At 43.8% G+C, this 72,089-nt stretch overlaps 1 long non-coding RNA gene across 1 annotated transcript; it reads right to left on the reverse strand.

Moving 5' to 3' along the window:
- Nucleotides 1–8,498: 8,498 nt before the first annotated feature.
- LOC141087630 (uncharacterized) lies at nt 8,499–29,369 on the reverse strand. Its single transcript, XR_012231704.1, has 3 exons — nt 29,319–29,369; nt 27,084–27,153; nt 8,499–9,050 (listed from the first exon to the last, which is right to left on the reverse strand). It is a non-coding gene; the product is annotated as an uncharacterized lncRNA (long non-coding RNA).
- Between the last annotated feature and the right edge of the window lie 42,720 nt (nt 29,370–72,089).

A 72,089-nucleotide genomic window follows, 5' to 3' on the forward strand; every position in this document is an offset into this window, starting at 1 on the left:
CTTTTAGCAAGACTGGAACACATTTTAAAGAACAGTTAAACTTGGGGTTTCAGAATACAATATCTATCTATCTATCCCATATCTAGCTATCGATAAGCACCTTATATACAGTGGGAAAAATAAGTATTTGATACAATGACGATTTTGCCACTAACAAAAGAATGGAGAAGTCTGTAATTTTTATTGTAGGTACACGTCAACTGTGAGAGAGAATCTAAAAATAAAATCCAGAAAATCACATTGTATGATTTTTAATTAATTAATTTGTATTTTATTGCATGAAATAAGTATTTTCTATAATGTAAAGCAAAACTTAATATTTGGTACAGAAACCTTTGTTTGCAATTACAGAGGTCAGACATTGACTGTAGTTCTTGACCAAGTTTGGGCGGCACGGTGGCTCAGTGGTTAGCACTGTAGCTTTGCAGCGCTGGGGTCCTGGGTTCAAATCCCACAAAGAACAACATCTCCAAGGTGTTTGTATGTTCTCCCTGTCTTTGCGTGGGTTTCCTACCACAATGATAATGTATGTAAAGCATTACATGAGAAAAAGTATAATAATAAGTTTGCACACACTGCAGCAGATCTTTCAAATTTTGGGACTGTCACTGGGCAACATTGGGCTCCCTATATAAAGATTTTCTATTGGGTTCGGGTCTGTAGACTTGTAGGCCACTTCAGGACCTTGACATGCTTCTTACAGAGCCACTCCTCAGTTGCACTGGCTGTGTGTTTTGGGTCATTGTCATGCTGGAATACCCACCCACGATCCATCTTTAAAACACTTACTGAAGGAAGGCGGTTGTTGGCCAAAATCTTGTGGTACATGACCCCATCCATCCTCCCTTAAATTTGGTGCAGTCTTCCAGTTCCCTTTGCAGAAAAGCACCCCCAAAAGTATGATGTTTCCCCCACCATGGTTCACAGTTGGGATGGTGTTCTTGAGGTTATATTCATCCTTCTTCTTCCTCCAAACACGGCAAGAGGAGTTGATACCAAAAAATTCTATTTGGTCTCATCTGACCATATGACCTCTCCCATGCCTCCTTTTGAACATTCAGATGGTCATTAGCGAGCTTAAAACAGGCCTTTACATGTGCTGGTTTGAGCATGGGGACCTTGCGTGCCCAGCAGGATTTTAATCCATGACAGCGTAGTGTGTTACTAAAGGTAATCTTTGAGACTGTAGTCTCAGCTCTCTTCAGGTCATTAACCAAGTCCTCCCGCATATTTCTGGGCTGATTCCTGACCTTTTTCAGTATCATCCTTACCCTACGAGGATAGCTCTTTCATGGTGCCCAAGACCGAGGAAGACTGACAGTCATCCTGTGTTTCTTCCATTTTCTAATAATTGTGCCAACAGTTGTTGCCTTCTTACCAAGCTCTTTGGTCTTGGCCATGTTGGGGGGTTTGAGTGTGATTGAGTAAGTGTGTCGACAGGTGTCTTTTATACAAGCAATGAGTTCAAACAGGTGCAATTAATACATGTAATGAGTACAGAGTAGGAGGGTGTTTTAAAGAAAACAGGTCTATGAGCGCCGGAATTCTTGCTGTTTGGTAGGTGATCAAATTCTATTTTATGCAATAAAATGCAATTTATTCATTTAAAAATCATATAATGTGATTTTCTGGTCTATATTTTTAGATTCTGTCTCACACAGTTGAAGTGTACCTACAATAAAAATTACAGACCTCATTCTTTGTAGGTCGGAAAACTTGCAAAATCGGCGGAGTATCAAATACTTATTTTTCCCCACTGTGCATAAGGTATCAGTTATGCTTCCGTATTCTCTATGATGTTTGAAAAGTAAATGCAGTGGCTTGTGAAAGTATTCACCCCCTTAGCTTCTTACCTATTTTGTTAGATTACTGTCACGACTCCTCCGCTCAGTGAATGATTGCTATGCTGTTCTATGGAAACTGTCTTGTTGAGCTGTCTGTGTCTTGATTGACGGTTTGGTTGTCTAATACTGAGAGGGGCTTGCTGGGCTTTTGGTGCTTTGATTGACAGCTCTGCTGTCCAATCTGTGATTGGGGTGTGCCAGACTTTCTGCAGGTTTTCAGTGTTTTGGTAATCACATACCTATTTAACTGAGCTGTCTGCCCCTGATCCCTGTCAGACATAGTTTGTGCTTACTGGTGAGTGTTAGCCTGATTATGTTGCTCTGAGTTCTGATCTTCTGCTGCCTGATCCTTTGTTCTGACTACCCCTTTGTCTTGTCTTTCGGTTTTTGCTCTACTATCTCTTGTTATTGACCCTGGACTGCTACTTGACATATGCCTTTGTCTTTTCCCTTGGTTATCTACGTACTCTCTCACTATTGATCCCGGAACGTCTGACTCTTCTGCCTCACAATTACAATCTGTGCTTAAATATTTTTTGTAATCCGATTTGTGTGTGATGCATCAGCACTAATCAGTCTAAGTTGGTGAAGTGAGGAAAAATATAGGCATAAATTAAATGTATGGGATCAAATAACTAAAAATTGTAATGTGCATATGCATTCACTGCTTTTGCTATGAAGCACCTAAACATTTCTGGGGCAAGCCATTACCTTTAAAAGTCACATGCTTAATGAAAGGAAGTCTACCTTTGTCACAAGCTCTGTCAGTATATACACACCTTTTCTGAAAGGACACAAAGGTTGCAACACCTTTAATCAAGAGGCACCACTAACCTATCAACATTATTAAGACCAAACAGATCTCCAAACAAGTTGTTGAGAAGTACAAGTCAGGATTGGGTTATAAAAAAAAAAAAAAAAATCCCAATCTCTGATGATCCCCCCAAGCAAATCTGTTATCATCAAATGGAAAGAACATGGTACCACAACAAACTTGCTAAGAGGGCCGCCCAGCAAAACTTTTAGCCTGGGCGAGGAGGGCGTTAATCAGAGGAGCAGCACAGAGCCCAAAGTTAACCCTGAAGGAGCTGCAGAGTTCCCAAGCAGAGACTGGAATGTTTTTCCATACGACCACAATAAGATGCATATTCCATAGAGGTTGGCTTTATGGATGAGTGGGCAGAATAAAGTCTTTACTTACACACAAAAATTGTGAGGCTCATTTTAAGTTTGCAAAAAGACATGTGGAAGTCCCTGTAAATGTATGGAGGAAGATGCTGTGGTCAGATGAGACCAGAATTAAACTTTTTGACCACCAAGGTAAACGCTTTGTCTGGCACCAAACCAACACAGTTTATCAACCCAGGGACACCATCCTCACAGTGAAACATGGTGGTGGCAGCATCATGCTGTGGGAATGTTTTTCGTCAGTAGGGACAGGGAAAATGGTACAAGTCAAGGGGAGGATGGATGGTGCAAAACACAGGGATATTCTTGCGCAAAACCTAATTCAGTCTGTCAGTGATTTGAGACTGGGACGAAGGTTCACCTTTCAACAGGACAATGACCTTAAGCATCCTGCTAAAGCAACACTCGAATGGTTTAAGGGGAAACTAGTAAATGCTTTGACATGGCCTAGTCAAAGCCCAGACCTTAACCCAATTGAGAATCAGTGGTCAGACTTGAAAATGCTGGATCAACATGTTAGGCTATGGGTTGAACTAGATGGACTTAAAGTCTCCCTTCAACCTTAAAATACTATGTTCACCAGAGGAACCTATTTAACTTGAAGGAATTAGACCAGTTTTGCCTTGAGAAATAGTAAAAAATCACAGTGGTAAGATGTGGAAAGCTCGTAGAGGCTTATACAAAGCAACATGCAGCTGTAATTGCCTCAAAAGGAGGATCTATAAAGTACCATCTTTAGGGGATGAATACTTTTGCACATCAAAGTTTTCATTTATTCTGTCCTCTGGTGTTTGCTTCATAAAAACAAGATAAAACCAAATGGTCACTATCGTATGCAAGTTCTTTACATGAACTGATGAAAACCCTCCAAAAAAACACAGTAAAATTTCATGTTATGAGGCAGTAAAGCATGAAAAATGCCAATGGGTTGAATACTTTCGCAAGCCACTGTAAGTGATACTACTGTGAAAACTAAAACTTATGTTTTGTACTTTTTATACAATTTGGGAGTGTTTATTTCTACAGAACAGAGGCATTAGTATTATTACTAGAGATGAGCGAACCCGAACATTAGACTAAAGTTTGGTCGAACCCGACAAACCCAAACCTTCATGGGTCTGCTCATTCCTAATTATTACATATCATGCTGTAGTGAATGTTACCCTACTAACTGCAGCCATTGTCTACATGACCTTATAATCTTGCTTTGGATGACTAGGTCCACGGGTGGCATTGAAACAGCAAGCTTTTCGGGGTTTTGAGACAGAAGACATTCACAACCATAGACCATTGTTAATTATTTGTTTGTAAATTATTCCAATTTTTTATGTTGATGTATCAGCAGCATTTGTGTTATTGCCTCATTGTGTTTGCGATAGTGAATTTGCTGTGTTCTCTTTTTGATCTGTTCAAATGTGAATATTAACCTCTTATCACAGGTAGAGTCACACAACACACCCTACGGCTTTTTGGTACATTGGGTCAAGCATTTTCTTTGAGGAACTCATGTGAAGAGCACATGCATAGCAGAAGAATGGTGGTCATTCTGTGAAGGCATGTCCTTGTGAACAGGCCCTTTGTCTCATGGCTGACACAGAAAATTATGCTTTTTTAGTGACCTCAGTGCAACAACCTTGAGCACAAACTGTCTTTGTGATTTGTTTTGTCTAGTGGTTTGTATTTGTTGCATGCAGTTTCTGTGTCTTTCCTTGAAGCTAGATTAATAACATGGCAACACCCATGAACTCATTGCTTTTCATCACTTAAAGTTGATCAATGCTTTTTTACAATAATTTCTCAGGAATTTCCATCTATAATGTATTATTTGGCTATTTCAGTTCCCGGGGTTACATACAGAGCAGCATAATAAATTACTAAACACTACATTTATCTGCATGCTTGACTAAGACTGGCCAGATGTATGCATCCATTAAAACACTCAGCTAATTACCCCAGATGACAGTACTTAGTGATTCTGCAGAATGTTAGATGGCTTACTCTGTAAAAGTAGGGAATGTTCTAAAATAATGAAATAAGAATAACTTATCAGCCTCAGTCTCATCACAGCTGCTGCAGTGCTCCCCATTGGTACCGGTAGTAATGTCCCCAGTTATTGGTGTTGGCATTGCTTGTATGCACGGTATGTGGCCACAGGGGCCAGTGACTGGCTGCAGTGGTCACGTCACTAACAGAGGGGATGTCATTACCTCTGGCTCTGGAAGCAATGACAGGAGTGCTAAAGTGCTTGGTGTTCAAGCGTTTCATTTCTTCTGAAGGGTTAATCGGCTAAACTCTTCCAATTCCATGGGTGAGCGAGGCTCATTTAGCGGTTTCACACAAATTTGAACACTTTGAGATTCCATTCATGGTTGACAAAAAAAAAAAAACTTGCCCGACACCATTTTCCAAACTGCTGAAGTATCACAGATGAGGCTGATGTGTTTTTGCGTGGCTGCAAGGACTTCCCAATATTGCCCTGCAGCTATGACATGTAGCAGATTATCATGCTTTGTACAGCTGTGGTCAGTATTTGGGCCATCATACATCAGCGGTTCCCAGAGAAGCGCAGTTTGTGAAGCCACTGCAGATGACCATAGTTTTGATCCAAGTGAAATGCGTCAAAACATTGGATTGCACTTGGACTGATGTTATTCAGTGAGTCCATGTACATGTCTGATTTCTTCCTCAGTCCGAGGAAAAAAAAAAAATTGCACCATGACTCAATGAGTCAGTGAAAAAACAAACAAAAAAAAAAAACGCACTTCATTCAGGTGACATTCGAGTGCAGTCTGATTTTCATGGACTAACAGAATGGAGAAGATGGAGATTTTTTTTTTCTCCACATCCAAGAAAAACAGATGATACTCTGATCAAACTCTGATCAGAGTCTGATTTAGCATAATCAGATGGAGAACATACAGTTAATTGATCCTAGCCTTAAGGTCCCGTTACATTTAGCGATGCACCAGCGGTCCCGACAACGATACGACCCGGTCAGGATCGCTGGTGCATCGCTAAATGGTCGCTAGTGAGCTGCTGCAGCAGCGGTCGGCGGTTGTCACTTACCTGTCACACGCAGCCAGGGTGACGTCTTCCGCCCGCGTCCATGGAGTCGCTCGTGGGTGCCAACAGGAAGCTGACGACGAGAAATGGACCATGATGATCGCGCACGATCAGCGATATCCAGCAGGGAGCCGGGTCGGAGGCAAGTGTCAAATGTAGAGAGATCGCTAGCGATATCGCGTCATAAAATTGGTGACGCTTCAGTGAGATCGCTAGCGATCTCGCTATGTGTGAAGGGGCTTTAGTCTCCATCCAGGGGCAGACACTGACAGCTTGGGGCCCCTGTGCAAGAAATGTGTCTGGGCCCCTTTCCTTTTATGGCGACAAAGCTGTGTATATATATATATATATATATATATATATATATATATATATATATATATATATACACACACACATGTATATATATATTACATAATAAAGGAGACTATGCATATTGCTGTCCCTTGTACAGTACCGTCCCTTACATATTGGATTATATAGAGCCCTGTTTTTTATTACATACTGTCCTGTCTTGTTAGCTGTATAATGCAATGATGGCTTATGGAGCATGGGAAAGCTTCCTTTCTAATGGAGGAGCTGATGGACTGGTAGTCTGGTCACCGGCTCCTCGATCAGCAGTCATTTTATATATAAAAAGAGAGGGGACTATGTAATAAAAAAGGGCGCTGTGAATAACAAAATTAACAAGAATACATTATGCAAGAGACAGCACTATACATAACAGCAGATAATGCTATATAATAAGGGACGGCACCATATATAACTAGAGAGGATGGTACGTAATAAGGGACGGTGCTATACATAATAAAAGAGGAAACTATGTAACTAAGGATGGTGTTATACAGAATTAGTGAGTACAATATATGCAAAGGGACTGTTATACATAATAAGTACATATACTATATCCTAAGGGACTATGTTATACATAATACGTTCGTACACTATATACTAAGGGACTGTGTTATACATAATAAGTACATACACTATAACCTAAGGGACTGTGTTAGACATAGTAAGTGAGTACACTATATACTAAGGGACTGTGTTAGACATAGTAAGTGAGTACACTATATATTAAGGGACTGTGTTAGACATAATAAATGAATACACTATATTCTAAGGGATGGTGTTAGACATAATAAGAGATAATGTCTTCCTCCACCTCATTCCTAAGGCCATTATAAGTCCCCCTTCCTCCCATCCCAATCCCCACACACCCCTCAATGTCCTCCTCCCCTCACATCCCATTATTGTTCTCTCCCCACCCCATCATTGCCCTCTTCACCACCTCCATCATTTTCTTCTCCCCACAACTATCTTTGCTTTCTCCCCCACCACTCCCATCATTGCCCATCCACCACCTCCATCATTTCCTCCTCCCCCACCACCCCCATTATTGCCCTTTACAACCACCCTCATTATCAATTTCATCATTCTGTCAGTCCATGAAAATCGGATTGCAGTCAGACATCATCCAAGTGCAAGCCAATTTTTTCCGCCGACTCCTTGATTTGCATGGCTGAGTGCAATCCGAATATCAAACTCAGGCATGCTGCAATTTTTTTTTTTCCTCTGACCGGACTCCGACATGTGCATGGCCCCATAGCATAACATTGACCTGAGTAAATGCGATGTTTTGTCAGATCGCACTAGATCCAATGCAGTCATGTGCGCCTGCCCTGATCCATTTCAAGAGCCTTATATTATTATTCTTTTCTTTCCAGACAGCCCCTGCAATATCCAAAAAGAATGCAGGCCAATCCATGTATTCAGGTACATCATTGCAGAATTATTATTTCAGTCTAAAAAAAATATTCAGGATTGAGAGTCCTCAGTAGTTGATACCTTTTAATGGCTAACTGAAAAGATGGTAACACATTGCAAGCTTTCGAGACTACTCAGGTCTCTTCATCAGGCTAGACTAATACAAAATCTGAAGTCACATATTTATGCACAATACAACACAGAAAAAAATGCAATAGATAAGACAAGTGACGTAAAGCAGAACTATCAATATGGGAGAGGGAGAAATTGATAGTTCTGCTTCACATCACTTGTCTTATCTAGTGCATTTTTTCTGTGTTGTATTGTGCATAAATATGTGACTCTTCAGATTTTGTATTAGTCTAGCCTGATGAAGAGACCTGAGTAGTCTCGAAAGCTTGCAATGTGTTACCATCTTTTCAGTTAGCCATTAAAAGGTATCAACTACTGAGGACTCTCAATTCTGAATATTTTTCTATCTACTGGCTAACACGGTACAAAGATATACATCTTTCCTGTATTTCAGTCTTATGGATTTTCTTACAGTAAATGTAATAAGAACTATTTGCATATCTGTTGTAAATCATACTTGGATGATAATAAGAGAATAAAATGCTAGGATAATTTTTCTCGCTATAAAGATCATTTTTATTATGCCAGAAATTAATGTTTTCAATTAGGTAAATCCTTTCATAGGGTGTTACGGTGAACAACAGACGGCAAATCTAATGTAAGATATAGAACCAGGATCATTAATCATTGTGCCTTTTGTAGTAACGAGCAGTGTCTTCTCCACACTATACAGCATTACACTGTACAATAAAATACAAAGAAAAGTCAACAGTAAAGTCTGAAAGGTGCCCAAATAAATTAGAATTCAGAATCACCAAATGGTGTTCAGTTTTCAGGATAATAATAAGCCATAAATATAATCCACAGAAGACCCAGGTCATTGCTGAGAAGCATCTGATCAGAATCTGGACTTATCTTTAAATATAATCAAGGGCTTGTTCACACATTACACTTTTTCCTGAATCTTTTTCTGGAAAAAAAGGAGCATTTTACGGTACTAGCAAGGTGACTAAAGATTTATGAAATCGCATGCACATGCTGCTGCTTATTTTTTTCCTCCAAGATTTTAACCAGTTTCAAATCTGCAGCATGTCAATTCTTTCAGCATTTTTCATCCTGTCAAACGAATGGAAAAAAGCATTAAAAAAAATCAGCATATTTTACATAGTGCTTTTCCTGCCAAGAAACACGTTTTTGGTGCAGAAATACTTTAAATGTGCCCAAACCCTTATTGGGGCTGTGGAACACATGATGATAAAATTGGGGACTTTATAAACCTAAAAACCCAATTTTTCTGAACATATTATTTTAAAGGGTCTGTCCACTGTGAGTACTCTAAAGCCCCTGTTACACACTGCGATATCGCTAGCAATATCGCTGTAAAGTCACCGATTTTGTGACGTAGCAGCGATATTGCTAGCTATATCGCTGCATGTGATACTTACCTCCGACTGGCTCCCCCGCTGGTTATCGCTGGTCGCGCGAGAAGGTCCTGGACCATTTCTCGTCGTCAGCTTCCTGCGGCGCATCCTGCTGTGACGACGAGCGACGCGTGGACGCGGGCGGGAGGACGTCAGGATCGCCGCGTCTGACAGGTAAGTAGCGACCCCCGACCCCTGCGATGTCGCTGGTGAGATCTGCCTGTGTGGCAGCTCACTAGCGACCACTTAGCGATGCACCAGCGATCCATATCGTTGTCGGGATCGCTGGTGCATTGTTATGTGTAGCGGTACCCTTAGATGAGTTTCTTGTATAATTATATTAACGTTACTAATTTACTTTTATTTCTGAAGGTGTTCCTGACTCTAGATCCTGACACATAAGAGCAGTTCCTGCGTCATGGGATCTCTGTGTGAATGGGGTTGGTGGACTGTCTCATTTCAACAGCTGATCCAGCCTGCTTCATTGTCAATTCAATGCAAAGATAGAGAATGGGGTTGGATTACCTATTAAAATGAACCAGCCAGCCGGCCCCCCGGCAAAACCAGCTATATCAACAGTGGTCAGCACATATGCTAGCTTACTACCCTGAAATAAACCTATATAAACAGTGGCCGATAAAAAATACAAAATAGAATAAGTTTACATGCTCAAATCAATCAGAAAACATCTCCAATATTGCGTGAGCATCCAGATAGTTCAGTCCATCTGGAGGACATAATATATATACTTTTAACCAACTAGCATATCACAGTGGTGACATATAACACTGGGATGATCTCACCTCCTTAGTTGACACCCTCACAGAAAAGTAGGACAGCAGTATCTGCATCTGGCATCAGTCAAGGAATTGTTTGCGACCTGCCTGACCCCAAGTCCCAAAACTCCCGCCCTTACAAGGGCAGTCCACAGCTGGCCCTGTTATATTACTTTGGTTCTGTATATCCCCTATGCACCTCCCAATGTGTTTCCTCCATCAAGGATTCCTCAGGGGAATTGCTTTAAGACTTAACAAGTCCATAGGGTGAATACAATCCTTGCGGTACTCAGTATCAGTGTCAGTAGCTCTCGTGATGTTAGGCCTTAGACGGCACTAATTACTGTCTGTTTATTCATTCTTTTGGGATAGTATTTGACTAAGAAGCTTCGCTATCTGATCATTTGTCTGTCTAGGTCATATATTTCAATAGATAATGAATAAAAAATTGCTTTTAATTGAATTCTCACATACTTTCTGTACAAATTGATTAACTGGTGAGATTCAAGCCCCCCGTCACACATAGCAATCTCGCTAGCAAGATCGCTGCTGAGTCACAAGTTTTGTGACGCAAGAGCGATCTCACCAGCGAGATCGCTGTATGTGACACTTACCAGCGACCGGCCGCACTGACGGTTATCGCTGATCGTGCTGGAATGGCCAGGACATTTTTTGATCGCTGCGTGTGACAGGCGGGAGACCAGCGATCAGCGAGCAGGAGCTGGTAACTAAGGTAAACAGAGGGTCTCTAAGCGGCGCGCTGCGCTTAGAAACCCGATGTGCACCTTAGTTACCAGCGCGCTGGTGCAGGGAGCTGGTAACCAAACCAAGGTACACATCGGGTTTCTAAGTGCCGCTTAGAAACCCGGTGTACCTTGGTTACCAGCTCCCTGCACCAGCGCGCTGGTAACTAAGGTACACAGTGGGTAACTAAGCGACGTGTGTCACTTGTTACCCTCGTGTCGCTGGTGCAGCTTCCTGTTTGGCAGCTCACCAGCGATCATGTAGTGACACTCACACCCTCTGTTAATTGCTGAATAAAATTTATACGGATTACCTTTGCTTTCCTCAGACGCTGCAATATACTCCGTGAAGAGGTTGCAAAAAAATACTGTAAATTGATAGTACGACAGTTTTAGCTCCCAGGCACACTAGGGTGTCAAGAGAGTAACTAGACCCAGGTGTGCAGCGCTTTACGGCACAAAGCCGCACTCGAACACCTTAGCTTTTACTATGCTGATGGAGAGCCCTCAGTCACCAGGGCAATGGGGTACTCGGTACCGGGCCCGTTGATCTCAATAGGGGGGAATGTCACGGCAGCTGTGACCCGGCCCGTGGCCCTGGGCTCCGTTGAAAAAGGGGAATAAAGTCTATTGATGATTCGTGACGCCACCTGTGGTGTTTGGCAAGGGAGGAGTTAAGCCGACGCTGCATGCAGATCCTCTGGGACTGATGGTGTGGTGCAGCAAAGATGTTGTAGCCCTCTACAGGCAGGGCTGAAGTCCCAGGGCAGTGTAGTTAATGAAGAGGCAGGGAATAGGCGCAGACAGTGTAGTCGATGGCACCGAGATGTAGTCGTGCTGAATGTGTTGGTGCAGGAATAAGTGGAGGACACCAGGGCATATAGTTCCAAAGCTTTACCCAGTCTGTTGTGCAAGCAGGTGCCCGCTTCCGTGCCGTGTCCTCCGGGTCAGGGACTCAGTCAACCTCCAGGCCCGATGAAGCACTCCTTTCCAACACTCCGCCAACATGTGCCTTCTCTGAACGTCTCCTCTTATAGTGCCTAAGAATGAAGTACTCTCAGTACTGAGTTACAGTGGAGTGCCTCCTGTCAGATGTTCCTATGAACTCTACTTGTACGGCAGACAGCTGCAGCCTGCTTCGGGGACTCCTTGCTACTAAGTCCTGGCTCACTTTTCTGATGCTGTTGTGCCTCCAAGTCTTGGGTGGGAATAAGCTAGTCACTACTTCTATTCCTCCGGTGTCTGCTGCAGGACCATTAGTATCCATACAACCTCAGGGACCGGGCCCCGGCCTTGCTCTTAGAACTTCTAGGAAGGGTTCTCCTCTAACCCAAGTCCTCGGTTCTCTTTTCTCCTCACGTTCCGAACTAATCTTTCCTTCTTATGGAGAATTAGGCTTTCAGTATTTGTCGCTCTCTCACTCTTCCTTTCCTGTGCCAGCAGACCCAGGTCACTGGGATCTGCTGCAGCACTTCCATCCATCCATCCCTCTCTCTGGGGATCCACTCAGCCGCACTCGCTGGCTGACTCTTCACTCTCCGACTCAGTCTACTCAAAGACCCCTAAAACTTCCCGCTCTTTCAAAATATACTAACTCCACCCGCCTCCCAGCATGTTTCATGTTCCAAGCAGGGAGCCACCAATGGGTGCTTTGCTATACTCCAAGCAGGGAGCCGCTGAAGGTGCTTTGCTACACTACTTTGTGGTGTGGGGGTGTAGGTGTTGGAGTGTGGTTAGGATTCTCCACCTTACCTGGATGGTGGGGTACCACACCTCAGGAGGAGGTGCAGTACCTCTGTGGCGACTGAAGCCTCAGGGGCGCCACATTGAGAAATCAGAGTAATCACCCAGAAAAAATATATATTCTCTAAGGATATGTGCACGCCACGTCTTATAGAAAACATAGTCACTCAGTTTTTACTATAGCAAATCGCTTCAGGAAAACCCCCATCCTTTTTTTTTTTTCCTGAAATACCTCCTTTGGTGTCTTTCTTGCCATTTTTGTTGCGACTTTGCTGCCATTTTCTATCTATGGTAAACTATATATAAAGTAGTAAGCAGCTTCCAAATGGAAGTCAGCAGAAGAATTGATCAGTTAATTCTTTTAGCTGCTTCATAACTTTAAAAACCTGAAGAACCTAATAAGTTAACACACACTACTTGCACTTAAAAAAAGTTATCAGACAAAACCTTAAGTACACCCCTAATAACACCTACTTGTACTTAAAGGTGTTATATGCCCCCAATCCGGCCTGCAAGACAAGAAAAAGACCTTTTATAATACTCATCTACAAAGCTGTCAGGTCTGATGAGCAGGGCGGAGTAAAGTACTGTAGTGTGCATGCACCGGGGCTCTTTGGCCTTTTATTGAGCATGCGCACTGCAGTGCTTTGCTCTGTCTCCAACAGGGCACAGGAGCGCGATGCAGAGGATTGGGGGCTAATATACAGCATATTAGAATGCTGTATATCAGGGCTGAAAGGTACTGGTCTTATCTCTTATGGGACAAATCTGGTGACAGGTTCCCTTTTAACAAAAGTTAACTCATTATATGCCAATACGTTTATTGCTAAGATCTTCACATTAGAGATGTGAAATTAAAGATAAAACAAAATGTTTTATTCTGCTCTGCAGTCACTATGACATCCTGTGTCCAGTTTATTGTGAAAAATTTGTTGAAAGGTCCTCTATAACCACTCCAAGTTTCCAAAGCCACAAAGCCGTTAAGAGAAGAGAAGTGACTGGTCCCTTTTACAGCAACGCTGCTCCAAAAGAATTCAGGAAAGATGTAGAAAAAAAATAAGACTGACAGTATATTCTTGAAAAATCTTTTGCAGGAAAAACTCAGCAGGTATGCCGGCATCTAAACGACACTGCATGCATATACCCTAAAGATATCTGCAATTCTGCACATAACATTTTTTTCGGATGGATTCTGTTTGGAAGACACCACAAACTATATAAAGAAGTCTAATGGGAAACCAAAGAGTCATGTGCACAACTAGAGGTAAAAGCACCACATTTCTGTGCTGTGTATCTTCAACGCTTATTTAGGCTGCACAGAAAAAAAAAAAAAAAAAAAAGGCCACTTGCTTAGCATCTTCATCTCTTGGCCATATTGGAGACCATTTATGAAAAGCATCTCTAAATGACCTGTTCTGTAAAGTAATGAATGGAAATAACATGACATGAAGCTCAAAGTTCAAAAGTAACATATTAGACAAAAATAAAACCTAGTTATAGTTATCCATCTACACATATGTTCTTAGATTTAAAAAAAAAAAAAAAAATTGTTCCTATTCCTCTTTGCTCCCCCACCACATGTGGCTACAGTTTTCATTCTGACTTGCATTAGTCAGCTTTCTCATACTGTCCTTAATGAGCTACATATGCCTTGTTCTCTTTTATAAGAGACTAGATGGTGACCCGACTCTATCACATCGGATATTGTAGAGTCTCTGTTAAAATAAAAAATAGTTATATACTCACCTCCCGACGGCCCCCGGACTCTTTCTCTCCTCTCACCACGCTCCCGGCATCTTCCGGTCCCAGTAATGCTTAGCGCGAAACATCTCTGATGACGTCGCGCTCTCGCGAGAGTGACGTCATCTCTGGCCCTTCTCGCTAAGCATTACTGGGATTGGAAGATGCCGGGAGCGTGGTGAGAGGAGGGACAGAGTCCGGGGGTCGTCGGAAGGTGAGTATATAACTATTTTTTATTTTAACAGACTCTAGAATACCCGATGCGATAGAATCGGGCCACCATCTAGTGTATTATACTCCTGTTACATCCAGAGCTACTCTCACTGTTCTGCTGTTACCTAATGTATTGTACTCTAGTTACACCCAGAGCTGCAGTCACTGTTCAGATCTTAGCTAATGTATTGTACTCCAGTTACACCCAGAGCTGCAGTCACTGTTCAGATCTTAGCTAATGTATTGTACTCCAGTTACACCCAGAGCTGCAGTCACTGTTCTACTGTTACCTAATTACCTAATGTATTGTACTCCAGAATATGTACAGGACTGTGCCTGTGTAATGAGCAACGCAGCTGTGATGCCTTTAACAGCTGTAATGTGCCTGTACAATAAGCAATGCGGCCGTGTTGCCATGACGACTAAGCAACTGCCACGACCAGTCAGCGAGGTGGGATTTCCAAGACAGACAGACAGAATTAAACAATTATATAGTAGATAACACCTGGGCAAGACAGAAGGAAAGCCACGAAAGTCATGTGACCTCTCAGAATCGCAGCATTCAGCTGCAATTTCAATACTGCAAATATTCCAAAATATGATACCATGGCATGCTGGATAATATAGATGATAAATGTTTAAAAATGGATAACCCTTTGAATTACCCTGTAGTAACACTGCATGGAAATTAAACACTTTCCATCAGGTCTCTCCATAAATTACATCGGATTGTGAGGGTTCTTAGTTCAGGGACACTTTGTGAGAATCCTTCTAGTAATTAGGGATCATGCAAAGCAAAGAACCCCCTTAACCCCAAAGCCTGTTTTAACCTTCATGACCAGGACAATTTTTACAATTCTGACCACTGTCACTTTATGAGGTAATAACTCTGGAACGCTTCAACGGATCCCTGTGATTCTGACACTGTTTTCTCGTGACATATTATGCTTTATGATAGTGGTAAAATTTCTTTGATATGATTTGCGTTTATTTGTGAAAAAAAAAAAATCATAAATTTGGCGAAGATTTTGAAAATGTTGCAATTTTCAAACTTTTAATTTTTATGCCCCCCAATCAGAGTCATATCGCACAAAATAGTTAATAAATAACATTTCCCACATGTCTACTTTATAGCACAATTTTGGAAACATAATTTATTTTGTTAGGAAGTTATAAGGGTTAAAATTTGACCAACGATTTCTCATTTTTACAACAAAATTTGCAAAACCATTTTTTTAGGGACCACCTCACACTTGAAGTGACTTTGAGGGGCCTATATGACAGAAAATACCTAAAAGTGACACCATTCTAAAAGCTGCACCCCTTAAGCTACTCAAAACCACATTAAAGAAGTTTATTAACCCTTCAGGTGCTTCAGAGGAATTTTGGAATGTGGAAGGAAAAAAATAAACATTTAGTTTTCTTTCACAAAAATTTTTCTTTAGGCCTAATTTTTTTTATTTTCGCAAGGGTAAAAGCAGAAAATGGACCATACATTTTGTTGTGCTATTTCTCCTGAGCATGTCGATACCCCATATGTGGAGGAAATCTACTGTCTGAGCACACGGCAGGGCTCTGAAGGGAAGGAGTGTCATTTGACTTTTTGAATGTAAAATATGCTGGAATAATTAGTGGATGCCATGTCATGTTTTGAGAGCTCCTGGAGGTGCCAGAACAGCAGAACCCCCCCCCCCATAAGTGACCCCATTTTACCTCTCAATTAATTAATATAGGGGTGCAGTGATTATATTGAAATCACAGGTGTGTCACAAATTTTTTACATTTTTACCACCAAGATTGTGTGCTAGCCCCAAGTTTTACATTTTCACACTGGGAAATGGGTAAAAATGGCACCAAAATTTGTCCCACTGCTGAATGTAGAAATACCTCCATATGTGACTGTACAGTGCTACTTTACCATACGAAGTGACTCAGGGGAGACAGAGCGCTACTTGCCAACTGGAGCGCAGATTTTCCTAGACTAGTTTGTGGATTCCATAAAAAGATCCCCTAAGTGCTATAACAGAATCCCCCCTGAAGTGACCCCATTTTGGTAATTATAACCCTTTGGGAACTTATCTACAGATGTAGTGACGATTTTGAGTCCATGGGTGTTTTCCAGAAACAGGCAGCAGTGGATGTTGCTCAGTGAAAATTTCAAACTGCCATTTTAGTGACCAGGACATTATGGCCAGCCCGTGCTTCTGGAGACATGTACCTGTAAATTAGGTGGGTTCTCATCACTACAGAAATGCTAAACGTGTGCGTGCTGTTTTAGGCACATTGGGGTTCAGAAGGGTAGGGCATTTGTATTTGGGAGTTGAGAATTTCATGAATTTCGTTTGCCGGGTGAGGCGTCATTTTGCTTTTCCAGAACTTTTGTGCTACCAGTAACGTGGAAACCCCTATATTTCCATTAACAGATGACAGATCTGAGTTGGGACTTGTTTTTTGTGGATTGAGAGGAAGCTTTTATTGGGAACATTTTACATAACGGTTGGGATCACAGTTATCCGGCGCTCTATGCTGACCACTTACTTTGGGGTTTCCATCTAAATCTGAGTGACGTGATTCAGATGAAACACCCGATGGATCCATTCACTATAGTGAGGCAGCAGAGTTACTCTGGACTCCATCTGGCCTCTGTTTTGCGATGTCCTTTTCAGAAGTGCACAAAACTGTGGCCAACGGCACTTTTATGCAGTCCTAAAAAGACAGACACTGCGGGATCACAGGTCAGACGGCATCCACAGTGCTTCCATCTGCCTCATTATAGGGAATCTTCAGCCAGAGGTTCTGTCTGAATCAAGTATTTCAGAGATTTACACGGAAACCCTTGTGTAAGCACTCAGTGCAGAGTGCAGGATAAATGTGCACCGAGCCTTACTGCGATCTTTGAGAGGCAGAATGAAAATAATCAACAGCATGTGAAGAATTGGATTTATTTTTTTATCCCGTTCCTCGTGTGGTATAAGTGATTAGGCGACATTATTCTTCGAGTCAGTGCGATTACAGCGATACCAGATTTATATCAGGTTTTAATTTTGGCTGCTGTCACACACTAAAAGACGCTTTTTATTGCTAAAACTAGTTTTTGCGTCACCATATTTTGAGAGCTATAATTTTTTCAGAGTAATGTGAGGGCTTGTTTTTTGCGGGACGAGCTAACGTTTCTATTGCTGCCCTTTTTGGGCATATGACAACTTTTCATCACTTTCCATTTCGATTTTTAGGAGACAGAACGAACAAAAACCAGCAGTTCAGGAATTGCATATATATATATATATATATATATATATATATATATATATATACACACACACACACACACATATACATACACTGTATATATATCGTTCCGTGTGTGGTAAAATTGGTAAGGCAGCTTTATTCTTCGGGTCAGTATGATTACAGTGATACCCTGTTTATTTTTTTATGCTTTATTTTATAGAAAAAATAATAATTTTGGCATCGCTTTAGTCTGAGAGCTATAACTTTTTTATTTTTCTGCTGATGGAGCTATATGGCAGCTTGTTTTTTGCAGGACAAGATGAGGTTTTCAGCTGTACCATTTTTATTTACATCAGTCTTTTTTATCGCGTTTTATTCAACTTTTTTCTTCGGCAGTATGATAAAGCTTTGTTTTTGCCTCGCTTTTTATTTACGGAGTTCACTGAAAGGGTTAGCTAGTGGGACAGTTTTATAGAGCAGGTCGTTACGGATGTGGCGATACCAAATATGTGTACTTTTATTGTTTTTCTATTTACATAAATAAATGTATTCATTGGAAAAATATTTTTTTTTCTTTATTTAGGATTTAAAAAAATATTTTTTTACACTTTATAATATATTTTTTTTTTTTTACTTTTTTTCATTGTCCCAGTATTTTACATCAGATCGCTGATCTGACACTCTGCAGATCAGGATCTGACAGGCAGGGAAGGAGGCATGCAGGACCCCGCAGCTATCTTGGTGCCAGGAGTCTCCATAGAGACCATCAGGACATCGAGATTTCAATGCGATGTCCTAATGGAAGCGCGCAGGTAGACTCCTCCCTGTGCAATGCTTCTCTATGCCGCTGTCACTACTGACAGCGGCATCAGAGAGGTTAAATGCTCACATACAGCTGACACGCACACGCGATCACCACGCGATTGTAACAAGGTAGCCCGTGGTAGTATGGTAGTCCCAGCCAAGTCAACTAAGCCAGAGTCAGGAGACACCCTGGGCACCTTGCACAGAGATGGACTGGACAGACACAATCCTCAGGCACAACTTGCAGTCCAACAGGGAACAAAGTTTAATAGAACAGAGATGAGAAAAAGGTACAACACTGGCTTCCTGCTCTCTCCCTAACTGACTGGGAGCAGCAGTTTCCTGCTGCCTTTTCAGCTGCTGGCCCAGCCCACAATCTTAACCATCGGTTGTCCCTAACCTCTATACAGGCAGTAGTTAACATAATGCACAATAATACATGGCAAACACAGCACAGCATAATGTACTTAAGAACATGTTATAGGGGTTATCATACACAATAGAGGCGCATAAGTTCCATGTGAGGGAGAAGCAAATGAAGGTCTCCGCCACCTCCTTACACCCCTCCCTCCTAAAACTCGGTCGTCCTCGACTGTCAGGACCTTTAAATATGCGAGATAGCCCTTAATAAAACAGTAAAACATACAGTCCATAAGAGCAAAAAAAAGTATCACAGTCCATAATACAAGTGCAGTCTCTGGAAATGATGCAGGGTCTCGATGTTCGGATCACAGGTCCTAAAATAGTGGTGGGCTGCATTTCCACATGGGTCTTGTCCAAAGGTAAAATGGGGCACAGTCCAGGGACACAGTTCTATAGCAGCCGCACCCAAAGTCCACCATAGTTAACCCTCGTGGGGTATTGGTCCCGTGATCCAGCAAGGGAAGCACCAATGGGTGCAAACAAAACTGAAAGGAGGGAAAAACAATTAAGCGTGGCATTCAACTGGTGGCCACATCAGACGCCATAGTCCTTCGGCGCCGTCCTGGGCTCCTTGCCCCTTCAGAGACGCAGAACAGTCCCTGGCATACATTTTTTTTTTTTTTTTTTTAGGGTGCAACCGGCACCAATACAATTTCTTAAAGGGGCCGCTCAGTCTACACATGGCCGCTGACTTTCATAGTGGCCATGTACGGACCCTGCACCACTATGTAAACATGAGATGAGGACAAACTGGAGGAGGAGTCTCCGCTGTTCCTCCGGCTCTACACTCTCTTCAGTGGTGGTCCTGTAGCTCCTGGAGTCTCCGGCTCTGCTGTCACATTTGCGGCCGCTTCACTGCACGGAGGACCCAATTCCTCCTGCACCTCTGTAGCAACTGCGACCGTGGCAACCGGCCGTTCCACATGCTGAGCCTCCCGCGATGAGCTGGCCTCCCAATCAGAGGCCAGTTTTTCGGTGTTCTTTAATGAAGGACACGTAGTCCCCCTCCTGGAGAGGAGGAAGGAACAAAAGGGATCTGGCATTGAGGTAGACCTTGGCTCTGATCTCCAGTTCATGCAAGAACCCATAGCCCCTGCTCCGGTTAAGATACTGGACCACACCACGGGTCATCCGGCCTGCCGCAGTTCCTCCGCCGGGGCGCTGCAGCTTTTGGACAATATGGCGCTCCCTACTCCTCTTCTCCTGTATTACTCTATGGATTCAGTGAGCTTCTGCAGTCACGGACATCCGAGGCTCCCTTACACTCCGGCCGCAACAGGGGCAACGGCAGAGCAGAAAGCCGGGACACCTACAGTGACAATGGTGGAACGGAAAACCGGATTACTTACCGGTAATACTCTTTTGTAGAGTCCACGACAGCACCCACTGAGAGAGGGGATCCGCCCCAGGAACAGGAAACCTACAGAGATAAATGGGGCGGTCCCCCTCGCTCCCTCAGTTTGTATTACCGAGAACAACGGAGGAACCGCCATACAAGTTTTAGTCATTTTGTTTGGGCGATTCATATATCTTACCCCTATAGCCTTTACATTCACTAAGTTTAATCATATATTAAATTCTAATTACAATCTCCACCACCAAGGAGACCCATGTGTGAAAAGTTTTTACGGGAGGGAAGTGAGCGGGTGCTGTCGTGGACTCTACAAAAGAGTATTACCGGTAAGTAATCCGGTTTTTCCTCTTCGCCACGACAGCACCCACTGAGAGATTTCCAGAGATAATCACTTGGGAGGGCACACCGTGTTAAGGACCGATCTACCAAAGGTCAAATCCTCTGTAGAGGACAAATCTAGTCTATAGTGACTATAGAAGGTAGATGGAGAAGACCAGGTTGCAGCCTTACATATTTGTTCAATTGGGACGTTTGCTCTCTCGGCCCAGGAGGATGATATGGCTCTAGTAGAGTGCGCCTTAATCCCCAGCGGAGGGTCTTCTCCTTTTGCCAAATATGCCATTGTGATCGCATCTCTAATCCACCTGGATAATGTGCCTGTTGTAACTCCAGACCCCTTTCTGTTGCCCTGGAAGGAGACAAAAAGAGACCTACTCTGCCTCCAGGGACTGGTCCTATCAAGGTAGGCTAGTACAGCTCTCCTCACATCTAAGGTGTGATATTTCACCTCGTCCTGGTTTGACGGGTTCTCATAGAAGGAAGGTAGGCATATCTCCTGAGACCTATGAAATTTAGTTGCCCGTTTGGGAAGGTAGGACGGGTCTGTCTTCAAAATCAGTCTGTCTCGTGTTATTGACAGGAACGGAGGGTCTACTGATAAAGCATGAAGATCACTTACTCTTCTAGCTGATACTAAAGCTACTAGTGTAGCAGTTTTCAATGAGAGGCACTTCACTGATGCCGATTTTATGGGCTCAAACGGGGCCTGAGTAAAGGCATCCAAAACCAGAGTAAGGTTCCATGCCGGAAGCCGAGGAATATGCACCGGTTCTGATCGTTGACAAGCTGAAACAAAACGGTTTACCCATCTATTTGCTGCCACGTTATAGTTAAATAGGGCTCCTAGGGCCGATATATGGACCTTTAGAGTATTAACTGAAAGGCCCAATTCTCGGCCTCTTTGAAGAAACTCTAAGATGGGCGTAATGGGTACTTCACCGGCTAGCACTGCTGGGTGAAAGGCCAGGAATTTTCTCCACACCTTAGCGTATATTCTTGTAGTAGACTCTTTCCTACTTTGTAGCAGGGTATTAATCAGGTTTTCCGAAAAGCCCTTCTGCTTCAATAGTTCCCTTTCAAATTCCAGGCCTCTAGGTGTAGGGCTTTGGCCTGTGGATGGTAGCAGGGTCCCTGCGAGAGAAGATCCTGGTGCAGCGGCAGGATCCACGGGTCGGTTATTGACATGGCTCTCGCCATGAAAACAACGGCCTTTTGGGCCAAAACGGGGCAATCAAGATGACCCTCGCCCTCTCGTCTTATTTTCCTGACTACTGTTGGAAGTAGAACCATTGGAAGGAAGGCATAGGCTAGCCGGAATGCCCAGGGTGCTTGGAGGGCATCTAGAATGTCTGGGTTGTCTGACCTGTAGAGCGAAGCGAACTTCTTTACGCGTCTGTTGGCTCTGGTGGCAAACAGGTCTATCTCTGGTCTGCCCCATTCTGTCGCTACTGTCTCGAAGACGTGCCTGCTGAGGACCCACTCGCCCTGATATAGGACCTGGCGACTGAGAGAGTCTGCTTGAGAGTTGTCTACTCCTCTTATGTGGAGTGCCGACAAGGAGTGAAGATGTACCGCGGCTATCTCTAGGATCTCTTCCGCGATAGACATCAATGGTCCCGACCGCGTACCTACCTGTCGGTTTATATAGGCCACTGCGGTGATATTGTCTGTCTGGATTCTCACGTGGGTTCCTCTTAACTGCGGGAGAAATTGAGATATCGCATAGTAAATTGCTTTTAGCTCCTTTACATTAGAGGAGGTTTCTATCTCATGTTTACGCCACCGGCCTTGTATCATGTGCTCCTCCAGGTGGGCCCCCCAACCCAAGGGGCTAGCATCCGTGGTGAGCACCTTGGAGGGAGTTACCCACCATTGCACTCCCTTAGACAAATTGGTAGGATTTAACCACCACTTTAGGGATTTAACAACTTCTGGCGATAGGGACATCCTCCTTTCCAACCGCCCCTGCAGTCTCTCTGTTTCCTGCAGAATAGCCCACTGTAGTGTTCTAGAGTGGAACTGGGCCCATTGCACCGCTGGGATGCACGATATCAGGGACCCCAGCAAGGACATACCCTGTCTCAATGATATTACGGGTCTTCCTGTAGTATTCTGTATCTTATTGATTATGGCCACTGCTTTAGCGTCTGGTAGAAAGCACTTCTGACTTACAGAATCTACTTGCAGGCCTAGGAACCTCTGACAGGTAACTGGTTCTAGTCTGGACTTCTCCCAGTTGATTAGCCATCCTAGCGTTTGTAGGGATGAGATAATCTTAGCCATTCTTGTTTTGCACTGAGAAACAGAATTCCCTACTACGAGCAGGTCGTCCAAGTAAGGGACCACTAGTGTGTCATTCAGCCTTACATACGACATCACTTCCAGCATCAATTTGGTAAATACCCGAGGAGCCATGGATAGCCCGAATGGCATTGCCACAAACTGGAAATGCTGAATCCGACCCTTGAACCAAACCGCTACCCGCAGGAACCTCTGGTGCTCTCGGTATATGGGTAGATGGTAATAGGCATCCTTTAGGTCCAAGACTGCCATGTAACACCTGGGAAACAAAAGTTTTATTGCAGAATTTATTGACTCCATCTTAAATGGCCTCAGCCTTAAGAAGGTATTAAGCTTCTTTAAATTTATTATGGTCCTAAAAGAGCCATCTGGTTTTGGGACTAAAAATAGAGGAGAATAAAAGCCCATTCCTCCTTCGTCCCCTGGGACCTCTATTAGGACCTGTTTAGTTAGTAATACTGCAATCTCCATCTCCAGTGCTTCCTGCTGTATCTGGGACTTCATGGAAGTCAATAGGAAGAAGTTCGGTGGATGCCGAACAAATTCTAGTTTTAGGCCCGATGAGACGATATCTATGGCCCATGGGTTTGATGTTACCTTCCCCCATTGGTGGCTGAATTCCAGTAGTCTGCCACCTACCGGTGTACTGGTATTAGCGGAACCTGTCTCCTCTGAAGGGACGCTTCCCGAATAGATTGCCCCTCTGTTTGGGGTCCTTATTACCCCAGCGATCCTGGGGTTTAAAGTCTTTCTTTTTGCCAAACGGCGGCTTTCTGTAGGACCTCCTATTAAAGGGAATATACGGGTTAGGAAAACCTTTTTTTCTCTCTCCCGCTTTTGTTAAAATCTCGTCCAGTTCCGTGCCAAATAGGTACTTACCCTGGCAGGGTATAGCACACAGTTTAGTTTTTGTCTGCGTGTCCCCTTTCCACCCCTTCAACCATAAGGCCCGCCGGCCTGCATTGGTTAGCCCCGCTGCTCTAGCCGATAAACGGAGAGAGTCCGCTGAGGAATCGGAGAGGAAGGCCGCTGCTCCTTTAATGAGGGGCATAGAGGACAGGAGTTTATTCCTGGCCACTCCGTTTTTAATATTGTCCTCTAGGTCATTCAGCCATACCAACATTGATCTTGCTGTGCACGTGGCTGCTATTGCGGGCTTAAAAGCTGCCGTACATGTTTCCCAGGATCGTTTTCGGCAGGGAGGATCTACGAGAGGTAGAGGCCACCGCCGCATCCACTTTGGGGGCTCTCGACCAAGCTGTCAATTCCTCATCGTCAAACGGATATTTACGCTTTGACGTTAAGGGGAGGAAGGTTCTCTGCCCCTGTTTTTCCCACTCCCTTTTCACCAGCTCTTTTATAGCTGGGACCACTGGGAATGCTCAGACCTTTCTACGGGAAATGCCTGCAAACATTATGTCTTGTGGAGTCTTGGGGTCCTTACTCTCTGGTAGCCCCATGGTATTTCGGACAGACTTAACTAAGTTACTGACGCTGTCCGTAGGGAAACACGCCTGCTCCTCGTCCTCTGAGGAAGGGTATTCCTGGGATCTATCAGAGTCTAGTTCCCCGGATTCTGACGGCGACTTTGACGCCGGCGAAGCTCCTCCTCTCGGTGAACTTATCTGTCTCACGGAGGAGTGACCCCCCAGACTACTGGAGCTGCCCAAGGCCCGTAGCTCTTCCCTAATTATCGCTCGGATATCCTCTTTCTTCCGTGAGGATTCCTCCTGTAAGGCCTCCTCAATACACGCTTGGCATAATCTTTTAGGGTGGCCGTCTGGGAGGGGCTGAGAACATAAGGCACACTCTCTATTTTTCGCCTTCTCTGTTCTTTTGGCCTAAAAAGGGGGGTATGGACCAGAAAAAAGAAGGCCATCAGTTATTTATTCTGACTAAAAACACTCACCCGCGAGTCTCGTCAGCAAACTACCGGCTGCGGGGTCCGCGCCTCAGGCTGAGGCGAGGCGTGGGATGATTTCTTCTCCTTCCGTTTTTTCTCCAGGGGCTCAACTTGCCTGGAAGGTCCGCTAGATTCCTTCCTGAAGCTGCCACTTCTTCTGGTGCTGCTGCTTCTCCTTGTAGCACCGCTTTGTCTGCTGCCATGTGGGGATTCCACTGGCTGACTTAGCGGGAGCGAAGCTGGGTCATCTATGGATGACATGACTGCGCACTGGCGCTGCCTCCGTGGCTTCTTTTTATAGCCTTTCAACTTTTTTTTTTTTTCCTCCATTTTTTTTTTTTAGCCCCTTCTGCGCATGCGTGGGCGTTCTCCCGCGAGCGCCGCCTCCTGCACTGATCCCGGAAGACCTCCATACCCTTACTTCCGGGTTGCCTGCCTGGGAGCGCCGCTGGAAGCGCTGATGCAGCGGCCCCGACAGTGACACCACGCACTCGGCCCACACGTTAACCCCTGCAGGTATGACCTCCGGTAGCGCTGCCTGGCACAAACGCTCAGGCTCTTCTGCTTCTCTCGGGGGGAGGGGGGGCGCGTGGCCACCATCCCTGATATGCCTAATGGCATTGTGTAATGCATTCGTCCCCTTCCTGGGGGGGGGTATACGCCCCTGTCCCCTCAGTGAGCCTTGGCACCTTCTTACCTCCGGCCTCACCTGCATTACCAGCTCGGGGGGGGAACATCACCTCTCCACCCGACGCTGCCTCCAGTCCTGGGGCCCCTGCTGCTCATATTATGCACGCAGGCGGCTACCAGACCAGGTATCCTCTTCTGCGGGTTCCTTCCTAGGAACAGGAAACCAAACTGAGGGAGCGAGGGGGACCGCCCCATTTATCTCTCTGTAGGTTTCCTGTTCCTGGGGCGGATCCCCTCTCTCAGTGGGTGCTGTCGTGGCGAAGAGGAAAAGACGGGACGTCTCTGGCGATGATGGCGGGGTCAGAGGATGTAAGGGAATGAAGCAGCACTTAAGAACATATGTTACATGGGTTATCATACACAATAGGGGAGCATAAGTTCCGTGTGAGAGAGAGGCAAGCGAGGGTCTCCACCACCTCCTTACACGATCACGGCGCCATATTAGTACTGGGACTGGCACGAACGCACCTCCCGTAGAGCAGTACTTGCACTGCGCATGTCGCAAATGGGTTAAAAGAGAATCTGTTCCATTCTTGCCTGAACCATGGTTTGGGCAACATGGATTGAGTGACAGGTTCCATTTACAATGTCAATTTTTGATTGCTAAATAGTGCCATATGTATGTACACTTTATTGCAACTAATTATTGCCTGTTCAGTTCCTTATTATGCAGCCAGAAGTACCAATGATTGTAGAAAATTAAGTTTTAGAGAGAGGTGAAACAATTTGCATTACTCTAGTCCAATGGCCATGCCAAGATAAGCAAAAAAAGTGACCAAGCAGATCCAGGTTGCATTTCCAAATGCTAAGAGAACTCTATGAAGAAGGGAAGTTAAACACCCAATTAAATTAATAACAATGTTCTTTATTAATGCAAAACACATATGGTATATTAAAAACATAAGTTAGGGAAAAACACAGAGAAACTACCACAAAACTCAGGACCACATCCTATGGCCATTTCAAAGATAAGCTCAACCAGTATCAAAAAAGGTGTTTATAGTGGTAAAAAGTGATGTCTAGATGGAAGCAAGGAGAATCCTAAAGACAAATCAAACAACACATGTATTAAGCTATGATCACAGTGATCAAGCTTCTATGGATACAGTAGGAGTATATATGAGGAATTAAGTGTAATATGCCATCCGACAGAAAACCTATTTATACAGACCCCTCCTGTATGCAGAGTATATTTAAAAGTGACATATTAATGTCACTTTTATGTTGAGGTGCCCATACTTTTGCACCGGTCAAATTTTGTTTAAATGCAGATTGCACATTTTCTGCTAGTACAATAAACCTCATTTGAATCCAGAAATATAACTGAGTCCATCAGTTATTAGATATATGAAACTGAAATAGCTGTTGCAAAAACCAAAATTGTTATAAAGAAAAAAGGTTAACATTAATAGGGGTGCCCAAACTTTAACATATGACTGTATTTCTGTATAAGTAGAATGTACAATGCCTGAGATGATGGATCTCCCAATCAAAAACTCCAGATGAAGTGCTGCATAGGAGAGACCAGTGGATAGAATCTAAAATAAATAAGAAGCAAACCAATATTTAGAAAATGCCATCTCCACGCATAATCTTAACAGTGTAGGCCATCATAAAGGTAAGCTACATAGCAAACTAAGCCTTGCCTCAACAACAGACAACACTATTATATGCTAAGGAACAGATAATTATTACAAACATCAGGGAGTGAAAATGACAAAATGATGAAGCAATTTCAGTTAACATGAGAGAAATTGAGGGAAACATACAAAAAATATTTAGAGAAAAAGCCAGGGTAGAGTGGGTTTCAAAAAGCAAAACACATTTAATATCACTCAAATATAGAATGAATACATAACGCAATGTAAGTAAAAGTTGATCCTCTGTTGAAATACATTTGCGCATCTTTGTGTCCTTGAAGGTCATGCCATGGTGCACAGTCTCCAGAAGAAGGGCAAATGTAGCCAGGCTCATCCAACAGTACCGATAGAACTTGTCAGGATAGCTGCATAGAGAACCATGCAGTTGCTGGAAATGACCTTTAGTCAGCCGTCGCCTCAAAAGCGGATGTACCCACATTTGTCTCTGCCTCCTCGGATCAACAATCACTGGGTAAGGCTCCCCAAAACATTGAGACAAGACCGCTCAGTTGTGTTGAAGGTTAGCCTGTCACACATGTTAGACACAAACCACCGAAAACAATACACCAGCAGGGCCACTTTTTGAAAGATTGGAGGAGGGAACTTGTTGTGGAGCCAATATATAGGCTTCTTGATTAGGTCTTTATTCATTTCAGGCCATTGAGCCATTTATTTTAATGTGGAAAGTCAGTGAGAAATGTTAAACCATACACATGACATACGGATGTCAGAAAATCGCATTGCAAACGCATTACACATGTATGACCATACGGAGAACACTCGTGCAACTCTCGGCAGGGAGACTCGGACCGATTTTCCATTCATTAAGTGTGACCCCGGCCTAAAAATGACCTGCTGTGACATTATATCTCATTGCTGTCTTTAAATTGTCTCAAAAACATACATAAAACTGCATACGTTTGATATAACGTGTGGTTACAAAAAGTGTGAATTCCTGTGGAGAAGCACCAAGTTCCATGTGCATGGAGTCATGACTGCTGCTGTCATCACTCACTCACTCAAAGGCCCAGCAAGCATTATTTGCTCAAAGGCTATTAGCAGTGCTTTCACATATGACCTGCTTCCCCAATTTCACTTCACTACATGAGCATTCCTCCAAACCTGGAAAATATTTTGCCTAGAGCTGTTTCACACATAGCGTTTTTAGGCATTTTTCCAAGTATTTTTGCCAGCTTTTTTTTTTTTTTTTTTTAAATACTGTAGTCAGACATTGGCTGAACAGTAGTAAGAAAGATATACAACACATTACAAGCAATGGTTTTTGGGTTCTGACACTTTTCTTTATTTTTGCAGCTTTTCTGGAATCCGAGCAGTTTAAACAAAAAAAAAACAAAAAAAAAAAACTTGAGCTTGGTTTCAGTTGGTATACATGCAGCACATAAACGCACGTTCACATTGGCCATAAAACATGCAAGACCTACAAGAGACAAAATAAGCAAAAGCCCAGCTGTAACTAAATAAAAAAAAAAAGCAAAAGTGCATTTAAATAACAAAGAGTTCTTAGTAATACAGTTTTTAATCAAAAATAGCATAAAAGCCATCCCACCATCGACAAGGTGACTCTGATCGGGATGGTCCTACACTGTCTAATATTAAAAACCTTACACCTTACCATATGTCAGAGTTGATCTCAATGTGTGATTAAGGGCAGACAAAAGGACTGGGTCCTCAACCAGTGAACACCAGTCTGGGGAAGCCTTTAAATACAATTTCCAGCTCAGGAGAGGGAGGCTACACCCCGGCTTGCACAGAATGCAAAAATACAAAGAAAAAACACAAAAATTGAGCTTGGTTTCAGTTGGTATACATGCAGCACATAAACGCATGTTCACATTGGCCATAAAACATACAAAACCTACAATTGACAAAATAAGCAAAAACCCTAACTAAACTAAACAAATAAAAAGCAAAAGTGCATTTAAATAACTCAGAGTTCTTAGTAAAACTGTTTTTGATCAAAAACAGCATAAAGGCAATCCCACCTTGGACAAGGTGACACTGATGGGGGACGGTGCTACACTGTCTAATATTAAAAACCTTACCATGTGTCAGCGTTGACCTAAATGTGTGAATAAGGGAAGACAAAAGGACTGGGTCCCAACCAGTGAACACTAGTCTGGGAAAGCCTTTAAATACAATTTCCAGTTCAGGAGATGGAGGCCACACCCCGGGTTGCACAGAATGCAAAAATACAAAGAAAATACACAAAAATTGAGCTTAGTTTGAGTTGGTATACATGCAGTACATGCTGTTTTTTTCAAAAAGCAGCATAGTCTTGGTAAGGGCTCATTCATTTGTTAGTTTTTTCCCTACGAGAGCTCTCTGTGGTTTTTATAGATAGCATTCGTATCTATAATAGTGTATGAGGTCTTTCACATGTTGGTTTCGCAGCCCACGCAAAATCGTGTAGACATGTCTGATATTGTTCAGTGTTGGACCAAAATAGGCAATGCAACTCTATGGGTTCATGAAAAAAATCAAACAACACTTGAATCTTATCCATGTGCTGTCCGATTTTCATAAATTGTTAGATACCAGAAGGTGGAAAAACTATTTTCTTTTTTTTCACTTATGAGACCAAAAAAAATTAGACCGATCTCTGATGACATTCCCATTAAATCTGATGGACCGATGATGAAAATTACTGATGAAACTCTGTCCATTTTTCTCGTACATGATGTCACAATGAGCCATGAGACTATCTTTTCTAGTAGTTAACAAAAAAGAAAGAATAAGGAGCATCTAATACCATATGCAAATAGTATTTTATTGAATATATTCATAAGTTCTAAAAAATTTTCTTCATTATTATTTATATAAAAAAAAAATTGTAATTAAAAATGTGAAGGACACAAGACATAAGGTCCGACACAGTTACTATAATTACAGATCAGGGAGACAACCTTATAATATCTTCATATATACCAATGGTACCAGACATATAGAGTCATTTATGCCACTTTAGATATACATATATATATACATATAGCATATGCCAAACTAGCATCCACACACAATCTATTTGAACAATCTGAATAGTATAAAAGGTCTCACCCGAAAATATCTGTGTAACCGGTCACACCAAGCAGCCCCAATGTGCGTTTTGCTTGGGGCACAGCCCCCTGAGGAAGCCCAAGCGAAACGCGCATTGGGGCTGCTTGGTGTGACCGGTTACACAGATATTTTCGGATGAGACCTTTTATACTATTCAGATTGTTCTAATAGATTGTGTGTGGATACTAGTTTGGCATATGCTATATGTATATATATGTATATCTAAAGTGGCGTAAATGACTCTATATGTCTGGTACCATTGGTATATATGAAGATATTATAAGGTTGTCTCCCTGATCTGTAGTTATAGTAACTGTGTCGGACCTTATGTCTTGTGTCCTTCACATTTTTAATTACATTTTTTTTTTATATAAATAATAATGAAGAAAATTTTTTTTATAACTTATGAATATATTCAATAAAATACTATTTGCATATGGTATTAGATGGTCCTTATTCTTTCTTTTTTGTTTACAAGTTTTATTGGAGTATACCTTTTATTATTTTTATCACCTAGTTTTAACTCCTTTTTTTTTTTTCTGGGATTTTTGAATTCTTTTCTAGTAGTTAGTAGCTTCTCCATAGGATTTCAGATGTGCCTGACAAAAATGCGTTTAAAAACATGTAAAAAAAAATGGATGAAATTCATAGTGCAAAATAAAATTGCTATTTTTCATTTGCCCATACATTTTAATGGACATAAGGATCAAAAGTAGAAGAATTTGCAATGGATTATTATGTTTGGGAATGTGTTATTTGAAGATTTCACATGGAAGCAAAATAACTGAAACTAATCCCCATCATGCCACATGATTAAAAATATGTGATTTAATTTGCATAATTGAACTGTACACAAATGCAGATGACAAAGTGATTACCTAAAAAAAAGGAGTGAATAAATCGCTCACTGTGCAGTGAATGACCAAATCAAATCTGTCCTTTGTATGCAATGGATGTCGTTTCAAATACTGTTGAACGTCAGGGAGTTAAGCTGGAGTCACACATAGCAACTTACCAGCGATCCCGACAATGATATCAACGTGTCAGGATCGCTGGTAAGTCGCTATGTGATCGCTGGTGAGCTGTCAAACAGACAGCTTCACCAGCGATTAGCACAGCGATGCCGAGCGCGCGGCATCGCTGTGTTCGTTAGCGCTGATGCCATGGATCCATGTAAAAAATAGAATTAAAATTAAAAATATTGTTATTCTCACCTTCCGACGTCCTACGCAGCATTCCCGCCTCTCTCCACGCTCCGGTCCCAGTAATCCTTTGCGAGAATGACCGCGATGACGTCCGTTCTCGCCGGACCGTGAAGTCTCGCGGTCATTCTTGCAAAGGATTACTGTGACCAGGAGCGTGGAGAGAGGCGGGAATGCTGCGTAGGACGTCGGAAGGTGAGAATAACAATATTTTTTATTTTTTTAATTATTTTACAGCTGATCGCTGGTCTCCTGCCTGTCACATGCAGCGATGCGTGCTGGCCAGTGGGAGATCAGCGACGAAAAAAATGTCCAGAGGTTTCATGCAGCGATCAGCGATACCGGCAGGGGAGCCGGTCGCTGATCGCTGTCACACACAGCGATCTCGCTAGTGAGATCGCTGTTGTGTCACAAAAGTTGTGACTCAGCAGCGATCTCGGTAGCAAGATCGCTATGTGTGACGGGGACTTTAGTCCAAAAAAAAGTACAGTTTATTGGCACATCCAAAAAATAGATAAAATAATCAAAGTTTATTAAAATCCACATGCTGGTGATAGAAAAAATACTTTGAACCCTTTCTGTCATAGAGCTTCAGAAATGCATCAGAGTGTTTTTTTTTTCTATCTACAGCATGTGGATTTTAATTGTTTGTTACTTATGGATTAAAATATGAAGATTTTTTTCTATTTTTTGGATGTGACATTCAACTTCACATTTTTTGGACAAAGTGATTATTTTACGAAAACTATTAACAATTTTTACTGAGATAATCCTGATTTGTAAGTAGTTATGTCTAAATCAAGGATTATTTTTGGTTATACAAGAGTAAGTAGATAATGAATATATAATTGCCTTTAATTTACCAAGTAGATCACTGCAATGTTAATTATTAATCCAATTAAATGTGAGGAAGGTAGAGGGCGGTAGTCGTGGCTGATAGCATCTGCGTTAGCGCGCCCTGCCCTCCCGTCACATACACGTAGTGGCCATAAACCTGACTACCTGTGGCTTCTTCCCCAGCACCGTCAGGGTCCTCTGTCCATTTCTGGAGGTCTCCACGGTCTGGTTTAAAACAAAATGAAGGCTCATTCACACGTCAGTATTTGGTCAGTATTTTGCATCAGTGTTTGTATGCCAAAGCCAGGAATGGAACTTACCAAGAAAAAAATATAATTGAAAGACTGATGTCTGTTCATTGTTTTGGAGACACTCCTGGTTTTGGCATACAAATACTGATGAAAAACTGATCAAAAATACTGATGTATGAAAGAGGCCTGAGCCACAGTCCAATTCAACTTTCAAACTGGTAACTGTACTGATTCTGGTACACAGCATATTCTTATTCTTTCCAGCATCAACATCAGGTTTCACAATGTTCAACTCCTCCTCTTTCCCTGTACTAAGCTCGCTTCCAGTAAGGACCGTACCTTTCAATCCTACAGCGTCCTCACTGTTCAGCCTTACTTCGTTAGGGGACTCCCTCAGCCATTTCGCCCTGGTCCTGAGGGCATCAGCCCATGCAATATGATGCCACATATTGAGAGACCTGCCCATACTGCTTAGTCTTCGCAGGCAACTGCAGTGCCACTAATACTGCACCGCTAGCACTGTTGCTGTTGCTCCCTCTGGTGAAATCCTGGCCATGAACACTATATGGCTGAGCATTAATCTTTGGCAACGTTTTGTGACACGGTGTTGCCCGGGGCTAGTTAGCCCAAGTGAGCTGCATGGGCACCCTGGCCTCAGCTGACTTCTATAAGGAAGTCTTTACCACCTTATCCACCGTGCCCCTCCTATCTTAACTATTTACACTACTATGCCTTCCACTAAAATGTACCCCATCTTGTGGCCAAACCTGGGTACTACATTCACCTTACCAGTACAATAGCATATATACATAAATACATCTATATATTACATAGATATATAACCTTTATACATACAGCAACCAGGACGCAACTTAAGGGGTTAACAAGACTCTACAACTGTGGCACCCCAGGACTCCGGTTGCCACTGTGACATTGCCTCCCTCACAGGGGGTGATGTTATGAATGAGTCACCGTAGGAGGCAAAAACAGAAATACTAGATAAGTCCAGAAAGCCAGAGAAGTTGGCAGCTATCGGATTGCAGACCCCTGAACCTAACAACAACAACAACTAGCAGTAGCCATGGGGGGTTCCTACGCTGCCCTATACCCCTCGATCACAGCCGGAGAACTACATAACCTAAAGACAGAAAGGGAAATCTAAACTGCCCCAGAGCAGACCCCAAAGCAATAGGCAGCCCCCAACATATAATGACGGTGAAGCAAGATGAAAAAACACTCACACAGATAGAAATATAGGCTGAGCAAATGATGGGGTCCAAGCTAACTAAATAGGACAGAATAGAAAAGCTGCTGTCTGCAATCCGCCAAAACCCTCTCAAAATCAAGAGCCAACAGACTGATAGGGAAAAAAGCCCTGAAGACGCTAGGCTTCAAAAAGACTATATCAGTACTCAGGTATTATCTGAAGACAGAGCAAAAAGGAATTCAGCTCACCCAGCAGGGAAAGGCAGAAATCAGAAAAACAAGGCAAAACAAAACCAAAACAAATGCAAAAAGTAGAGCAGAAAACTTAGCTTTTGAGGAGCAGGAATCAGACTGGTCTCCAAGAATCCCTCAGAGTAATCACCCGCAAGGCAGAAGGGTGTTGGCTGCCTTATATCCAGTCAGCAATCCCAGTCACCCAGTAATCATCATTCTGCTCAGGTGCTTTGTAATCAGCCTCACTACCTTCCTTCACCAGAAGAGGGAGTTCATCAGACCTCAATGGTGAAGGGGAAAATGAACTCACAACAGTACCTCCCCCTTGAGGAGGGGTCACTGAACCCTCATCCACGCCACCAGGGTGATCAGGGTGAGCCCGATGAAAGGCACGCACCAATCTTTTGGCATGAATATCAGAGGCAGAGACCCAGGAATTATCCTCCTGACCTTAACCCTTCCACTTAACCAAATACTGGAGTCTCCGTCTAGCTAGACGGGAATCCAGTATCTTCTCTACCTCATATTCCATGTTACCTTCAACTAATACAGGGTCCGGAGGTGCCACCCCAGGAACAACTGGTTCAACAAACCTCTTCAACAAGGACTTATGAAACACATTATGAATTTTAAATGTGACAGGAAGAGCCAAACGAAAAGAGACCGGATTAATAATCTCCAAAATCGTGTAAGGTCCAATAAATCTAGGCTTAAACTTAGGAGAAGCCACCTTCATAGCGATATTTTTTGATGATAACCAAACCATATCACCAACCTTAAACTGGGGACCAATGGTCCTATGTCGGTTGGAAAACCGCTGGGCCTTTTCCTGGGAGAGAGATAACTTATCCACCACTTGGTCCCAGATCTGGTGCATTCTCTCCACCACAGTGTCAACACCTGGGCAGGCAGAAGGCTCCACCTGCCCTGAAGAAAATCGAGGATGAAACCCAAAGTTACAAAAAAAAAGGTGACATCAAAGTGGCAGAACTAGCTCTATTATTTAAAGCAAATTCAGCCAAGGGCAAAAATGAAACCCAATCATCCTGATCAGCGGAAATAAAACATCTCAAATACGACTCCAAGGTCTGGTTTGTTCTCTCCGTCTGCCCATTGGTCTGAGGTTGAAAAGCAGAGGAGAAGGACAACTGAATTCCCAGCTTGGAACAGAAAGTCCTTCAAAATCTAGACACAAATTGAACTCCTCTGTCAGATACAATGTTCTCAGGAATCCCGTGCAAGCGAACCACCTGTTGCAAAAACAGGGGCACCAACTCAGAGGAAGATGGCAACTTAGGGAGTGGTACAAGATGAACCATCTTAGAGAACCTATCACAAATCACCCAAATAACAGTCATTCTCTGAGAGACAGGCATATCAGAGAAGAAATCCATTGAAATATGGGTCCATGGCCTCCTGGGGACCGGCAAAGGTATCAACAACCCACTAGAGCGAGAACAAGGTTTAGACCGGGAGCAAGTCCCACAGGACTGCACAAAATTCCTGACATCACGAGACAAGACGGGCCACCAAAAAGACCGACTCACCAGATCTCTAGTACCAAAAATACCTGGATGACCAGCCAATGCAGAGCAATGAACTTCAGACATCACTCTCTTCTTCCACTGGTCAGGAACATACAACTTTCCACTGGGACAACGCTCAGGTTTGTCCTCCTGGAACTCTTCCAGAGCACGTCTCAAATCGGGCGAGATGGCAGAAAGAACTACCCCTTCGCCTAAGATGGTAGCAGGCTTGGTCACCAGAGGAGAATCAGCAAAGAAGCTTCTAGAGAGGGCGCCTGCCTTGACATTCTTAGTGCCAGGAAGAAAAGAGACCACAAAATCAAAACGTGTAAAAAACAAGACCCACCTAGCCTGTCTAGGATTCAAGCGTTTGGCCGACTCCAGGTAAATCAAATTCTTGTGGTCAGTGAGGACCACGACTTGGTGTTTAGCTCCCTCCAACCAATGTCTCCACTCCTCAAATGCCCATTTCATGGCTAACAGTTCCCGATTCCCCACATCATAGTTACGTTCAGATGGAGAGAACTTTCGGGAAAAGAAAGCACAGGGATTCATTTTAGATGTTACAGGATCCTTTTGGGACAAAACAGCTCCTGCACCAATCTCAGAAGCGTCCACCTCTACCTGGAACGGGAGTGAGACATCAGGTTGCCGCAAAACCGGGGCAGAAGTGAATCTTCGCTTCAGCTCCTGAAAGGAAGAAACAGCCTCCGGAGACCAATTCAACACATCAGCACCCTTCTTAGTCAGATCAGTCAATGGCTTGGCAATACTAGAAAATTTTGCTATAAATTTCCGATAAAAATTAACAAAACCCAAAAACTTCTGGAGGGCCTTCAAAGAAGTGGGCTGAACCAAATCATAAATGGTTGACGGAGACAAAATAAATCCCAAAAAATGAAATCCTCTGTACCCAAAAAGGCATTTTGATCCTTTGACATACATGGAATTCTCCCTCAAGATCCGGAACACAGTCCGAACATGTTCCACATGAGAATCCCAATCCTTGGAGAAGATCAAAATATCATCCAGATAGATAATCAAAAATGTATCCACAAAGTCTCGGAAAATGTCGTTCATGAAGCACTGGAAGACAGAAGGGGCATTAGTGAGCCCAAAAGGCATCACCAGGTACTCAAAATGTCCCTCCGGATATTAAACGCCGTCTTCCATTCATCCCCATGCTTAATGCGGATAAGATTATATGCCCCCCTGAGGTCAAGCTTGGTAAACCAGCAAGCACCTTTAACGCTGGAGAATAGATCCGAAATCAGGGGTAACGGTTACTGATATTTAATAGTAATTTTGTTGAGGGCACGATAATCAATACAAGGCCTTATTGAACCATCCTTTTTGGCCACGAAAAAAAAACCCGGCACCTAAGGGTGAAGAGGATGGTCTAATATGACCCTTCTCCAACGCCTCCTTAATATAGGATCGCATAGCCTCGTGCTCGGGTACAGATAAATTGAAGAGCCGACTCTTAGGAAATTTACACCCCGGGCTCAGTTCAATTGCACAGTCATAACTCCTATGAGGAGGCAAAGACGCAGACTCATTCTCACTAAATACATCATAAAAGTCCGCCAAATAGTCAGGAACATCATGCGACTGAGGAGAGGTGGAAAAAACCGGAGCTTCACTAAGGGCACACCGACAACCCCAACTCACCACAGACACAGATTTCCAATCCAAAACTGGATTATGAATTTGCAACCAGGGAAACCCCAGAACAATGGTATCATGCAAATTATGCAACACCAAAAATCTGCAATTTTCTTGATGGTCTGGGGCGACCCGCATTACCACCTGGGTCCAAAACTAAGGTCTATTTTTTGCCAAAGGAGTAGCATCAATCCCCCTGAAAGGGATAGGCGTCTGCAGAGGTGTCATCGGAAATCCACAACATTTAGCAAAATCCAAGTCCATTAGATTCAGGGCTGCTCCCGAATCCACAAAAGCCTTGGCGGAAAATGTGGACAGGGAGCAGATCAGAGTAATTGCCAGAAGAAACTTAGGTTGAACACCACCCACAGAAAACGTGTGTGCAAAACATTTCTCTTGTTTAGGACAGACAAAAATAATATGCAAGGCATCGCCACAAAAAAACACAGCTTATTACGCCTTCTGAACTCCTGACGTTGCTCCCTGGACAAAACTCTATCACATTGCATAGGTTCAGACACTTGTTCAACAGGTGGCAACACCTTTCGTGCAGTCCTGCGTTCACGTAAACACCGATCAACCTGAATGGCTAATGACATAGAATCGTCAAGATCAGAGGGAACAGGAAATCCCACCATAGTATCTTTTATGGCTTCTGACAAACCCTTCCGAAAGAGAGCTGCCAAGGCATTATCATTCCAGGTAGTAAGGACCGCCCACTTTCGGAATTTTTGACAGTACAATTCTGCAGAATCTCGACCCTGGCTCAATGCCAACAGGGTCTTTTCAGCCTGATCAATAGCTTTAGGTTCGTCATACAACAACCCCAAGGCTTGAAAAAATGCGTTCACATTAGTCAGAATAGGATCATCTGGTTTCAAAGAAAACGCCCAATCCTGGGGATCGCCACGCAGCAAAGAGATGACAATTTTAACCTGCTGCGCAGAGCTCCCTGACGAGTTAGGCTTCAAGGCAAAAAATAATTTACAATTATTTTTGAAATTCAAAAATTTAGACCGATCCCCAAAAAACACATCAGGAGTAGGGATCTTTGGTTCAGCAGCATGTGAATGAGCAAGGTAGGCGGAAATTCCCCGCACTTCCACAGCGAGCTGCTCCACACGATCAGACAATTGCTTTATCTCCATTGAGAGAAAAAAAATTCCCCCTACGGCCTCAGAGATATAGAGGGAAAAAATATACACCCCTTTTTTTTTTTTTTTTTTTTACAATTCTTTCCTGCTATTGAGTACCCTAGGATCTGTGGTATGGCAGGTGATTCTGTTATGAATGAGTCACCGTAGGAGGCAAAAACAGAAATACTAGCTAAGTCCAGAAAACCAGAGAAGTTGGCAGCTATCGGATTGCAGACCCCTGAGCCTAACAACAACAACTAGCAGTAGCCGTGGGGGGTTCCTACGGTGCCCTAGACCCCTCAATCACAGCCGGAGAACTACATAACCTAAAGACAGAAAGGGAAATCTAAACTGCCCCAGAGCAGACCCCAAAGCAATAGGCAGCCCCCAACATATAATGACGGTGAAGCAAGATGAAAAAACACTCACACAGATAGAAAGATAGGCTGAGCAAATGATGGGGCCCAAGCTAACTAAATAGGACAGAATAGAAAAGCTGCTGAAAAAAAAAGCCCTGAAGACGCTAGGCTTCAAAAAGACTATATCAGTACTCAGGTATTATCTGAAGACAGAGCAAAAAGGAATTCAACTCACCCAGCAGGGAAAGGCAGAAATCCAGAAAAACAAGGCAAAACAAAACCAAAACACAAATGCAAAAAGTAGAGCAGAAAACTTAGCTTTTGAGAAGCAGGAATCAGACTGGTCTCCAAGAATCCCTCAGAGTAATCACACGCAAGGCAGAAGGGCGTCGGCTGCCTTATATCCAGTCAGCAATCCCAGTCACCCAGTAATCATCATTCTGCTCAGGTGCTTTGTAATCAGCCTCACTACCTTCCTTCACCAGAAGAGGGAGTTCATCAGACCTCAATGGTGAAGGGGAAAATGAACTCACAACAGGGTGATGTCATGCCTGGACGCAAGGAGGAGTTCCCTGGTCAGGTAACATCAGCATTCAACACTTTTCCTGGCTCCAGACCAGAAGGGGGAGCTCAAAACCCGGTTTTAGGGGAGCTTCCCTATTAGTTCTGGCCTGGAAGCATGGTTAGGCAGTCAGTGGTGGGGACTGGAAAAGTGAAGAGCTCGTCCTCAGACTAGAGTTGTAGTCTGAGTCAGAGAAGAGTTATAGAAGAAGAGAGAAGTCTAGGAAAAGCTGGGGAATGGAGCTGTGACAAAGCTCACCCCAGAACAGAATGCTAACACCGGACGCCAGAAGCCATGGTCATATGGGTATAACAGTCCCAACAGCTAAATCCGGAGGGCAGGTAACTGCAGGTCCCCTGGCCCATCAAACACTCGGGGCACAACAGCATATCAGAGCCCGAAGCCGCTACAATGGAGTGACACCTGCAACAGGCTCAAGCTGCCTGACATATGGGCAAGTACTAGGACAATAAGGAACAGAGGCTCGAGCATAGCTTTAAGCAGCAAGGACCTCAGAGGATAGCGCAGCAAGGAGGCCTCCAACTCTATCTGGCTTAGGGGACCTTAAATTGCTTCCAGGCTGCCTGGAAATCCATTTCCATCTGTTAGCAGTGCTCCGGTCTGCAAACCATCAAGTAAAGGTAAAGGAAACTACAGTTCATGTGTCTGCAGTTATTCATTATTCCCTCAGTACTGCACCCCAACATCACTATCCTTTATAAGAACTATAACTGCCCTGGGGCCTAGCTCTACCCGTGGAGAGCTGTAACAACTCTGCTGCGTCACCAACGGCCCTAGCGGTCTCCTTAGGCAGCGTCGATCATCCCCTTATTGCCAAACACCACGGGTGGCATCACAAATTAAGCCCTATAAACTGTCCTCCTCTTTTATTTTAATGGGCGCCCAGGTCCACGGACCGGGTCATTACCGCTGCAACATTCCCTGAAAGACCGGCCCTGTACCGAGTACCCCACGGCCCTGTTGGGCGCACCACAACCCCTTACATAAACAATAGAGAAACACAACAATTGGAAAGATTGAACACATGATTTAGATGCTATTTTCATTTCATTTAACTCTTTGCATAGCAGTTTCATTACCAACTAACTGGTAACCAGTAGTGACCAAATTTCCATGTTGCAGTCAAAGATGGTTTGGTTTGTTGCACCTAGAATTTTTTTTATATGTTTCTGTTTGTCTTAGCCATTTTGAGACAATGTTAGAATCAAAACCATTTATTAAAGATGACCTCTCTGCTCTCCTGACATGTCTGTTTTAGTAAAGGCATCCATAGACCTTATATGAAAGTTGGTTGAACTCGCAGATATAGGCGGTATAATTATTATTGACTCTTCCCTGACAAATGATGTTGAAAAAGATAAGGATCCAGTCTATCGGATTTCCAATAGCCGAACATTTTGTTCTTGTGGAGATAAGCCATTGCTGGAGGAGTCTGGCAGCAGCTCTCTCATAGGGAACACAGGAGTGCTCGGCTGAGTTGCAGAGACAGCTGTGCACCAGACGATCGACTGTCTAACAGCTATCCAATATGTATAGGGTACACTGGAGCAAAAAAATGTGCAGGACATTGGTCAAGCAGTGATGTCAGTCATCCAGGCCTGCTGGACCAGAGGCTTATGAACTTCCTCCTACCTTAACCTCTTCTGATTATTAGGCCTGGCATGAAGTCATCAGAAGAGAGGACGCAGATGCCAGCAGGTAGGGGAAGGTTCATAGGGCTCTGGTCTTGAGGCCTTGGACTACCCTTGTGGCAGCTGAACAAGGATCCTAGGAATCATTTTACTCTGCTCTAGTAACGGAGGCTTAAATGCTTGTGCTTTCCATGAAAAACAATGCTGGAGCATCTTTTCTTAGGACTCTGTGTTGTGCCTTTCTTATTTGTTGTTCTTTAAAACTTATTAATAAGTTACCAGTTAGCGCCATATCCTGGTACACACAGACACTGTTAAAAATCAGTGGTGAAGAGACCAGATTCAGATTCAGACAGAAGAGGGCCCCTGTGCAAGAACAATATATGGGAGCTTTGTCCAATAGCCTATGATATTGCACAAAAACACATGCTTTTGAGGTTGAAGCAAACCCCCTTACCTTTTGGGATCCTGGTTATACCAATAGTATGTCTGCCATTGGAAGAGGCATACCCCTTTGACAAGAGGAATAGTAACACCCAGTTGTCATTTAATTAATAAAAAGATTCAGGAAGAAAGGGACACTAAAGACTTTTCAATAAAGCCCCTGATGGTGCGGTGAAGCTTGGCTCCCAATGAACACGAGGTGCTACTCCAGGACAGACCTCGATGCAAGGCAGCTGACCCCCTATGGACTGGTAGCTGGAACGGCCCTGAAAGAGAGGGCAGTAGAGGGGGTTTTACACAGCGATATCGCTAGCGATATCGCTAAAGCATCACCGATTTGGTGACGTAGCTATGTGTGATACTTGCCTCCGACCGGCTCCCCCGCTGTCTGTCGTTGATCACGCAAGATCGCGCAGCTCCATTTCTCGTCGGGCACTTCCTGCTGGACTTCCTGTGGCGCCGACGAGCGATGTGTGGAGGCGGGCGGGAGGACGTCCGGATCGCCGCGTCTGAAAGTTAAGTATCGGTAATGTGAACAAAAATGGAGGGCACCACTGGAAAGAGGGGTTCACCAGAGACTAGTCAAAAATATGTGACAGAAAAAAAGAACAAAGCGACCAGCCTATGAATAGGGAACACCACATGTATGAGTAAAAAATGTATGAAGTTTATTGAATACATCCAACACAGACATGGAATAACACAGACTCCATAAAAACATTTAAAAACATGTGGAAAAGTGGTAAGTCAAATCATGAAATAATGATATGATAAACCTCCCACATCAACAGACCCCACAGACAATGTATGAATGAGCACTATAAAGTGTCTAATGAGGAACAGTCTCTAAAACAAACAAATGAAAAAAGGCATTAAACATGAAAAATCAAAATGCCTGACTGGTTTGGAAAGAGAACTATTCACAGCACCATGAATATATTAAGCACATATGAAACCCCTGAACTGGCATCTATGTACTCACTGATGTAGTTAATGAGCACACACTCCTGTGGACTGCATATAAAAAAAAAAAATTAAAAAAAAAGTTGAGCACATGAATACAAGAATGGAAAAATATCAAAAGCCCATATGGGACAGCAATATTTTTCCATTCTTGTATTCATCTGCTCAACTTTTTTTTTTTTTTTTTTTTTTATATGCAGTCCACAGGAGTGTGTGCTCATTAACTACATCAGTGAGTACATAGATGCCAGTTCAGGGGTTTCATATGTGCTTAATATATTCATGGTGCTGTGAATAGTTCTCTTTCCAAACCAGTCAGGCATTTTGATTTTTCATGTTTAATGCCTTTTTTCATTTGTTTGTTTTAGAGACTGTTCCTCATTAGACACTTTATAGTGCTCATTCATACATTGTCTGTGGGGTCTGTTGATGTGGGAGGTTTATCATATATCATTATTTCATGATTTGACTTACCACTTTTCCACATGTTTTTAAATGTTTTTATGGAGTCTGTGTTATTCCATGTCTGTGTTGGATGTATTCATTAAACTTCATACATTTTTTACTCATACATGTGGTGTTCCCTATTCATAGGCTGGTCGCTTTGTTCTTTTTTTCTGAAAGGTAAGTATCATCTGCTGTATCGCTGCTGCATCGCTGTGAGATCTGCCTGTGTGGCAGCTCACTAGCGATCATTTAGCGATGCACCAGCGATCCTGACCGGGTCGTATCGTGGTCGGGATCGCTGGTGCATCGCTAAATGTAAAAGGGCCTTAGATGCAGGCAGGCACTGCAGGAATACAGGAATCACAGATACAGATGGGTCCAGCTGGTATACAGATGGGCGCTGGCAGGTGCGGGCTGGGCCGGCTGATATACAGATAGGCACTGGCAGGTGCGGGCTGGTATACAGATGAGCACTGGCAGGTGCGAAAAGGATCGGCTGTTGTACAGATGAGAACTGGCAGGAGCGGAGTGGACCGGCTGGTGTACAGATGAGTATTGGCAGTTGCGGAGGGGACTGAGTGGTATACAAATGAGCACTGTTAGGTGCAGGCTGGATCGGCTGGTATAGAGGAGCACTGACAGGTGCACAGACCGATACAACTGAAATACACAGAGACAAGCAAGTACGGACAGACAGGTATGGAACAGGTAACTGACTGGCGGTCACTGGGGACCTGACAAGCATGCTAATGACTAACCACTTTACCTTAAATTGTGAGAATCCACCAGCCATTGGCTGGGGACATTTTAGGATGGTGCCCGGGTTCTTTAAGAGGAAGGGAGTGCATGCCGTAAGCACAGTGCCCGGGGATCTGCATGCCATGCATGTACCCAGGACTGCCTCCCAGGCAAGGAAGTAGGTTAAAGTGCTGGAAGGGGACCGTGGCGGTGAGCAAGCCGGTGTCCATGTCGGGGGAAAAGGGGCAGCGTGCAGGAACGCTGGCGTTACAGTGAGCTCTGATAAGTTCATACTGTATATTGCCATATTCCTCTGACTCCTTTGTGACCTTCCATGTCCATTAGCACAGCTCATATTTGTATTTCCCCTATTACATTCAAATTCTAAAGTACCAATTAACTTCTCCTCCTAAATAGAATATATTGTAATTGCTCTCAAACACCATTTGATCAAAGAAAATTGGAAATGTGATTTTTCTTTTTTTTTCCGCTTGCCTACATATCTGAAGAAGTAATTCTGGGTGACAGTAAGTATATAAATGAAAAATATGCTGTTTTGAAGCTAATGCTCTGCATCGGTGATTTTCCAAATCCTAGATTGCATTCCTCTGGTTCAGATTAATCAGTGTACTCAGACCGCACGACATCTACTAAAGTGTTGTTTTTAATCGGGGTACCAGTAAGTGAATATGTGATATATACTACATTGATTTTCTGCCAGTCTAAGAAAGGGTTCTCAAAAAATGTTAGAAAAGGCAGGAGAACTAAGACACCAAGGAAAATTACCTGTCTGAAGCCTGAGCAAGGTCAGTTCACCAAGCGTGATGCATCCAACAGTGATGAGTTGCTATGTACTCTTGTAGGAATGGGTAAATAATATATGTGATGCTTTGCAGGTCACTGCCATTATCGATCACTCAAGCGTGGTCAGTGCATGTTCATCTAGATTTGGGACCTCACTACAATTTAGAATTTGGAACCACCCAGTGACAACTCCTAACTCACTCTGCACTTGTATTGCAATAACATATGTTCTGTCCTGGGAAAAATCCTTGAAATGAAAACACTAATCTGAGGTTATTTATTTTCTTTTACAGTTCTAATATATGATGTTGTCCCAGAACCTTATGGGCGGGGGATAATATTTCTTTATAACAAGACATCAAGGTTTTTAAAGCTGGGGGTCACACATAGCCCATCACTGCCCCCTCCAACCTCCCTCATCTCTGCTGAGGACTTTGCCACACACTTCAAAAATAAGATCGAGCAAACAAGGCAAATCTTCATTGTTCAACCACCACAACCCCTTTGTATACCAGACCAATGCCCAAACCCCATAACCTCCCTATCTAGCTCATTGAAGGGGAGCTTAATTGTCTTCTCTCCAAATCGCACCTCACAACCAGTGCACTCGACCCCATTCCATCCCACCTTCTTCCCAACCTCACCACCACTCTGATCCCATCCGTAACCTACCTCTTCAACCTATCACTAACTTCTTGTACATTCCCTTCTGCTTTCAAACATGCCACAATCACGCCTATCCTTAAAAAGCCAACCCTTGACCTAACCGCTATGTCCAGCAATCGCCCAATACCGCTGCTCCCATTCGCTTTCAAATTCCTGGAGCAGCACGTCCACGCTGCTTTCCTCTCAACTCTCATTTAACTTGCTCTTTGACAATCTACAATCTGGTTTCTGCCCCCATCACTCCACCGAGACAGTCATGACCAAAATTACTAACGACCTACTTACAGCCAAAGCTAACGGACAATACTCAATACTTCTCCTTCTAGAAGTGTCCTCTGCTTTTGACACAGTTGACCACTGCCTCCTACTACAGATCCTCTTCTTTGGCATCAAAAACCTCGCCCTATCCTGGATCTCCTCATACCTTTCCAACCGCACATTCAGCATCTCCCACACTACCTCTTCATCCCACCCATTCTCTGTTGGAGTCTCCCAAGGCTCTGTTCTAGGACCCCTACTCTTCTCAATCTATACACTTGGCCTGGGGCAACTCATAAAGTCCCATGGATTCCAGTACCACCTTTATGATGATGAAATGCTGATCTACCTCTCTGGCCCAGACGTCACCTCTCTGCTGTCTAGAATCTCGGAGTGTCTATCAGCCATATTCTCCTTTTTCTACTTTCGCTTTCTCAAATTCAATGTGGACAAATCTGAACTCCTCATCTTTCCCCATCTCACAGATCTTCCTTACCTGACCTATCACAATTAAGGACATCACGCTTTCCCCCGTACCAGAAGTCCGATGCCTCAGAGTAACCCTTGAATCTGCACTGTCCTTCTGTTAGGCGTCGGATTCCTGCGGCTACACAGCAGGAGTCCAGAGCCTCACATACTGCTTCGCAGCAAGTTACTCCTGAGGCTAAGTCCCTCTGCCGCTCCTCTAAGCATGCTCATGAGACGATCTCCCATTGGAGGTCGGGAGTCACGTGCTCAGGTCCTTCTCCTGATCTGACTGGTCCATCTCAAGAGTTCTGGAAGGTCCCGGCAGCGCACAGCTATAAAAGGGCCGCATGGCCGTTTGGCCATGCGCTAGTATAGGCTATTCTTGCTAGATGTTTGAATGGTGATGGATGGATGATTCTGGTGACTGACTCATTAAGATTCCCCTCCCTCTGATATTACGCATGTGGATAGGGAACTACAGTTAGAGTCTGCGCCAGTCAGTGGCAAGCCATAGGCCACTGTGCACACCGCACCTCTACACTAGCGTCCGGTGGTGTCACGTCTCTCAAGGCACCATTGCTTAGCAGCTGTGTCTGCCGCCGCGCTGCATGTAGCAGCACTTATCGGCGTCCGCAGCAGCAGCGCCGCACGCACGGTAGGTCTATACGGACACCGTCCCCTGTCTTGGAACCGTGTCCTGTGACCAGATACCGTGCGTACAATTTATCTGAGTCCGGTGAAGTCTAACTGGCTCAGTGTATACTTGTATGTTTTTGTTACAGCGCCTCTGTGAGTTTAACAGAGTCCGCTCTGCGCTCATCGGGTGACATTGAACCCGAGCTCATTATACCGCCATATAGCGTGTCTGCCATTGTTTAGCAGCAGTTTTAACACCTACTGCACAGTGGACCCCGAGCGGCGAACGCACTTTATTATTTATTTATTTAGTGGGTTCCGCCTTTCCTAACATTATACTAGCGCCAGGGTCTGGCTAATAAAGGCAAACATGCAGCAGCTTCAGCGGTACATTCCGCAGCTAGAGGGCAGATTGGCTACTGTCGAGAGTGCCGCCTCCGCTGCGAAGCTTACTGAGGCTGCTGTTCAGGCAGTTGGAAAGGCTGTCTCACGTGTGTCCACGTCCACTCCTGCACCGACAGTTACCCGCCTCCTGTTGCCCGATAAATTTTCTGGCGACAGCGCCTCCTGTAGGGGTTTCGTGAGCCAGTGCTCAATTCAACTTGAGTTACTGGCCGCACGTTTCCCTACAGAACGGGCTAAGGTGGGGTTCCTCATTTCCCTTCTGTCGGGCAGGGCGTTGGAGTGGGCCACGCCACTGTGGGAACGTGCTGACCCAGAAGTTCAGACCGCTGCTCAGTTCTTAACATCTCTAAAGCAGTTTTTTTTGGGCCCACGGGTCACTCACGATACCTCTCTCCAGTTACTTGCGCTTACGCAGGGAACTCAGTCGGTCAGTCAGTATGCCGTTCGTTTCCGGACACTGGCTTCTGAGCTCGAGTGGCCTGATAGAGCACTCATCCCTGTGTTCTGGAGAGGGTTGGCTGAGCATGTCAAAGATGTCTTATCCACCAGGGAGGTTCCCATCAGCCTGGAAGAGTTGATAGCGATCTCCACCCGTATAGACCTCCGTTTTACGGAGCGTGGGCTGGAGCGTACTCAATCCAGACAGAAGTTTAGGTCGACTCCGGGCTTCTCCGAATTGCTGGAGCCTCCTGATCTGGAGGTTTTACCTCTTGAACCCATGGACGTGTCCCGTACTGGTCCGAAACCACGTCCGGCATAGGGTCCCACTCGCTGCTACCTGTGTCGACAGTCGGACCACCTGGCTAATAGGTGTCTGCAGCGGTCGGAAAAACGTTCACCTCCTGTGGCAGTTGGTGGAGATCTGCCTAATATGAAAACGTTCTCCTCCAAACCAGTATTCCGAGGGACGTTAGATAGCGGGGCTTCCTCCTGGGAGGTAGAGGTCACAGTGGACTCTGGGGCAGAGGGAAACTTTATGTCCTCAGCCTTTGCCCAAAAGCACGCCATTCCACTGGTGCCACTTCCTCACCCCGTGACCGTTAGGGTGGTTAACGGATCTACCTTGCCGTCTCAGATTACCCACCAGACATCACCCCTGGGGTTCTCAATCTCCCCGTCTCATCGTGAGACGTTGGCCCTGCTCATCATGCCTAAGGGCATTGACCAGGTGCTTCTCGGACTCCCCTGGTTACGTTGCCATTCTCCCCATATTGAGTGGTCCTCGGGGAGTATACTGGGCTGGAGCAAGGACTGTGTGGGAAGGTGCATGGGGGGCAGTGTTCAAGTAGCCTCTGTGGAGGTGCCCGCGGATCATTCCGCACCCCTCACTGGGAATCTGAAGTTCATGGCTCCTGTCATCCTTGAACCAGTGCCGCCGAGCAAAACCTTTGTTCCGCCTCACCTGAGGTCCAAGGTTCTCGCTTGGGCACACGCGTCCAGGGTGGGTGGTCACTTTGGTTACAAGCGTACCACAAAACTCCTGGCTAGCTCTTATTGGTGGCTGCACAGGGCTCAGGACACTAAAAAATATATTCAGGCATGCGCCTCCTGTGCTTGGAGTAGATCCTCTAAACAGAGGTCGGCTGGGTTACGGTGTCCCTTGCCGGTGGCAGACCGGGCAATGGAGGTCCGCGACAGTCTGGGTCGCATCCCGCATGTCACTCAAATCTCTGTAATGAGAATGAAGACACCCGCCGACACTTCGGCGCCCCACTCCAACTTCGGCTCCTGGCGACTTAGCCATCCACAACGCCCTCCATGTGCCTTCTCTCGGACCAATTCACATGTCCCGGTTTTCCAAGTCATCTGCCGGGGTATCAGGCTGGTCTGCAGACGAGCCTGAGGCCTACGCCTCTGTGGGTCACAAGGTGGTACGTGGCAAAAAATGTTGCCAGGAGGGGGGCCCTAGGAGGGGGGTAATGTTATTCGCCGGATTCCTGCAGCTACACAGCAGGAGTCCAGAGCCTCACATACTGCTTTGCAGCAAGTTACTCCTGAGGCTAAGTCCCTCTGCCGCTCCTCTGAGCATGCTCATGAGACAATCTCCCATTGGAGGTCGGGAGTCACGTGCTCAGGTTCTTCTCCTGATCTGATTGGTCCATCTCAGATATCTGGAAGGTCCCGGCAGCGCACAGCTATAAAAGGGCCGCATGGCCGTTAGGCCATGCGCTAGTATAGGCTATTCTTGCTAGATGTGTGAATGGTGATGGATGTATGATTCTGGTGACTGACTCATTAAGATTCCCCTCCCTCTGATATTACGCATGTGGATAGAAAACTATAGTTAGAGTCGTGCCAGTCAGTGGCAAGCCATAGGCCACTGTGCACACCGCACCTCTACACTAGCGTCCGGTGGTGTCACGTCTCTCAAGGCACCATCGCTTAGCGGCTGTGTCTGCTGCCGCGCTGCATGTAGCAGCACTTATCAGCGTCCGCAGCAGCGACGCCGCACGCACGGTAGGTCTAGATGGACACCGTCCCCTGTCTTGGAACCGCGTCCTGTGACCAGATACCGTGCGTGCAATTTAACTGAGTCAGGTGAAGTCTAACTGGCTCAGTGTATACTTGTATGTTTTTGTTACAGCGCCTCTGTGAGTTTGACAGAGTCCGCTCCGTGCTCATCGGGTGACGTTGAACCTGAGCGCATTACACAGCCATATAGCGCGCCTGCCATTGTTTAGCAGTGGTTTTAACACCTACTGCACGGTGGACCCCGAGTGGCGAAAGCACTTTATTATTTATTTTTTTAGTGCGTTCCACCATTCCTAACACCTTCAAACCGCACATCCAAGCTCTTTCTACCTCCTGTTGCCTCCAGCTCAAAAATATTTTTAGAATCTGTCCTTTCCTCAACCCTCAATCTACTAAAATGCTTGTGCATGCCCTCATCATCTATCGCTTCGACTACTGCAACATCCTTTTCTGTGGCCTCTCTGCTAACACCCTCGCACCTCTCCAGTCCATCCTTAATTCTGCTGCCTGACTAATTCATCTCTCTCCTCGCTACTCCTCTGCTTCTCCCCTCTGCAAATCTCTTTGCTGCCTCCCATTCCCTCAGCGTATGCAGTTCAAATTACTAATACTGACCTACAAGGCAATCTATAACCTGTGTCCTCCATATGTCTTTGAACTAATCTCCCGATATCTTCCCTCATGTAATCTCTAGTCCTCCCAAGACCTCCTTCTCTCCTCCACACTTATTCACTCCTCACCCAACCACCTCCAAGATTTCTCCCGAATATCCCCCATCCTATGGAATTCTTTGCCCCAACACGTCCGACTATCAACCACATTCGGATCCTTCAGATGGAACCTGAAAACCCACCTCTTCAGGAAAGCTTACAGCCTGCATTGACCCCGCTGCCTCCTCACCACTACCGGAGCTACTGCCTCACCAACACTGCTGCTACCCCCCAACCTACTGTCTCCTTCCCCACCATCATGTAGAATGTAAGCCCGCAAGGGCAGGGTCCTCTTTCCTCTGTACCAGTCTGTCATTGTTAGTTTGTTTACTGTAAAGGTACTGTCACACTTAGCGATGTACCAGCGATCCCGACCAGCGATATGACGCGGTCAGGATCGCTGGTACATCGCTAAGTAGTCGCTAGTGAGCTGCCACATAGGCAGATCTCACTAGCGACATCGCTGGGGACGGGGATCGCTACTTACCTGTCACACCCGGCGATCCTGCGTCCTCCCGCCCGGCTCCACGCGTCGCTCGTCTTCACAGCAGGAAGCGCCACAGGAAGCTGACGACGAGAAACAGTCCAGGACGTTCTCGCGCGATCAGCGATAACCAGCGGGGGAGCCGGTCGTAGGTAAGTATCACACACAGAGATATCGCTAGCAATATCGCTATAACGTCACTAGTTATAGCGATATTGCTAGCGATATCTCTTAGTGTGACATGCCCTTTAGTGATATCGGTAATTTGTATGTAACCCTTTCTCATGTGCAGCACCATGGAATCAATGGTGCTATATAAATAAATAATAATAATAGGTCATCTGAGCTGCATCTGTTGAGTTTTATTTTCATACAGTGAAGGAAATAATTATTTGATCCCTTGCTGATTTTGTAAGTTTGCCCACTGACAAAGACATGAGCAGTCGATAATTTTCACGGTAGGTTAATTTTAACATTGAAAGATAGAATATCAAAAATAAAAACCAGAAAATCACGTTGTATAAATTTATTTGCATTTTGCAGTGAGAAATAAGTATTTGATCCCCTACCAACCATTAAAAGCTCTGGCTCCTACAGAACAGTTAGACACATAATGCAGCACTCTGTAGCGCTATAGCATGCAAGCATGAAATATGAAAATTGAATTGCATTACTGCACTAGAATTATGAAAAATTGAGAATACTTAGCACATAAATTGGCCAATTCATGTGTACCTGGAAGCCACGTTAAGGTGATTCTCGTTTGCCAGGACCTAATGCTAATCCTCTTAGACAGTCTACATCTCTCTGTGAACCTAATGTGAATCCTCTCTTGGACTGAAATCGATATCTCTGTGGAGGGGTAGGATCCTATTGCAATCAAAAACACCTAAGGCTAAGGGGCGGACTGCTCAGTCAGAAGGCCAATACATACAAATATCAAAAAAACTGACCATCACATCCAAACACAAATCAGGTATGAACAGGTGCTTACCTAGAGTTGCCAACTCATAAGCCCCTTCACACATAGCGAGATCGCTAGCGATATCACTAAAGTGTCACCGATTTTGTGACGCAACAGCGATATCGGAAGCGATCTCGCTACATGTGACACTTACCTCCGACCCGGCTCCCCGCTGGATATCGCTGATCACGCGAGATCGGCCTGGTCCATTTCTCGTCGTCGGCTTCCTGCTGGCACCGACGAGCGACTCCATGGATGCGGGCGGAAGACGTCACCCTCGCTGCGTGTGACAGGTAAGTATCATAGAATCATAGAATCATAGAATCGTAGAGTTGGAAGGGACCTCCTGGGCCATCTGGTCCAACCCCCTGCTCAAAGCAGGATTCGCTAAATCATCCCAGTCAGATGTCTGTCCAGCCTCTGTTTGAAGACTTCCATTGAAGGAGAACTCACCACTTCTCGTGGCAGCCTGTTCCACTCATTGATCACTCTAACTGTCAAAAAGTTTTTTCTAATATCTAATCTGTGTCTCCTCCCATTCAGTTTCATCCCATTGCTTCTAGTCTTTCCTTGTGCAAATGAGAATAAAGTTGATCCTTCTACAATGTGACAGCCCTTTAGATATTTGTAGACAGCTATTAAGTCTCCTCTCAGTCTTCTCTTTTGCAAACTAAACATTCCCAAATCCTGCAACCTTTCCTCATAAGACAGGGTTTGCAGACCGGTCACCATTCTGGTCGCTCTTTTCTGAACTTGCTCCAGTTTGTTGATGTCTTTTTTAAAATGTGGTGCCCAAAACTGGACACAATATTCCAGATGAGGTCTGACCAAAGAGGAGTAGAGTGAAATAATGACTTCACGTGATCTAGACTGTATGCTTCTGTTAATACATCCTAGAATTGCATTTGCCTTTTTTGCTGCTGCATCACACTGTTGACTCATATTCAGTCTGTGATCTATTAGTATACCCAAGTCTTTTTCACATGTGCTGTCACTTAGCCCTATTCCTCCCATTCTTTATATGCTTTTTCCATTTTTATTGCCCAGATGTAGTACTTTGCATTTCTCCCTGTTAAAAACCATTCTGTTAGTTGCTGCCCACTTCTCCAGTTTATTTAAATTTATTTCCAGTTTATATCCAGTTTATTTAAATCTCGACCGTCTACCTCTGCTGCATCGCTGGTTAGATCTGCCTGTTTGGCAGCTCACTAGCGACCATTTAGCGATGCACCAGCGATCCTGACCGGGTCGTAACGTTGTCGGGATCGCTGGTGCATCACTAAATGTAACAGGACCTTTATACAATCAAACAGATAAGGCAGCACTCTGTAGCGCTATAGCATGCAAACATGAAATATGAAAACTGAGAATGCTTAGCGCATAAATTGGCTAATTCATGTGTACCTGGCAGCCATGTTAAGGCGATTTTCGTTTGATTGTATATGTACTTAATATCCCCTACCCTGGTATGCATGGCCCCCTCATCCATATCCTGATATGCATTCCTCTTCAATAGAGTGCACAGTGTCAGCTGGAGCTTCCTCCTGCTGCCGGCGGTCACGTGTGCCGCTACTTAAGAGAAATTAATATTCAGAATGAATACTCACACACAGTCCTGGCGTAGAGAACAGTAAGTATTCCGGCAGCTGCCCTTTGGCTCGCAAGCAGCGCCTGATGTCCCTGCCATGCGCTGCTTACAAGCATAAAGCAGCTGCTGGCAACGGAGCATGATGCTGTGATGGAGCATTGGGAAGGTAAGTGTAATTTTTTTTAATGATTTCTGATGGGGATATACATACCAGGATGAGGGTGGGGGACAATCATAAGGATGGGGCCATGCATACCTGTACAGGGGTTGTGGGTCAATCATACCAAGATGCTATTAAAAAGAAATGAATATTCATTGTCCGCCACACTCATGGGCGTGAAATGCAGTTAATATTCATTTCTCTTTAGAAGCAGGCACAGGAGTTAGCCGCAGCAGCCAGCTCCTGCCTCTGTGACCTGTTGCTCCACCGATGCCACTCCCCCACGTCCCCACCACAGCCAGAGCTGGAACATCTGGAATATAAACCACACTCCCCATTTTCCTCCACATTTTTGGAGGAAAAAAGTGTGTTTTATAGTTCAAAAAAATACAGTAATTTATACAATGTGATTTTCTGGATTTTAGTTTTGATATTCTATATATCAATGGTAAAATTAACCTACCCTTAAAATTATAGACTGTTCATGTCTTTGTCAGTGGGCAAACTTACAAAATCAGCAAATAATTACAGTATTTCCTTCACTGTAAGTGATACAGGAGCTTTCTGCTATATTATTAGAAATTAATTACTAATTAATTATTGCAACCAATGTGACAACTGTACCTGTAGACTTAGGCTACTTTAACACATCCGGTGTGTGGGGTCCGGCGGCGTGCGGCGAAAAGCCGGGCCGCCGGATCCGGCCTGCAGCCGTGACACCGGATGTGTGTGCGGCGAGACATACGGCTCGGACATGATTTAAAGGAGCCGCAGGAGGAGGTGGACAGAGGAAGCCGCTGAGAGACAGCTGCTAAAAGGGAGGTGAGGGGAGGGGAGGAGAGGGGAGAGGAGAGGGGGGTGGAGAGAGAGACATGGGGGGCTAACACTTAGTGTCCAGGCGAGAGAATCTCTCTCTCTTGCCGGGCACTTGTGGGGTTAACCCCACAGAGAGATCTCTCTCTCTCACCCAGACACTGTGAGTGTTAACCCCACAAGTGCCCGGCGAGAGAGATCTCTCACAAGTGTCCGGGTGACAGAGAGAGATCTCTCTCTCGCCGGGCACTTGTGGGGTTAACATTCACAGAGTCCGGGCATGCGCTGTGGAAAAAGCCGGTCTGGCGCTGACAAAAAACGTTGCAGAGAACGTTTTTTGCAGATGCCGGACGGCTAATTTTTGCCGTGTCCGGCAGCAACCGGACACGACACATAACCATCCGGCACGATGCGGCGACCATGAAAGCTTATGGGACAAAACCGGATCCGGTGCTGGATTACAAAAACCGGATGTGTGAAAGAGGCCTTAGAGATCCAATAGGAAGAACACAAGACTACTTTTATTCAATATTCTCGTTATCTCTAAATATCATACAGCTCTGGCAAAAATTAAAAGACCACTTCCAAATGTTCAGTTTGTATGATTTTTCTCTTTATAGGTATATTTTTGAGTAAAATGTAAACTGTTCTTTTAGTCTTCAAACTTCTGACAACATGTCTCTGAAGTTCCAAACGATAAGATTTGTATTTTTTTTCTAAAAGGGAGAAATGGTCAAAATTTAAAAAAAAAACATTGGTTTCATACCGTAAATAATGCAAGGAAAACAAGTTCATAATCATTTGGAAACAACAATACTAATTTTTTAACTCGGGAAGAGTTCAGAAATCAATATTTTGTGGAATAACCATGATTTTTAAAACAGTTTTCATGCATCTTGGCATGCTTTCCACCAGTCTCTCACACTGCTTCTGGCACAAAAATTTAAGCAGTTCTTCTTTGTTTGATGGCTTGTGACTATCCATCACCCTCTTGATTACATTCTAGAGGTTTTCAATGGGGTTCAGGTCTGGAGAATGGGCTGTCCATGACAGGGTTTTGATGTGGTGGTCTCTTAATTTTTGCCAGAGCTGTATGTGTTTGCATAATAGGTCTAACTTAATGCATCTTAATACCAAAGCCGATTTTAGAGAAAGTGGGGTCCTAGCCAAAAGTTAAAATTGAGGCCCCAAATGCGCCAAATGCTAACATATTGAACCATCACACTCAAACTCCATATTAAGCCAAAAATGAAAATAATAATAATGACATAATTTCTTTATAAAAAAGCACAGAAAAATCCTACATCAGTGAAATTCATTTGGGAATGATTGTAGAAAAAGATGGGATACGGACTGCACATTACACAAACAGGATAAAAAAAACATGATTATGGTAGCTATATCGATTGCCGATTTCTTTCAAACTGCTTAATTTACTTACAATTATAAGATCTTTCTTAGTGTCTAAGTTCACAGGAGCAATGGTTGCCTGCAGCAGTGGGTAAAGATTGCTAGATCTGGCTGGCAAAGGCGTAGTTGATTCATTCACAATGAGGTGGTGGGACAATGAGGCACCAAAATTGTGAGACAGAGGTGAATTCAGGAACAGACATAATTGGTAGCCAAAGAGGCTTAAGAACACAAAAGGCGAGACAGGAACAAGGTCAAAGAACAAGGCAGATCACAAAAAAGGTCAAAGATCGCTCAAGGTAGTCACACAAAAAGTGGAACTAGACAGCAGCCTATATATTCATGGATGTAATTTGACTGGCCTGGGGTCAGCACCTAGCACAAAAGCACCCCGTCATCCTGCCCATTGCCAGGCCTATAAATTGCTGCAGGATCAAGTTTAATTAAGATAGACATTCTTCAGCAGAGTTAGTGCATCTAGCCGTTTGTACATGATAATGCCTTGAAAGCCACAAGTAGTTGGTGTTTACAAAATGTCTTATTATGTCTGCCTTCAAGTTAAGCGCAGTTGACAACTAATTGTAATGTATGGCTACAGAACGCAATGGGCTTAGGGTTTAATGGCATAATATTTTTCCAGCAATGATTTGCTAAGCAAGGAATCTAACCGATAACATCCTTTTTGGGAGAGCTATGGTCAGTTCATATCATGTGGATAAACTATGAGGGTATTTATCTTTACAGACTTGTCCCAGATTTTTGGTGCAGAATCCAGGGGAGGGTGGTGACGTTTTATAACGTAGTGAAAACAATCTGCATATAAAAAAATATAACATGCTACAAGTTTAAAATTTTTCACCACATGTATTCTGTTTTGGGAATGGTGTGGATTTTGGGTTTGTGCACACATTTAGTATTTGCAGCAGATTTTCGCAGGAAAAACGCATAAAATACACGTTTTGGTGCATTTTTGATGCTTTTGATCATGCAAATTTTTTTAAAAAACTTGGTTTTGAAGGTTCAAATCTGCAAGGAAAAAATAAGCAGCATGTGGTACTGGAACTATAAAATGCTTGCATTTTTTCACTGCAGATGCAATGCAAAAGATGAAGTCTGTAGGAACTCCGCAACAGATGAATCACAAATTGGAAAAGAATTCTACGATGAAAAACCCTTTGCCAGAGATTCATCCAGATTGATGTTTTCTACACCTGACTTTATGAAGAGTGTATAGGATTAAGATGAATCAAATTTATTCAGAGGTGTCTTTAATGAATTTGGTGCATCTTTCAGCTGCCTTGCTCCTGCACAAGACGAACTCCAGTTATAAAGTCTTAATTTAACTCACTGATCTTGTGAAAATTATGGTGAAGTTGTTAGTTGCGCGCACCCCCTTCTAGCTATGATCCACCATGTTTTCAAAAAGTTGTCAGAGGTGGCCATGACTAGTGTAAAAACACCACCATTTCAATCATTTTTATGCCAGAATACTGGTGAATACTGATGAATTGGGACCTCAGTGTAGACATACTCTTGAGCCTCAATTCATGAAGGTGTTTCAGCCAGTTTTTTTGCATAATCGCCTTCAAATATTGCAAAACGTTTTCGACTTTTGGCTTAATCACACCAGTACAAGCCAACTTGGCCAAACTGTCTAAAGCATGGGCAGGACAGGGAAAAGCTTAGGCCACCAATCTAAATTGTGAAAATTCACGACAATTCAGTACTCCAGTGGTGCCAGATCGGAATAACATTTGTGTCTTCTCAATGAATTAGGTGCATCTTACTGCTACAGTCCTGCTCATTAAGACACCAATCTTAATGAATCAGGGAATTAGTTTTGACTTTTAAGTAAGGATCTTTGTTCCTTTTCTGTCTCCTTTCTTTCTTCTCTCATCTTCATTGTTTTCATGAGTGAACTGCTGAGTAATTATTTCTCAGAACTTTGTTTTTTACATCTTTGATCACAGAGGTAGTTTAAGGTAACAGGTTGTTGTTGTTATACTTCTTGTGGCAGCATTGTGTGGTTCATTTTAGATAAATGTGGTTTGGTGTGTCTGATAGCAGCACATGGAAAAATATTACAGACTGAGTGTTCTGGATATCAATCAGAGATAAACAAAAATCATGGAGGCCCGGCTTGTTTCCCATGATATCAAGAAAATTGTTGTTCTTGTGGAAAGCACCCTTTCATGTACATTTCTTTCCTGACAAAAGTCCTAGTAAGGGCACGTTCCCACCCCCAGTATTTGGTCAGTATTTTACTTCAGTATCTGTAAGCCAATACCAGGAGTGGGTGATAAATCCAGAAGTGGTGACGTGTTTCTAGTATACTTTTCCTCTGATTGTTCCACTCCAGGATTTGGCTTACAGATACTGAGGTAAAATACTGACCAAATACTGAAAGTGTGAACATGGTCTAATATAAAATATAGGAAAACTTGTCGGATTGGTGGGCATAGGTTTTTTTTGTCTCTGGCTTTTACATGTCACATCTGTCGTTTTGCTATTAAATTGTCACTCTGAATAGTTTGTCTTTAAGCCAATAATTTGATTGCATAAACTATATAATTAATTGCTAGCACAAGACCAATTTCACACATCTGTGAACGCAGACTGTTCTCACATCGAGAGACCCTGCCTCACCACTGAGTGTCCCCACCTCAGCTACCAGCTTCATATATGTCTATAAAGCAATTAACTCAGGTTAGGAGACGTGGTGGTCAGGCAGGGTCTCCTGACGTGTGATCAGTCCACATTTCACAGATGTGCGAAACTGCTAGCAATTAATTAAATACAATTAGTTGATAATTTGATTGAATAAAGGCAAGCTATTCACAGTGACAATTTAATAGCAAAATGACAGATATGATATCTTGTAAAAACCATGTCAAGGATTTTACAATTTACTAATATGGGTAACCAGACTGTTGGCATATTTTTTTATCTGCAGTCAAAAGCTAGAAAACCTACATGTATAAATTGAAGCCAAATCGAAAAAAATATTATTTTTACACTGATAACCCACAAAAGTGCTTTAAAATAAGATATGTTTTAGATCAAGTTTGGAATAACCAGTTTCCTTTTGTCATGTTTATGGGGATCCTTTGACTTCACCTAAAAGCAGATAGTGAGAGAAGAAGTTACTGGGTATTTTGCATTAGGACACACATGATCCTATTTCCCACAGGAGATAAGCAGTGTAAGGTAGCGCCGTTATTCATGTAGGGGATACTCGCTTAGCCACCAAAAAACCAGATGCGGCACGGGTTTTCCATAAAACAATAATAGTCCATGTGGTTTATTCAGCATTATAAACCCACAGCAGTAACATACAGTTCATAGAATCAGCATCGCGTCCATGACAGAGTTCAGCTCTGTAACCCCTGTGGTCACACAGGTTATGCATACACAGGCTCTTCAGCCTCAGATATCTCACCCACGTCAGGGTTTCTTCATAGTTCCTTCATCATCCTGCAGCCATCCATTCCCTCCAGGGAATCATCAGGCACGTGCAGTTATTCAACCCAGCATTCACGTGCTGTCAGGAAAGGAGACACATCTCCCAGTGGGACCTTCCACAACGGACCAACCGGGTCCCAGCATTCACCCATGTGACCCACCCTGGCCACCTTATATGGTCTGTAGCCATGCCCACCGGGTCACATGGCTATGACCTCATCACAGGTCCTTGAACCATTCTCACACTCTTTACAATATCGTTCTTAACCACACCCCTGGGTGGATTTGTAGGTAACTGATCAACACACACATAAGTCTCCATCTCAAGGCCACCCACCATGAGATACACAACGGTCATTCAGTACTCTGCCATTCATCCTGTCTCCTAGGACATCCACACAGTGCCCCCTAGTGGACACAGTGGTCACTACACCACAGCAGCTACCAAACTTGTCTAACAGAAGCTTATTATTCTCTCAACATTGAAATAAATATGCCAGTATTTTTCCAACTGCTGTCTCAAGTTTATTGCTGGCTTAAAGGGGTACATTTTAGAGTTCGTAATAATGCAGAGAAGACCTATCTAGACTTGCAAAAGATTGATCTTCTTAGAGAGCGTTCATCCATCAAATCGCCATGGCTCAAAAATGAGCTAAGGGCCATTAAATAAATAAATAATAAAATTAATGCTGAGGCAACAACGACCCACATGGTACTGCTGAACTGAATCAAAGTCCTTACAGGAGTTCTTCAGTAGAACTTTGTGTTATATGGGTGTAACAGCGGTAATCTGTACCTTACAAAAAGGCCATATTGTGGTAATCCAGAATGGGATTACGGCTGCAATCAGACAGATGTAATATGAATACATTGGGTGCCAAAAGTGGGATCAAATGCATCAGAAAATACTTTCTTAATTACAAATAAATATATCTTGACTAATTGGAAGAAGGCTGTTGATGGGTCTAAAAATACAAATCTAACTTGGTGCTGTATTGCAAATGTCTGATCAGCAAAAAATAGAATCTCAGGGAAATCGCAGACAATTTAGAATCCTTATGGATGCTTTGATTAAAAGCAGCAGGGCTTTATTTTTCATAAGACAACAGTACATGTGAAGATAAGATTCTTTGTAATATATTTTATTAAAGAAAAATGATTTTTTCACCACATATACGTCACTTTTTATCACTGATCAGCCACGCTCAAGAACCAGCTTAAGTCCGTGTTGAAATCTGCCAACGCTGTAGAAAAAGACACGTACCACGTATATATATACTGTATATAGAAATACAAAAAAATGAAGGCAGCACACCATTCTCAGTGGAAAAAGAGCTACTTTTATTAGCCCATCTTAGCAACGTTCGGTTCATAAAGATGTGGATTGTGGACCTTTTTCAAGCAGTGAATAAGTGCATGTGCTAGATATATATAGGGGTGTACATGATTATAGTATTTAGCAATAATTACATAAGAGAGCATGTCCATCCATAAAGAATGACATACAAAATGTGCCAGATGTAATACATAAAAATCAACATCCTATAAAGTGCAACAGTGTACATATACCAGACAACAGACATTAATTTAGTGCGCATGTCAGGATGAAGGGTAATCTAATATCATAACCCCCACAAAGAAAAAACAGAGGTAATAGACAAATGCCAAATAAAGTACACCCCTATACTTTTCCTTTAACAAAATGGTGAAAAAAGCATCAATATCCCATGCTGCATTTGCGCAAATAGATATTCACGTAAATGCTTTGAATTTGTTGCTTTTGTGACATGCGCAGTTAATTCCAATCGGTTGCCCATAACCAAAATGGCGTATTGGTGGTATGTGTGCCATCTGCGCAGACGTGGGATGACGCTCTCACCTAACTTTGACCCTACTTCCTGACATGCGCATTAAGTTATACCGGACGCCGGCCGACGCGTATATTTCATGTTTAGAATGGGGTACGCCATGGAGATGATTAATAACAGAATACAGCTGCTTTTTGATTGCTATTTAATACTAAACTATACCCTCCTGTCAAGATCACACCTCCCCACTTGCGCGCTTGACCCGCTCCCGTCCCACCTCCTTCCTAACTTTGCCACAGTCTTCATCCCAACCCTAACCCACCTCTTAAACATTTCACTTACAAATGGTGTCTTTCCCTCATCCTTCAAACATGCCTCAATCACACCCATCCTCAAAAAGCCCTCCCTGGACCCATCTTCTGTGTCTAACTATTGCCCGATATCTCTTCTCCCTTACGCCTCAAAACTACTGAAACAGCATGTATATCTTGAACTGTCCTCCCACCTCTCCTCCTGTTCCCTCTTTGACCGGTTACAATCTGGCTTCCGACAGCATCACTCAACTGAAACTGCCCTAGCTAAAGTCACTAACGACCTACTAACCGCCAAGAGCAAGCGACACTACTCTGTCCTCCTTCTCCTGGACCTGTCTTCTGTCTTCGACACCATGGACCATTCCCTCCTGCTACAGATTCTCTCATCTCTTGGCATCACAGACTTGGTCCTATCCTGGATCTCATCATACCAACAGACTGAACATTTAGTGTCTCCCTCTCACACATCACCTCCTCACCTCGCCCCCTGTCTGTCGGTGTTCCTCAAGGCTCAGTCCTAGGACCCCTACTCTTCTCCATCTACACCTTCGGCCTGGGACAGCTCATAGAATCCCACGGCTTGCAGTATCACCTCTACGCCGATGACACTCAGATCTACCTATCTGGACCTGACCTCACCTCCTTACAGACCAAAATTCCACAATGTCTGTCTGCTATTTCAGCCTTCTTTTCTGCTCGCTTTCTCAAACTGAACATGGACAAAACAGAATTCATCATCTTTCCCCCATCTCACTCTACCCCTCCACCAGACCTATCCATCAATGTCAGTGGCTGCTTGCTTTCCCCAGTCCCGCACGCTCGGTGCCTTGCTGTGATCCTCGACTCTGCCCTCTCTTTCAAACCACATATCAAAGCCCTTGCCTCCTCCTGCCGCCTCAAACTCAAAAATATTTCCTGGATCTGTGCATTCCTCAACCATGAAAACACAAAAACACTAGTGCACGCCCTTATCATCTCCCACCTCGACTACTGCAACCTCCTACTCTCTGGCCTCACCTCCACCACTCTGGCACCACTCCAGTCCATCCTACACTCTGCTGCCCGACTAATCCACCTGCCCCCTCTCTATTCCCCAGCCTCCCCCCTATGCCAGGCCCTTCACTGGCTTCCTATTGTCCAGAGGCTCCAGTTCAAAACCCTAACCATGACATACAAAGCCATCCACAACCTGTCTCCTCCATACATCTGTGACATGGTCTCCCGGTAGCAACCCGTACGCAACCTTCGATCCTCTCAAGATCTCCTTCTCTACTCCTTCCTCATCTCTTCTTCCCACAACTGCATACAAGACTTCTCCCGTGCCTCCTCCATACTCTGGAACTCTCTGCTGCAACACATCAGACTCTCACCAACAGAAACCTTCAAGGAGAACCTGAAGACCCACCTGTTCCGACAAGCCTACAGCCTGCAATGATCCTCAGTCTACTGAACCACCGCACAACCAGCTCTACTCTCTCCTAGTGTATCCTCACCCATCCCTATAGACTGTGAACCCTCGCGGGTAGGGTCCTCTCTCCTTCTGTATGTGTGTGTCCCTTGTTTTACACGTTTATTGTACTTGTCTATATTTCCCCTTTTCACATGTAAACCACCATGGAATAAATGGTGCTATATAAATGTATAGTAATAATAAATTGTCTGTCTGGTATGTGTACACTGTTGCATTGCACTTTATAGGATGTTGATTTTTATGTATTACATCTGGCACATTTTGTATGTCTTTTTTTATGGATGGATATGCTCTTTCTTATGTAATTACTGTTAAATAGTATAATCATGTACACCTCTGTATATATCTATCACATGCACTTATTCATTGCTTGAAAAAAGACCATTTTTGCAATGCAAAATTGGCTGGAATAGAGATTGGACGCCATGTAGCTTTTGGAGAGCCCTTGATGTGCTTAAACAGTGGAAACCCCGCACAAGTGGTACCGTTTTGGAAACTAGACCCCCAAGGAACTTATCTAGATGTGTGGTGAGAACTTTGAACCCCCAAGTGCTTCACAGAAGTTTATAACGTAGAGCCATAAAAATAATCATATTTTTTTTTACAAAAATGATATTTTCGCCCCCAATTTTTTATTTTCCAAAGGGTATCAAAAGAAATTGGACCCCAAGAGTTATTGTGGAATTTATCCTGAGTACGCTGATACCCCATATGTGGGGGTAAACCACTGTTTTGGTGCATGGCAGAGCTCGGAAGAGAAGAAGCACTGTTTGACTTTTTCAACGCAGAATTGGCTGGTATTGAGATCAGACGTCATGTCGCATTTGGAGAGCCCCTGATGTGCCTAAACAGTGGAAACCCCCAATTCTAACTCCACCCCTAACCCTAATCCCAACCCTAACCCTAACCATAACCCTAGCCACAAATCTAACCCTAGCACACCCCTAACTTTAGCCCCAACCCTAACCTTATCTTTAGCCCCAACACTAAATTTAGCCCCGACCTAACCCTAACTTTAGCCCCAACCCTAACTTTAGCCCCAACCCTAATCCTAACTTTAGCCCAAACCCTAACCTTAGCCCTAACCGTAACCCTAGCCCTAACCCTAATGGCAAAATGGAAATAAATACATTTTTTTAATTGTATTATTTTTCCCTAACTAAGGGGGTGATAAAGGGGGGTTTGATTTACTATTTATAGCGGGTTTTTATGTTTGGCAGCTGTCTCACCCTAAAAGACCATTTTTATTTCAAAAAATAGTTTTTACATCACCACATTTTGAGAGCTATAATTTTTCCATATTTTGGTCTTATTTTTTGCGTGACGAGCTGACATTTTTTTTTGGTACCATTTTTGGGCACATGACTTTTTTATTGCTTTTTATTCTGATTTTTGGGAGGCAGAATAAAGAAAAACCATCAATTCATGAATTTCTTTTGGGGGGGGCATGTGGTAAAATTGATAAAGCGGTTTTATTCTTCGGGTCAGTACGATTACAGCGATACCTCATTTATATAATTTTTTATGTTTTGGCGCTTTTACACAATAAAAACAATTTTATATAAAAAATAATTATTTTTGCCTCACTTTATTCTGCGAGCTATAACTTTTATATTTTTTTGCTGAAGATGCTGTATGGCAGCTCGTTTTTTGCGGAACAAGATTATGTTTTCAGCGGTACCATGTTTATTCTGCCTTCAGGCACGCTGACACAATGTGCAATCCAGCATACAGTATAAACCACAGCTCTGTCTTCCAAAATAAGCAGACTTTTCTCTGTAGTCTAACTTGTTTATTTGGAAAGAGTATAGAACATGCGCGGTAAAACTACAAGGAATACAAATAACATGCATAAGTATTAGGCAGATGATCATAGCTAACACAATCACAGAATTGTACATTCAGATGCAAACATTACATAGGAATATATTAGTTTATGATTACATTTACTGAGAACTGGCAACTAAAGGGTTAATGACATCTCTTGGCTGCTAGACAGTAAATAACACCTCTCTGAATCACTGCATTGCAAGAAAATTAAGCTTACCAGATATGCTTTAGCAGAGTAGTGACTCAAGTAGAGAAGTTGCAGGAAAAACAAAGGTTACACAGGAGGACAAAATAACGTGCATTATGAGATCCACAGAAGCCAAATGGCCCTTCCTCATCCCAGAATACATTGCTTCCTTCCCCCAAAGCACTGCTTTAATCCCATAGTGTATTGCTTCTGTTAAAGTCACAGGCTTTATAATGCTATTGAAGACACTGCTATAAATTCAGCCACCACTAGATGGTGTTATAATTAACCCAGCACATAATAAAACATTCTTTGCCCTATTAAGAGGGCAGAGCACTCCCCGCTTGGCATTAACTAATGCCACTTACAGGCTCTTTAGGCGAAAGCAATAGAATTAGCTCCTTAACTGGTCTGAGGAATAGCTTACTCTCCCCAGCTTTCCACACTTTGACCCCGACCTTCCGCACCTTCTCATCTTTGCTTGGGAACACCTTGGTGATGAGGCCCAGAGGCCACTCATTTCGATGTGACTGACTGTCCTTCATGAGCACAAATCACCAGGTTTGATGTTCGGCTTGTCGATCTGCCACTTCTTCCTAGGCTGTAGGGTGGAGAGGTATTGCTTTCTCCATCTGTCCCAGAAAGTATTGGAGAGACTTTGAACTAGTCTCCATTGACGTCTGTAGAGGTCCTTGTTGCTGAATTCTCCCAGTGGAGCGCTAGGAGTGTTGGTTTTCTGAGTGAGTAACATGGCGAGAGTGAGAATGGTTGGATCTTCAGCATCACTGGAGAGTACAGTCAGTGGTCTGGCATTTATAATGGCCGAAACTTCTGCCAAAAATGTAGTCAAACCTTTGTGTGTGAGTCTTGTGCTACCTTCTTGCAAGAAGATAGAGTCTAAGATTCTGCGTGCTATTCCTATCATCCTCTCCCATGCACCTCCCATGTGAGAAGAGTGTGGTAAATTGAAGGTCCAGGTACATCCCTGTTCACTCAGGTATCTTTCCACACTGGTAATGTCTAGGTTGGAAGGAATTTGGAGTTCTTTCACTGCTCCTACGAAATTTGTGCCTCTGTCAGAGCGAATGTGTTTCACAGTGCCTCTGATGGCAATGAAGCGTTGGAGTGCATTTATGAAACTTGATGTGTCCATGTATTCAATTACTTCGATATGGACCACTCTGATGGACATGCAGGTAAACATAACTGCCCAGCATTTTGCGTTGGCTTGGACTCTTCTAGTATGCCGTGCAACCAAGGACCACGGCCCGAATACATCCAGTCCAACCTTGGAAAAGGGAGGATCCATACTAAGTCTGTCTGATGGGAGATTGGCTATCTTTGGGCTTTGAGTCGCGCTGCGGAGTTTGCGACAAGTCACACAGTTGAAGATGAGTTTACTCTCACATCTCTTTGCTCCGACTATCCATAGTCTACCAGTTCGTAGTTTCCCTTCGGTAAACAATCGGCCCTGATGTTTCACCAAAACATGATGGTGCTGTACGAGCAGAGTAGTCACATGATGATGGCCAGGAATTATTACAGGGTGTTTTTCCACGAATTCCACCTTGGCTTCCTGAAGACGACCTCCAATTCGTATCAGCTCGTTTTGGTCAACTATTGGATCAAGCTTTTTCAAGACACTGTCTCTAGAAATGGGTTGAACTTTGTTATGGTTGTCTATTTCTTTGGCGTAACACTAGCGCTGTATGGTACAAATTATCATGTTTTTGGCGTTTTCCAGGTTAGGAGCGGTAAATGCGTGTTTGCAATGGTACCAACCTTTACAAGACTTCTGACTGGTGGGTGAGCGTTGCCTCTGGGGTTTAAATGGTAGAGGGGCCATCCAACTCTTTGACTCATCTCTTACCATCTCTCTATCCATGATGTCCAAAAACAATCTTTCTTCTATGGACATTGCTACCTTGTTGTCCTCTCTTGTTCTGTGGAAAACTGTGCACCCTATGTGATCTTGGTCGCCGTCACATGAGTGGTCTTCACAGGCAGGATCAGCTAATGGACAAGATAGAAGAGCATTGTGTGGCAACTCTTTTACCAGGAAGCTACTCTTACATGGCTGGAAGAGAGATGGACATCTATTTTCAAAATTATTAGTAAGCATGCTGTCGACTAAGGCTGGCTTGTGTGCTCCTCCTAGGCAGACGTCTCCTATGATGACCCATCCAAGGTCGAGCCTCTGTGCGTACGGAGGGTTCCTGGAGCCGTTTATACATTCTCTAGCCTTGTGGACTTGTAGAATCTCTCCTCAGAAGTAGAGCTATTGGGGTTCCTGGATCTAGTTCAGGTATCAGGTGGGCTATACGCTTTAGATGGGGGTGATATGTCGACACCTCCCGTGAAGGTATTTCTGACCTGTTGTCAGGAATCTGGTTGCACTCCAGGATGGTCGGTAATGATAGGCAGGTCTGGCCATATATGGACTCCACTTTGTATCCGGTTGCTTTTCTCCCCGCCGTCTCAACAGTACCTGAACACGTCCTCAAGGTGTAGGGAGAACCAGGTCCTATGATGCTGAAGTTGTCAAAGAAGATGAACCTGGCTAGAGACCTGTTACTTTGGTCATCCAGGATTGCATAAATCTTGAAGGCTTTGTCCTTGAGGCCTGCAGGATAGACTCGGACAAGGCAGATTTTTGAACAGGACCTTCCTCCTGTGAGTCCTCTACAGATCTCAGTACATTTAGAGCTGACCTCAGGGGTGTCTTCATCAGTGTCCTTCTGCTTCCCATCGTGCTCCTCTGCTTGTGACAACACTCTTGGAGGTGATCCAGGGTGCAATGCTGTATTGTGATCCGTGCTGCTGCATTCTGCACATTTCACGCTAGCTTCACAGTTCCTGGTGAAGTGAGAGGTTGCGGCACAACATTTGAAGCAGATGTTGTTCTCCTTGAGGAAACCTTTGCGATCCTCTAAAGACTTCTCCCTGAAGGCTCTGCATTTTAGTAGAGGATGTGGTTTCTTGTGTAGAGGACAATATTTGCTGACATCCTGAGGTTTGTTCTCATCTGGAGGGGGTTTATTCACCTTGTGAGGAGGGCCTGTGGAATCAATGTTAGTTTTGTGGACTGCCATGGTTGTCTTACCAGATTTGACATTAGTGGCAGTGGAACACGACAGAGTAAAATCAAAACTAGGGTCATTTCTAATCCTAGATTGGTGACAAAATCAACAAATACAGTGAAGGAAGGAAATGATACATTCTGATTGTGTTTATACTCTGAACCACATGTAATCCACTTTTCTTGTAGGTTGTAAGGAAGTTTCTGTACTATCAGATTGACACCCCTAGCGGTATCTAAGAATGCCAATCCGGGCAAGTCTCCTTCCTGCTGAGCAACCTGCAACTCATTCAATAAATCTCTCAGTTCTCTAAGCTTTAGATAACCTTTAGGTCCTATCTTAGGAAAATCCTCAATTCTTTTAGATAAAGCATTCTCTATGACTTCTAGTGACCCATAGCATTCATCAAGTCTTTCCCACACTTTATGTAGTGCTATGCGAGGATGTTTTACATTAATGTCTCTGTCTTTTGGCATGCTCGACTGACTCACTTCTGAGCCACTTTACCAGGAGATCTAACTCCTCACCACAAGAAAGGTCCAGACCATCAATGGTGTTCTGGAACGAGGCTCGCCATGACCGATCGTTCTCGAGTTTGTCAGAGAACTTTGCAAGTCCCTTTGTAACCAGTTCTTGGCGGGCAAGGAACTTTGCAAGGTCTTTGATGGCTCCGTCAGTGCTGGCACGAGCCGGTGTGTAATAGTCACGTCTAGTGTGTGGTGCATCACCATACCTGTAAGACGCTTGTGACTCTGGATAGCCTGTGCGGTACCTTGTTGGTGAAGAAGGTGTTTCTTTAAGGCAGGATGGGAGCTGTACCTTCTTTTCAGTGGAATGGTAGCTGTAGTCGACCTCTCTGTGCTGGACGTCTCCTCGCCTATGGTAGTGAAGCTCAGGATTGGATCACTGGTAATCAGCATGGGCTGATCGATATGATGCACCAGGGCTGTCATCTACGCTGGAATGTTGACGGATGTACTCTGCGACGCGTTGCGCTGGATCTTGCTGCTCTAGATCTGGTCCGAGAATGTTGCTGCGTCTTTCATAATCAGGATCTTTCATAGCTTCCAAATACTCTGCTTTAGCTATTGCGGCTGCTGTCTCTTTGTCTGCTGCAAGTCTTTCTAGCTCTGCTTGCAAACGTGCAGTTTCCGCTTCTCTCTCTGCCTGCAAACGTACAGCTTTGTCTTGCAGACGTGCAGCTTCCACCTCTCTCTCTGCCTGCAGACGTGCAGTTTTGGCTTGCAGGTGTGCAGCTTCCGCCTCTCTCTCTGCCTGCAAACGGGCGGTTTCTGCATCTTGATCTGCCTGTCTCAGCTTTAGATGCATCTCTCGTTCGGCGAAGGAAGATCTTGCTTTGGCTGCCTCAGCCTTGGCGCGAACGACAGCAGCTAGCTCTGCTAATGATGATCTGCTGGAGCTTGCTCGTGACCTCGTTTTGAGTGAGGATGTGCTTTTCCGAGACATTGTGCATTTGGCTGAGTACTGCTGAGTATATTGGAGGGAAACCGTCTGTGTATGGCGGGCTTCCGCGTGGTGGGAAAGATGTAGCACTTCTTGCTGGGCTGCAGTGGCGTTCTGCGGCTGTATGGCGGCTGCTGTGATACCTGTATGCAGAGCAGTGGGTGTTAGTGGTCCCGTACAGTCTATGCAATCACCACGTGCGACCGGCGGTCCTTTACTGAGCCCTGGGCTTGTCTCCTGCGGCTGTATAGTGGCTGCTGTTGTACCCGTATGCGGAGCAGTCTGGGTGATAACAGTCCCTTACAGCTTGAAGTCACTGGCACAGGCGTATGGTGATCTGTTTTACTATTCTGCCTTCAGGCACGCTGACACGATGTGCAATCCAGCATACAGTATAAACCACGGCTCTGTCTTCCAAAATAAGCAGACTGTTCTCTGTAGTCTAACTTGTTTATTTGTGAAGAGTATAGAACATGCGCGGTAAAACTACAAGGAATACAAATAACATGCATAAGTATTGGGCAGATGATCACAGCTAACACAATCACAGAAGTGTACATTGAGATGCAAACATTACATAGGAATACATTAGTTTATGATTACATTTACTGAGAACTGGCAACTAAAGGGTTAATGACATCTCTTGGCTGCTAGACAGTAAATAACACCTCTCTGAATCACTGCATTGCAAGAAAATTAAGCTTACCAGATATGCTTTAGCCGGGTAGTGACTCAATAGAGAAGTTGCAGGAAAAACAAAGGTTACACAGGAGGACAAAATAACATGTGCATCCTATGAGATCCACAGAAGCCAAATGGCCCTTCTTCATCCCAGAATACATTGCTTCCTTCCCCCAAAGCACTGCTTTAATCCCATAGTGCATTGCTTCTGTTAAAGTCACAGGCTTTATAATGCTATTGAAGACACTGCTATAAATTCAGCCACCACTAGATGGTGTTATAATTAACCCAGCACATAATAAAACATTCGTTGCCCTATTAAGAGGGCAGAACAATGTTTATTTATATCCGTCTTTTTGATCGCGTGTTATTCCACTTTTTGTTCGGCGGTATGATGATAAAACATTGTTTCTTTGCCTTTTTTTAAGGGGTTCACTAAAGGGGTTAACTAGTGGGACAGTTTAATAGGGCAGGTTGCTACAGATGCAGCAATACTAAATATGTGTACTTTTATAGTTTTTTTCCATAAAGAAATGTATTTATTGGGGAATTTTTTTCTTTATTTAGGATTTTTTTTAAAATATTTTTACACGTTTTTTTTTTCACTTTTTTACTTTGTCCCAGGGTGGAACATCACTTTATTATATCAGATCGCTGATCTGACACTTTCCAGAGCACTGTGTCAGCTCCCCTGACTGATTTATGGGTAAGCATGCACTCATGAATTATACTGGAGGCTTTTATATCTAATACCATTTTGGTATAATGTTATTTTCTTCGCATCTTTACTGCCAATGTGCTGCTTTACAAGTTGTTCATAATGTATTGGCTTCCCTGGGATGACTTGTGCTCCCCTTCCAGATCCTAGTATACCTCCATATCTCCTCCATTTTTCACCTTCTGAATAATATACAGTGTATACAGCAGGTATATTTGAGTATTTTTGTTGTGATTTTTCTATGTGATTTTTTTATATGATTTTTGAATAAACGTATTTTTGGATTACTCTCAACTATGTTGTTTGGGACATTTTTGCTCCATTTCTTTTTGTGCTTCTCCCCACCGTAAGCGCGGCTGATCGCGTATGACATACTATCCCGTCCATGGGCATTCAAGCCCAGGGCAACTGGACGGGATAGTACGTCATGTCAGAAAGGGGATAAAAGCTGTTATAGTGTCTGCCATTACTACCTCTTGTGGTCGGCAATCCACAGTCTGACTGCTCTAACTGTAAAGAATAGTAATGAGCGAGTATACTCGTTGCTCGGGTTTTCCCGAGCATGCTCGGGTGACCTCCGAGTATTTTGGCGTGCTCGGAGATTTAGTTTTTGTCAAAGTAGCTGCATGATTTATGGGTAATAGCCTGAATACATATGGGGATTCCCTAACAAACAGGCATTCTACACATGTATTCAGCCTGTCCAGCAGCCGCAAATCATGCAGCTGTGTCGACAGAAACTAAATCTCCGAGCACGCCAAAATACTCGGAGGACACCCGAGCATGCTCAGAAAAACCCGAGCAACGAGTATACTCGCTCATCACTAGTAAAGAACCCTTTCCTGTTCAGCTGCCGGAATCGCCTTTCTTCCACACATAATCACTGCTCCTAGTCCTCAGTACAGTATTTGGAAGGAATAAGTCATGTGCCAGTGTTTTGTACTGGCCACACATACAGCTCTGGCAAAAATTAAGAGACTACCACATCAAAACCCTGCCATGGGCAGTACATTCTCCAGACCTGAATACCATTGAAAAAATCTGAAATGCAATCAAGAGGATGATGCACATGTCACAAGCCATCAAACAAAGAACTGCTTAATTTTTGCACCAGGAGCAGTGTGAAAGACTGGTGGCAAGCATGCCAAGACGCATGAAAGCTGTTTTTCAAAATCATGGTTCTTCCACAAAATATTGATTTCTGAACTCTTCCTGAGTTAAAACATTAGTTGTTTCGAAATGATTATGAACTTGTTTTCTTTGCATTATTTGAGGTCTGAAAGCACTGTTTTGTTGTTTTTTTATTTTGACCATTTCTCCTTTTCAGAAAAAAAATACGAAGTTTATTGGTTGGAAATTCGGAGACATTTTGTCAGAAGTTTGTAGACTAAAAGAGCAATTTACATTTTACTCAAAAATATACCTATAAAGAGAAAAATCAGACAAACTGAACATTTAGACGTGGTCTCTTAATTTTTGCCAGAGCTGTATATTTATACATGTAAATGAGATCTCTTCTTAGGCATCTTTTTTCTAAGCTAAACGAGCCCAACTTTTTCAACCTCTCCTCATATGAGAGGCCTTCCATCACTTGTAATAATCTAGTTGCCCGTCGTTGAACTGACTTTAACTTCTGAATATTCTTTTTAAAATGTGGACCCCAAAACTGGATCCCATATTCTAG

The sequence above is a fragment of the Dendrobates tinctorius genome, unplaced genomic scaffold (assembly GCF_039654945.1).
Source record: "Dendrobates tinctorius isolate UK_male_01 unplaced genomic scaffold, ASM3965494v1 ptg000035l, whole genome shotgun sequence".
NCBI lineage: Eukaryota > Metazoa > Chordata > Amphibia > Anura > Dendrobatidae > Dendrobates > Dendrobates tinctorius.